The following is a 72,089-nucleotide window of genomic DNA, read 5'->3' as shown; positions in this document are numbered from 1 at the left end:
TAAGGATATTTTCCCTACAAATATGTATATATATATATTAAACATAAAGAACCGATATCCAGGTAGATGACTGAGTTTTATTTTTTTCTTCTGGATGTACAGGGTCATAAAAAAACATACAAAGACCAGTAAGGGATCTCCTTAAGGTTTTGTCATGAGGTATGGACCCTTCTGTTATTTGTCTTTCCTTAAATCCTCTTACAGGCAGAATGAAGGGGATAAGAATGGGTGTTGGAAAAGAGTCTAGGGGACTTTGTGCTCAGGACCTTGGATGTCTCATTATTACAAAGCTTTGGGCATTTTTTTTTTTAAAATAAGAAGTACCAATTCCATAACATCATGGCCTAGAAGCTTCTGGGAACATTACAATTGGATTTTTATATTTTCTTTTTCCACTAACTTATTTAAATAGGCATTCACGATCACTCTAAAAATGTTAGTGAGAGTAGAAGAGGAGAGCATAAATGAGTTTGTGGTGAGAATGTTTATATGTGGTGACTAGTTTCTAGTGTTTTCCCGTTATTAATTAAAATAAAAAGTAAATGGAAGAAACAAAAACTTTTCAAAGCAGAAGAAATGGATTTTAAAGTCTCCTAAAATTATAGTGATTTTTAAAAAATTCAACATTGCACAAATATATAGCAGAGATGACTATGTAGAAGACACTGGCCCAGATGCTGTGCAAGCTTCTAAAAAGCTCTATGATATACTATTTCCCCCTAAAGCTCTTAGGAACTGGAGAAGAGAGAAGCAGAGACGTCAAGCCCTCAAAATAGGCAATATTAAGCCGACAGTGGTGTGGAACACAAGGAAGCTCAGACTAAGTTTTGTAGGGATTCAGAGAAGAGACAGCTCCCGCTGCATTGAGTGAACGTGTTCTTGAGGGTTTTGGGCGAAAGAAAGAATATAAACAAAGGGACAGAGATTGGAAATCACTCTGGGCATAACTAGGAAATCCTGTCATCTCACTTGTCTAGAAAATACGTTAATTATAGGACAATACTATTAAGCTTGGAAACATCTTTAGGACCCAACATATGGAAAGTTGTGTATGGCATTTAGAAGACTCCCAATTTAATTGAGCAGAGAGGTGAAACCATGAAAGACTTTCCTCAGAAACAGGCTTCAGGAAGATTGATTTGGCGGAGGTGCATGAGACAAATACACAAGAAGGACACAAAATCTAGGAGACAACCACCTAACAGGTTATTGCAGCAGTCCAGACAGGAAGAGAACATGTAAACTGGGGTGATAACATGTGCAAGGAAAAGGAGGGGGCGGAGCTAAGAGAAAATTCAGAAAACAGCCAAACATAAAAAATGAATTAAATAAATGGGGTGAGACACAGCAAAGGAGTCAAATAGTTTCCGTTTGCATGACTAATGTAATATTTATAGCACTTACAAGAATAAAGAAGCCAGAAGGCTGACTAGGTTTCAAGGAGAAAAGAGTGATTTTGGTACTGAAAATTCTGTGCTGAGATGCCAGCAGTGCATATACAAGGAGAAGTCCAGCAGATTGTTGGAATTATGGGTCTGGAATCCAGGAAGCAAGGGAGTTCTGGAGGAAAGTTCTGTAGAGGGAAGGAGTGGTCACTGAGGCCATGGCAGTGGATGACACTATTGAGAGAGAGAAAAGGAGGGGAGAGAAGGGGACAAGAGAAAGAAAGGGAGCAGAGGGAAAGAATCTTGAGAATGCCTTTTTTTTTTTTTTTTTCTCAGCCAAGGAGGAGCCATTTAGGAAACTTGAGAAAAACTATTCTTTGTTGCAGGAGGAGACCTATTACTATCACAGTGTACAGGAATGATTTCAAGAAGAAGGGAATGTCAACAGGGTCATATGCCCTTGAGCGGGGAAAGGTGAAGGTAAGATTGAAAAAGGAAGAAAAAGCTGGCTTGATGATTTGAGTCGAAGGTGAAATAGGTATTTCGCCAACTATTAAGATTGTTTCAGTGATGTCATTTGGGCAGCAGTCAGATCGAAAGTGTGTATGGAAGAGAGGGGAAGAGAAAGAGAGCCAGCCGGTGGAGACACTAACTCAACAGTTCCAGTGAGCAACGAAAGGAGGGGATTGGTGTGCTAGTGCACGAACGTTAAGAGGGTATCTGTGTTGATTTTACATGCCCAGGTGGGTGCGTTCCATTCGGCAAGGAGGGCAAAGGAAAGGACGAGAGTGGGTAAGAACAGAGACAGAAGGACACATCTTTGAGACAGAGAGGAGTGGTGAGTGAGGGAGATGGATCTTCTCAATGAAGTGGGTGAGAGTCAGGTGCCATGGTGGGTCTGATGGTTTGAGAATCACAAAGAAGCATTCACGCAACCCCTTGGGTGGGGGTCAGGGGACACAGGATTGTTTCTCTCTGGGCTCCTAGACCCTTGGGCCCCTGTGAGTCCTCACTTTCAGGCCTGGGACTGCGCTCCACCAGGCTTCAAAGCCACAGGGTTGGAGCTCTCAGCTTGGTAATTCCAAGCATTAAGACCATGCCACCCGAGACTGCAGTGAGAGGCTTTTCCAAGCCCCTCCTGCAAGAAAAGGGACGCCAAGCAGCAAGGCAAAGAAGTATCACTAAAAAAAACAGGATTGGACCCCAGCCACCTTTCTACCACTGGCTGCGCTAACATGTCAGAATCAGGGAAATGCCTGACCTCGTTTCTTGGGAAGAGTGAGGTGTGTATCAAAATACATAAATCCTAAAAAGCTCATTGTGAAGGGCAGAGCCCTCATCATTTGTATTTTGATCACTTTTAAATATTTTTAAAGTGAGCGCTTCCAGGGGTAAGGTAAATAGTCCCATTTTGTGGGACGCTTGATTAAATTCCAAACATATCAATGTTCCGGGGTATGCCTGGTGATTCTGATACCTTTGGGCAGGTTTGCCAAGAAAGTGCAAATGTGAGAGGAGCCGCAGTGAAACAAGGAAACTATTCTCCCAGTGGCAGGTTTCAGGGCTGTGCAAGCGAGAGCCGTCAGACTTTTGTCTCCCCAGTGAAGAGGAGATTAGAATGGAATAAATTAGCGATGTGGGCAAGAGTCGTTACTACATAACAATAACACTTTGTGCTCCATTCAAGGAATGCCAAGCCCTTTGACAAGACTCTTGCTTTCTCTTTGGACATCAAGGAGGCACTGCCTAAGCGCCTCCCAGGTCCAGAGACAAGTGTGTCTCCCCACCCACTTACAATATCCTCACTCTCTGCTCCTTCTTAACCAACTTCTTGTCTTACTTTCCTTTATGCCCACCTCTGCCCACTCCTCATCACTAAGAAACCTGCCCAGAAGAAAGCAAAATGGTACTGAGCATCTACTTTATAGTAGCAACCCAGGCGTTCACTTATTGAGATCATTACGGGATCATCACAAAAACTGTATAGACAAGGAATAGTCAAGCGATGGTCACAAATATTTAACGATTGGTTTGGCACAGCTACCTGCTAACCAGAAATGATATGGAACTCGCACTGGAGTGTGGAACTTTCATCAACTGGAACAGAAGTATTTCAGCGTTTAGACAACCAGTACTGTTGAATCTTAGTCCTGACTTATCTCCATATTATAGATAAAAATGGGACCACAGAGCTTTTAAATACTTCACCCAAAGCCATGCATTGATTATAGGATTGGGACCCAGTGACTCAACTGCAAGCTTTTCTCCATCCACCTTGCTGGCTCCCTGCCTTCTGTCCTTTGTCATTTAGCGCTTAGAGATGAGAATATGTAGTGTTCTAGAGAGGACGTGCAAGGGCACTGGAAGACTCTCTCCCAGGAAACCTCTGAAGCTGCGTTTATTAACTCTCTGCTGGTGCCATGAAAAGTCTTCTCAGTAGTGCAAAGTGGGAGGGGAGGGAGTGAGGAAAATTGACTGAAAAGAAAGCCTAGGGCTTCCCTGGTGGCGCAGTGGTTGAGAGTCCACCTGCCGATGCAGGGGACGCAGGTTCGTGCCCCGGTCCGGGAGTATCCCACATGCCGGCTGGGCCCGTGAGCCATGGCCGCTGAGCCTGCGCGTCTGGAGCCTGTGCTCCGCAACGGGAGAGACCACAACAGTGAGAGGCCCACGTACTGATAAAAAAAGAAAGCCTATATTTTCTCTTTTCCCCACAGAGAGGAAAGAACCCTGTTTATTTTGTTCTTCAGGATACCCTCAGAGCCCAGCATGTGGTTGATGCCTAATACAATTTAGTTGAATGAATGAATGAATAATAATTTCTTCCATTTCTGTAACACTTTATATCCTTGTAAAGCATCGTTACACTGGCTCTCATTGGACCCTCAAGGAGTTCAGCAAGATTATAGGGCAAACATTGTTATTTCTGTTTACAGGTGAAGAAGCCAAGACACAGAGAGCTAAGGTGGTTTGCCTGCATCACAAAACCAACCACGGTGGAGCCAGGAGTGGGCCCTGCCAACTCCTGGTCTGGGACTCTTTCTCCCACATTGCAGTGTCTCCTAAATATGAATAAAAGTTAACATCATCGAAAACAAAACAACACAATTTGCGACCTACCACATACTTGGTGATACAGTGAGAGAGCACTGGCAAACAAGAGACCTGAGTCTCCTTTGTTCTCTTGCTTTTCCCACACTCACCCCAATTCACTAGATCACCAGATCCAAGGAAGTTCCTCGCTCTTTCCAGGCCTTAGCCACATCATCTGCATATAGCACCTAGCTTTATATTTTTTCATTTTTAAGTGAATTCCCCTGGGGAATTCTTTTTGTGGCCTATACCAACTGGCACAGGTCTCCCTTCCTTACTAAGTTCAAATATGACATTTCATAGACAGAAAAGAATGTCAGTCAATCTAACTATGGACAATGCCTACTCACCACTTCCCTCTCCAAGGCCTCCAGAAAGCAAGGGAACTAGATGACTTTGGACCATGGTCATATTTTTTACCTCTTTTTACCTATTACAAGTTCCCCAGTGTCGTTTCTGGACCAGCAGCATCAGTATCACCTGGAACCTTTTATAAATGACAAAATCTTTAGTCCTAGACTTACTAGAATCAGAGTCTCTAGGGGAGGTGTCCAGTGACCTGTGTTTTAAAAGACCTCCAGGTGATTCTGATGCATGTAAAAATGTGATGGCTGACATCCTATTATATCCTATCATTTTCCTACCTGAGCCAGGGAGTCACTTTGTGTTCCCGTTGGGTCCTCCGGGACCCTCTGCTTACTCAATTCTCTAATTCTTCTTCTCTCCACATGAAAGCCTATAGTACAGTCTTGTTAAGGGCAATGTTAATTTTTACTTCCCTGGAGTAAGGGCTGGACTAGATAATCTACTGAGATTTTTTCAAGTCAAGAAGCTCTGATTCTTCAGGGGAGTCACAACTAAGCAGATGGCCTTAAAGGAGAGGAGTATGATGTTAGTTTGGGGTTTGTCATACATGGCCTTTATTATGTTGAGTTACTTTCCTTCTATACTTACTTTATTGAGAGTTTTTATCATAAATGGGTGTTGAGTCTTGTCAAATAGTTTTTCTGCATCTACTGAGATGATCATATGGTTTTTAAACTTTATCTTGATGATGTGGTGTATCACATTGATATGCAGATGTTGAACAATCCTTGCACCATTGCAGCCTTGTTTATAATAGCCAAGGTATGGAAACAACCTAAGTGCCCATCAATGGATGAATGGATAAAGAATATGGGGTATATGTATACAATGGAATACTACTCATACATAATAAAAGATGAAATCTTGCCATTGTGACAACATGGATGAACCTTGAGGGTATTATGCTAAATAAGTCAGGTGGAGAAAAACAAATGCCAGGTGATTTCACTCATATGTAGAATATGGAAAAACAAGCAAACAACAAATAAACGAGCAAACCAAACCAAATGAAAGCAAACATGTAGATACAGAGAACAGAGTAGCGGTTATCAGAGGGGAGGGGACCAGTGGGAGGGCAAAATGAATAAAGGGGATCAACTGTATGGCGATGAATGGAAGCTAAATTTTAGTGGCGAGCATGCTGTCGTATACACATAAGTAGAAATATAATGTTGTACACGTGAAACATATAATATTTTAAACCAGTAATATCTCAATAAAAAATTAAATTTAAAAAAGAAGAAGACAGGAGAGGACTTCTGCCTAGTGAGCTTCCTTTGCTGGAAGCTCCAAGGCTGGAGTGAAGTGAGGACATAGGCCAGTTGCCAACTCTTAGTTATGGCCCCAGGAGATCTTTGATGTTCTCCCCTTGCAGTCTGGGGTCCCTGTTTTCAAGAATTTATCAGAATGACCCAGACTTAGCAAACTTGCTCTATGTACCTTGGACAAAATATCTGCTGAGTCAATTCTGTGAGGAGCCTTGGATTGTCAGCCTAAAAACTTGTTTATAGTTGACTTCCTCTGGCAGAGTGCTGTCAGATGCAAAAAAAAATAGCGTCACCCGTTTGGCATATGCTGGATTATTCTCAGAATTTGCATTAGGTGTGTAGTCAAGCAAGAGCAGGTAGCAAATACAAAAAGAAAGAATCTAGTCCCTGCCCCACACGTCCCTCACCATCCCCCTCCCTTCAGTCCCAAATTCCCATCCCTGAAAAGGCAAACTGAGGACTCAACAGGAGGATGATTTCTCTGCATCTGGATATTCTAACAGTTAAGAGAGAACCTAATCTCTGTTCAGTTGCTGGGTTCTGATATGCTTTCCCTATTTAAGCTTCTGCAATCTACTGCTCATGAATCCATTTTGCCAACCACAAACTTCAGTTAGCTCCTAAACTTTTGGGCTTTACTTTCCTCCCTCTTCGAAGTTCTTTGAGTTATGAAAGCACAATGAGTGAATGGAGAGAGGGTTGAGTAGGATAAGACAAAAATGTTACAATCTCCATTGAAGACAGCAAGCGAAGGTCCTGGAATTGGAGTCATAAGACTTGGGTCTACAGCCAGGGCTTTGCCACTGGTGAGCTGGGAGACTGAGGCAGGTTACTGCCCCAGTGTGGGTCACTGCAAAACAAGGGGCTTGAGCAAAATAAATCTCTAGGCTGTTTCCCAACTGTTTGATACTGTGAGTAGAAAGACAGGACATAGTTATATCTTATTTGGGAGTTTTATTGCCCTTGTCTGAAAACCCAGGTTTGGGGACAGCAAGTAGACTTCACCTTGTTCACCAATCTGATCTATTGGTATTGACTGCCTGGAATGTGGGAAAGGGTGTCGTAATTGACTATAGGTTCTTCCATGGGCATGACAGGGAGACATGGGAGGGTCAGGTCGTTACATTCCCAGTGCCTTGTTTGTTTCTTTCCTGGCTCTTTCACAACTAGCAATCATTTGATGTATATGTCTGTTTAATTGTATCTTGGCTGCCTAAAATACAAATACCATCAGATCATAGAGCCCAGTGCCTAGTACAGAGCCTGTTACCTGACAGGTGCTCACTAATATTTTTTGAATAAATGAATGGGTCTAAATAGCTTAAGGGCATATCTAGAGCAATAGCATAACAGCAGGAGAGGACTACATTAACACTGGACTCATGTAGAGAGAATAGCCCCATTCTATGTGTTCTCCAAGGGTCCTTGCTAACTCTGATTTTTATTTTCTCTGAGACTGAATGTCTGCCTTCAACTTGAGAGCGGAGAGGATAGTCATGATGGGAGGAGAAATTTTCCTGGGATTCAGTGAACACTTCTTTTGGATATTCCTCCTTTTTTGAATGTTTTCACTGAGAGTTTGAATAGGAGGCAATCAGCTTGAGAAAAGATTCAAAATGGAGTCTAACTACCCCTTATTGCTCTGATTTTCCAACCACAGGTGAATTTTCCTTGCGTCTTGAAGACCTCATTCTGTTCCCCTTTACTCTTCGTTTGTGTTGGAGGGTGCACAGTATTATAGTTGGGTATTAGGCTTTTCAGAAGACTGAGAGAGAAGGAGGCTTTCTTGGTAAGCTTGGCTCTGTGGCTTGGCAGTCGCACAATAAAATAACTTTATCCCCAAACCAGATGTTCAAGTTGTTTTAATAATATCTTATGATCCCTCCTCTAAATAAAACAAAAACTCACTCTATCAGAATGTCCTCTGGGACTAGAAGGTGGATCTCTGCTATCTGGTTTTACCCATCAGAGGGTAGCACCAAGACAAATTTGGAATAAATCCCTGGCAAAACTCGAAATGGGTTTGGGATGATGCGCTCTGGATTCTGCGTAAAATACCTGAGAACATCAAGAGAAGCCCCTAAATCCCTCATAAAGTTTCTAGGTAGACACCGGTCTCTATTTATTACCAGGAATAGTGTTGGGACATTGAGTAAATCCTCATGAAGGGGGACTGATTTGCATTTTTCTTACACAATCAGTTCACCTGGAATCTAAATGTGAGGTTTTCCAGTGTACGTGAAGTTGGATTCCCTGATTGTTGTAGTCTCTTTAACTCAACCACTCTAAAACTTTTGTAGGAGTAACTTATTGACTTGTCCAGACTTTCCAAATTTGCATTCAATTGGCCTGCTATCATCAGTAGTGGCTACTGACTCAGAGGCATAGAGAGTCAAAGGATGACACACTTGACCCTTTGGTAGGATTATGGGTTTTTCTCTGAGACCCAGGGACATTTACCTTTTTTTTTTTAATATTTATTTATTTGGTTGTGCTGGTTGTGGCAGGTGGGCTCCTTTAGTTGTAGCTCGAGGGCTCCTTATTTGTGGCTCACTGGCTCCTTAGTTGCAGCACATGGGCTTCTTAGTGGCGGCAGGTGGGCTCCTTAGTTGTGGCATGAGTCTTAGTTGTGGCATGCATGTGGGACCTAGTTCCCTGGGCAGGGATCAAACCTGGGCCCCCTGCATTGGGAGTGTGGAGTCTTAACCACTGCGCCAGCAGGGAAGTCCCAGGGACCTTTATCTTTAGTTTTAAATTTTCACATAGCATTCTGTGCCTTTATCACATAGCAATATCCTGATTTTGTAATTAGACACTTCTGATTAACGTCTTGACCTCCCACAGTAGCCTTTTATGAACAGGAACCATGTATGTTTTACCACTTCAGCCCCTAGAAGAATGCTTAACACAGATAGATTCTCCCTGAATAAATATCTATTGAAAAATGAGTAAATCAGTGGATGAAATAATGAATGAATAAATATAGCTAGCAATAAGCATTCTTTTGGTAAGGCTCTTGAGAAGTTGGAATTAAATTGCAATTTTTTTTCTTAAACAAATATTTGTTGAATAACAGATGCTAGGCACTGAGAGATATGTTTCTGTCTTTAAGAAACTCACAGACTCTAGGGGAAACAGACAAGAAATTAGACTATTACAATTGATGCCACATGAAAAATAAGAGCAAAGGGTTTTGTGGAAATACCGAAAGCAACATCTGGCTAAGTCTGGAAGAGATCAAGGATGACTTTCCAGAGGGGGTGATGCCAAGTCTTGAAGAGTAGGTGAGGGAAAATCAGTTCAAGAAATGTCTCTAACAACAGATCTTCAACACAAGAGGTGAGGTGTTTTGATCCCTTCTCGTGCATAAACCTCCCGGGGTCAAGAGTCAAATAAGGGACACAGTTAGCAGAGAAGTTAAGAGCACAATCTCTAGAGGCAGATGATCTGGGCAGGAATCCTGCTTCTACCCCACCCCTATGTTGTGTGACCTTGAGCAAGTTACTTAAACTCTTTGTGTCTCAGTTTCTTCCTTTTAGAATGAGAATAATAACAGTATCAGCCTCATAGGATTGCATGAGGAATCAATGAAATGAAACATGCAAAGCACTTAGAATAAACCTGGACACATGGAAAGACCAAATAAATATTGGTTGTTATGATGGTTGTCACTGCTGTTGAGTACTTCCTGGATGTGGCACATGTTGAGGGCATGGTTTAGGGACAGTGAAAGAGAGAGCAATGAATCAGGGAAGGACCACACTGATTTAAAATTAAAAAAAACAAAAACTGTATCAGCTGTGTCTAAAAATTACCACTAATTTTCATCCACCCACCAATACTCCGTGGGGTAGTGCTGACGTCACTGATTTTCTGGAGAACAAAATAGAAAATCTATGGATCTCAACATATCACTTTCAAACCTGCCTCCTCAGTGCCTGGAACAGACTGGGAAATTAAATCATCATCATCATATTTATAAATAGGTGAAGACTCATCCACCTTTCCAAATTAAACATTGTTTGTCACATCCATTCAATCAGCCTTTATTGAGAAACTTCCATATGCAGGAGAGTGAAAGGTGACTATGACATGATCCCTGTCTGCAGAACTCAGAGTCTTATGAGGCAGATGGATGTCTGCACAGAAAATTAAAGCATAATAAATGTGGTGAGTGCCAGAGGAGAAGTCTGCATGAAGGGCTACTGAAGCGTCGAGGAGAGGGTAAGATGTCCACCCGGGAGTCAAGAAAGTCTCCACTGAAGATAAGCAGGAATCTGATGAGCAAACATGGGAAAGGCAAGGTCTCTCAGATTCACTCTGCTGTACCCAGTAGGCTTAGGAAAGCACCTTGTCACAAGGATGCTCAATAAAGAGCTATATTATTGGGCTTCCCTGGTGGTGCAGTGGTTGAGAGTCCGCCTGCCGATGCAGGGGACACGGGTTCATGCTCCGGTCCAGGAAGATCCCACATGCCGCGGAGCGGCTGGGCCCGTGAGCCATGGCCACTGAACCCGTGCGTCCAGAGCCTGTGCTCCACAACGGGAGAGACCACAACGGTGAGAGGCCCACGTACCACAAAAAACAAAACAAAAACAAAACAAAACAAACAAAAATAGCTATATTATTGAATGAATGACTAACGAGGACTGCCCATCCTTCTCTACCCCCTCTTCCCAGTAACAGCTTCCCACACACTCTCTTCAACCCCAGGGGCACCCTCCATTTCATTACTCATCTCTTTCACTGCTTGGTCTTTTGCAAACCTCTCAAAAGCCTCCTCTAGTATTGCTCAACAAACGCAGGTGTCCTGGGAGAAGCACAGAGCATCTAAATCATGAAGAAAACCTGACACAAATGAGCATCTCCCACTAATTTTTCACTGGAGAATGCGAAGTGCCTAATCAGGGGAGGACAGTGTGTGCTGTGTGGTCACTGTAATAACCATGCCACATCCCACCTGACCTTTCCCCTGAACCTCCACTGCGGAGAATAGTGTCAGGTCTGCTGAGTTTCATGACTATGCACACAGACACAAAACACACACTCCCCCCGGTGCCAAGAGGGCTGAACCCAGCACGCCCTGTGTCTCCTTACCACCTCATCAGAAAGAAAGGAGACCCTGAAGGAATCTAGGAAAATGGGACCTCTAAACCATCCCACAGCTGCAAGCAATGTAATGCTTCACTCAGGGCCAGATGCTGCATCCTGGCCAATCCATCCTTCCACTCTGCATCAGGCCCACCCCCTCTCCATCCTTTCTGCACCCAGATTTCATTCTCAGTGCTAGACAGCCAACAGTCTAAAAGGTCTTCCAAGCAAAATCACATTTCCTTCTCTTTTCATCCCTGCAGCATGGTGTATCCAAACCACGTGGCAACTTCACTCCTCATAAATCAATTGTTTAATTGACAGAAGAGGGGGTTTGTTTAGAGGCTCCCAAAACTCAAAATTTCATATGACCCATCTTTCCCAAATGCCCAGAAGACCTTGATAGTCTATTGTTTTCCAGGGACTTTGCAACTTCCAAGGTCTGGAGAAGGGTCAAGTGCCTGCCCTCCAATTTTCTCCCCATTTCTCTGGTCTGAGAAGAGTATCATCTGGGATTTGTGGCCAAGGATAATCTGTGTGGCCTCTTTGCATGAGGATGAGATGGAATGTTTGGATGAATAGTTTTTTTCTTATCCATAGATTGCCCACAATGCTATGCAGAGAACTTTCCAAGTTTTGGAGTAAAACAAAACAAAACACAAAAAGACTTTCAAATATTTGAGGAAAGTGCTGGGGAAATAGCAAATGGTAAGATTACAGAGAAGAAGAAATGGAGAAGAGACAAGAGTTGAAGCAGAGGGAAAGAAAGGAGGACAGGACAATAATGAGAGGAGGCTTACATCCAGAAGCTTCTGCCTTTGAGTAGATCTTCCATATGCAATTCTAAGTTCAGAGAGGAGGTAGCCAAAATTTGTGCACTGATTGCTGTAGAATCTTTTAGAATATTGTGGAGTGATTGGTCACTGGAAAAGTAAAAGATGCCATGTTTCAGGCAGAGCTGTGCTATTTTATAATCAGAAAATGTGGGTTGTTGTTTCAGTTCTGCTGGTAAAGCCAGTGATCTCAGGCACATCCTCACCGGGCTGGCCTCAGCTGTACCTCTTGTATCCAGCTCAAGTTCAACCAAATCTCACCCCCTCCTCTGTGATCACTGTGGTCCTCATCACCATCATCTTCCTCCTGGGGGATTGCAACAGCATCAGAAAGGACTGGAAAGATCATCAGCCCAGGATCCCCAATCTTGAGCACATATTAGAATCACCTGGGCAGCTTTTAAACCTACCAAGCCCTGGACGCCACCCCAGATCTGATGCATGGTTAAATGGGCATCTCTGGAGGGTGGCCCTGGGCACTGTATTTTTAAAAAGCCCTCCAGATGATTCTAAGGAGCTTGCCAGGGTTGAGAATCACTATTCTAGCCCAGTCTCTGGGAAACCACTTATTCATGTACTCAAAAGATATTCCTGAGTGCCTACAGGGTATCAGGACCTGTACTGGGTATTTAACAGTGAACATGACAATGTCCTAAGCCCTTTCACACTCAGCTGGAGAGGAGGAAGACAATATATCAACAAATAAATAAACCACATAGTTTCAGATAGTGATATATGCTGTACAGAATATAAGACAAGGTGATATAATAGAAAATAACTGGAAGGGTACCTGAGTGGTCAAGTAAGACTGCTCTAGACTGGACTGTGGACTGAATGAGAAAAGAATCCTGTCAGATGATCTAGGGAAAGAGCATTCCCAGGCTGAGGAGAGCAAGTGCAAAGGCCCTGGGGTACATGGCCAAGAGACTAAAAGACCAGTACTGTTGGACTAAAGTACCTCAGTGAAACAGGGAAGGTGACACCTGCTCCAGAACTATCACATTGTTATGTTGCAAAGATGTGTGAGGTGTCAGAAGCGTTTGGAAAAGAAAAGTCCCACAAAAATACCAGGGGTGTGCTGTTTCATTGCTGTTACACCATTCTAATGTAACTCAGTGGTCCAGATACCAGATGACAGCCCCATGACATCCTACTGACTTAGCTGTGGAACCCAATCACTACACCACGATACAATTGCAGAATCCAGGCCTGGACTTCCCTGGTAAGTCCTGGATAGATTTTGCATGGATGTAGCTATAGTCTAGAAACCTGAGATCAAATGCCGAGGCAGATTTCCATTTATTGGACTCTACTCTCCTGACTCAAGAGACAAAGTTCAAAGTAAAAGTTCAAAGTCCTTCAAATGAACCGAAGGAAGATGAGTTACCATGCTGCCTAACTGGGTGATGACCTCCCCAGATGGCCTCCTCTCAGGGCAAACTGACAGCTTGTCTTTTGCAACATGTCACACCTTCACCCAGCAATGGGAATAGAGAAATTCCTATCATATGATCACTTTCTACTATTCCCGAGAAAGGTACTTTGGAAAAGGGAGGTTAATTTTTTGGCTAAAATTTGTTTCATTAATGTTTTTAATCATCTTTAATTACACAAGTAATACATGCTTGCATTTTCCTTATTACCAAACTATAATATTATAGAGAAATAAAAAGTGTCTTTGAACACTACTCTGGTCCCCAAAAGTAACTACTACTGATGGTTTCTATGCATTTGTGTACCTACGTATGCGCCATGTCATGGAAAATGTGCAGAATTTCTTTTCTTTTTATATAAATGTCATCACAGTGAATGTCTCCAAGGGGGCCTGTGCAAGGATGCTAACTGCAAACATTGTAAAGTAAAGCTGCCTGTATGGCTATCTGCAGAGGAATAGTTTAATACATGGTGGTACGTTCAAATTATGGGATTCTATGCAGCTTTTTAGAAGAATGATGCAGCTCTAAATGCACAATTAAAGCTTCGAGAGGTGTTGCTGAATTTCCTTAACTTTTTTGGAACTTGCTTTGGCAGTCATGTCTCGGAACTCAGGGAGGTGTGGTCAGTTGAGGCAGCTGGGGACGGAATAAGAACAGGCTGTAAAAGAGATGAGGTGGGGAGATGCAGTGAGACAGAGGGTTCAGTTTGGCAAGCCAAACATCGCATCCAAGGGTATACAGCAACCTTGTCGTTGTTCAGGCATATTAGTAGCAATCAGGGAATAGCAAGGGAAGATACGTTCCAGGAGGTGGATGAAGCCCAGAAATACAGAATTCAAAGTAGATGTTACACTGACACGCTCAGCAATGGGCAGCCCTGTTAGTGGTAGCTGGGTTCCAAGGTTAGGCTGGAATTCAAGGTCAAGACTGCCAGTCCTCAGAGGGAGAGAAGGAAGAGCAAGACAGGGCCACTATCCGTTGTTCCATGTATGTATGTATGTGTATATGTATTTATCATCAAACATCGCCTATGTGTTAAGCGCTGTTCTAGGTGCTTATTATTAAGACAGGCACAGTTCCTGCCATGTTATAAACACGTAAAAAATATATTTTCAGAGAGTGATAAATAAATAAGGACTTAGAGAGGGTCAAGGGCAGACTATATGAGATAGGGTTCAGAACAGGCCTTTCTGAGGAAGAGACATTGTGACAGAGACCGGGATGAAGTGAGGGATAGAGCCAGATAAACAAATCTAAGAAGAAATAGAGAATGCTTAAAAATAGGGATACGCCAATGCAATTGGAAGGAGATGGTTTACTTCAATCCACCTTGTTTTATTTATTCATGCATCTGTCAAGTATTTGTCAAGGGTCCACCATGCAAAACACTCTGCCAGGACTCGGGGATACAATCATAGACTAGGCAGATATGGCCCTGCCCTCATGGAGCTTATAGTCTATGGAAGAGAAAGAAGTTAACAGGCATAAGAAACACCATGTGCAAAAGCCAGAAGTATGAAAGAACTTGAGTATTTGAGGAACTGAAAGAAGACCTCCGTGGTTGGGGTCTGGTGGTGTGTGGGGCGTCTGGGAGAGTGACGCTGGAGATCAGGGAGGTTGGTGGGAGTAACGTCTTGCAAGATCTTATAAGTTAGGACAAGGAGTTTGCATACATTCCAAACATAATGAAAAGACATTGAAGGCTTCAAGCAGGAGATGGGGAGAGGGGATGACATGACACAGTTTCTATCTTAAGACTACCTCTCCTGTTAAATACAGAGAGTGGATTGCAGAGAGGCAATATGGCAGCAGGGATATGAACTGTTGGATTAGTCTCAACCACAGCGATGGTGGTGGAGACAAAAAGAAGATGGCATATTTCAGAGATATCTTAGAGATGGACTCCAAAGCCTTGATGACAGGTTGGATTAAAGGATGAAAGAGAGAGAAGACAGGTTGACTCTGAGAAGAGTGCCTGACAGAGGATGGGTGGATGCTTGTTCCATATCTGAGATGGACATGACTGGGGGACTCCACTGACTTACACACATCTCTTCTGTTTCTCTGAATTACACCTACACCCCTTTAAATAGTGCCTTTTGCAATAGCTACCCATTAGCATCCTACGATCACTTCAGATACTTCTAAAATTAATTTTATTCTTATGTACATTTACATGGTTCAAAAAATTTAAATGATATGTCTCATAGAATAAGGTATACATTGAGAAGTCTAGCTCCAACCCTGTCTCCAGCTACTGTTATCAACCCATCTCATCATTTTTAGATATCCACTTATATCAGCTTTTGTTGTGCAACAAGCTTAGTGGCTTAAAATAACAATTTAGCTTGTGATTCTGTTGTGAGCTGGGTAGTTCTTCTGGTCTGGGTGATCTTGGTGGAACTCTTCTGAGTACACTCCACGTTTCTGGAGTCAGTTGGCTGGAAGGTGGTGATCTAGACTGGCGTGGTGGTTTTGCTGTATCCATTTAGCTGAACTGCTAGCACATGTCTTAGGATTCCCTTCCATGTATAATTCTGGATTCGAGTAGAAAACACAGGATACCTGCATGATATTTGGGGGGTAGAAGTGAGGCAGCAGCCATTATGCTTGGAATATTGGTGCGGGGCCTGAGGCACCAATGTAACCTGTATGTTTTGTCATTGATCCACAGGCTCCCCTTTCACCATGGGACAGCAGCAAGACCCACAACCTCTACCACTCCCATGGATCCCCTCCTGCTTCTTTGAGTCCTGGGCCAGGCACAATGACAGCTCCATAACAAATGGATTCGATGGAATGAAAGACAGACACAGTTTCCAGTTCGGCCTCCATCTCCCTTGCTTTGTGTTCACTTGTTCTTTTTAATGATCTACCCTGCTGACCTTGGGTGACTTTCAGGAATAGCATAAAATGCAAAAGTATCAACCTTCTATAGACTTCTTTACCAGCTCTTCCTTGTGGTCTCTGGCTAATGACTTTCAGTTATGCAAGGTCTAATCCCTACAGTAAGTCCCTTATTCCATACCACTCTGCAGTTGATATGCTGCTGGCTAGGTTAGGGGTTGGGAAGTGAGGTAGGCAGCTGGTCATGTGTCTCTCATCATCCATCAGGCTAGCCTGGGCTTCTTCACATGGCTCTCACAGGATTGCATGAGCAGCCAGAGAAGGCAGCTCCCAAATCCTGCTTGCTTCATATGGGTGAAAGCAAATTATGTGGCCATGCCCGGAGACAGTGTGGAAGGCTCTACCCAAAGAGAGTGGATAAAGAGGAGTGTGAGAAGATTAGGCTGTTACTGCAAACAATATGTCATACGACTTTTGTTGATTTCTTCTATATCCCTCCAGCATTTCTTCATGGGAACACAGCAAATATGAACACATATTTCACTTTCCCCCTTTTCTCATGCAAACGACAGTATACCATATATATGCTCTACATACGCTCAGAACTTTGCCTTTTTAACTTAACAACATATCTTAGCAGTATCTCGTTTTCTATTCTTTTATAAAACTGCATAGTATTTCTTTGCCTGACTCTGTTGTAGTTTGCTTAATCAGTACATCATATGTGGACACTTTTGCTAGTTCAACAATGCTGTAAAGAATCAACTTATACCTCTGCCAGTTTATTCATGCTGTTGCCTTTTGAATTTCCTCCATGGATTGTTTTATAGAGCTGAGATTTCTCCCTTGTCCTATAGTTGTCGTGTTGGTGTCATAGTCTGGGTATCTGATTTCTCTCTTGATGCTGGACGTTGGGAAGGACATCTATGCACTACCCTTAGTGCAGTCACTCTCAAACTTTAATCTACAAAACAGTCACCTGAAAGGCTAACTAAATAGCTAGTGGGAAGCAGCTGCATAGCACAGGGAGATCAGCTCTGTGCTTTGTGACCACCTAGAGGGGTGGGTTAGGGACAGTGGGAAGGGAGGCGCAAGAGGGAGGGTCTATGGGGATATATGTATACGTACAGCTGATTCACGTTGTTATACAGCAGAAACTAACACACCATTGTAAAGCAATTATACTCCAATAAAGATGTAAAAAAATTCATATTACCAGGTGCCAGTCCCCAGATCCTCTGAGAAGCCGTTCTAGAGTGAAGCTTGGTATCTGCATTTTAAACAAGCACCTCAGATACTTATGAAGCAGCTGATCTGCCACACACAGAGAAGTGGGTTTTTAAGTATTGGTTACCCGGAATTATAGAAGGCAAACATACCAAGGGTTCAGAAAAGGAAGATACATTCTCTGGGGGAAAAATCCCACAATTTAAGGCAAATATTCCTTTGTTGATTCATTCATCCTGCCTCTCTTGATAATGCCTATCTCCCACTGTGTATTATGGGGTGGGAGTTGTTATAGTGATGGGATAAAGGTGCAGAATTAGAAGGTGATTGTGAAAGATTGTCTAATTTGGAAAGAAGCCCGAGCTAAGTACAAGAGGGCTCTGAGATGCCAAGAGGTAGCTTGAGTTCAATAGAGTCTTCTTGGGCTTCCCTGGTGGCGCAGTGGTTGAGAGTCCGCCTGCCGATGTAGGGGACGCGGGTTCGTGCCCCGGTCCGGGAAGATCCCACATGCTGCGGAGCGGCTGGGCCCGTGAGCCATGGCCGCTGAGCCTGCGCGTCCGGAGCCTGTGCTCCGCAACGGGAGAGGCCACAGCAGTGGGAGGCCCGCGTACCGCAAAAAAACAAAAAGCAAAAAAAAGTCGATAGAGTCTTATTATACCCAAGCCAAACTGGGCTGTCTCTTTCCTGTGTTTCCCCACCTCCTCCAGGAAAACAACACTACTGGCTGAGCAGAGTAGATCCCAGTAGTGCCTGACAGCAAGGTACTAAGCAGAAAGCCCAATACAAAGTGCAGAGGGAGAAACGAGATTGCAGAATAAAGGAAGGGCTCTGTTATTCAATCGAGGGCTTCAAGATAGAGTTGGACAGGCTTCTTGCAACTACCCACATTACCTGGGTCTTAGTCCATTATCCATTAAGTAATAATTATCAAAGAATAATTCCTTCCTTGTGCATTCTTATAGAGCAGTGCTCCCTGCCTCTGAAACACATCTCCCATCTTTTTAGTGTGGTCAATTGATTCTTCTGTCTCTGCCTGGCCGGCTGAAAGCTCAATGAAGGCAGGAATATGTCTGAATTTTGCTTCTACTGCTTACCAGGCTGACTCAGTGGTGTTCCAAAAATAAGGCAAAAACCAGAGGTTTTATCTAGATAGGAATGTGTCACACAGAGCCTGGGTAGGAGAGGGGTAACCAGGTTTGATCCATACAGAACCAGAAACTAGTCTGCTGAAAACTTTTCTAATCATCACACACATAAGACTGTAAGCAGAAGATTCGGTTCTCATAGATTCTTAGAACAAACTTGAGAATGCAGTCTATATAATTATAAATGCCATGTGCATTTATAATTTTTCTTTTTTTTAAATGGGAAAACAAAGGAACTAGAATTTATCATTACACCGATTTCTTGCAGGGCACAAACCTGTATTGGTACTATAAGTAAAGTTGATCAATACAAACATTTTTTTATTCTCTTTTCAGAAAATAATATTATTGAAACATTGTCATATGAAGAAACTATCAAAGAATATTCAATCAAAATTTAATTAGAAAAAATGTTATATCAATGTGCCAGGGAGCTAACAAAAATTCTATTTTGTGATAAATGTGTTGTCAGCTTTTAAAAATCTTCAGTTTGTTGTAATTTCTTTTCCTATAAGCACAGTTTTATATTTTTCTTAATGAGGATCCCCTAAACCAGGATCTGCCTGTGGTCATGACCCATGAACTTTCTGTACACACTTAGGTAATAAACAGTTGTACAATTACTTTAAATTGAGAACATAGTCTCAGTTTAGAAAGGTTAATGAGAATCTAAGATATCACTAAAAAATTCTAAATTGATTTAGGGTTGCTTCTTTTTTCCTTCTCTGGGTATATTTCAGAAATATATATTGGGTATATTTGGAAAACTGCAGTCAGAAAGGGGAAGGTTGGTTGATTTCTTCTTCTATATTTTCCTACCTCGTGCTTCTCTTCTCCACCGCCTCCCTAGCTGGCCATCAGTTTTTGACCCCTCCAAGGTCAGAAAGGACTGGGGAAGAAAAGTCTTAATGGAACCACATGGGGTGGTTTCCTATTCTTTATGCTTGGCAGATTCTACCTCTATGCAGGTATTTCAGTAGGTTCACAAGACGTTCTACACTGGGTCCCTCTCCCTGAAGATCCCTGGATCCTGGGAGATGTGAATATACATTTCTTTTGAATGGTTGCTCTTAACTCCTCACTCACCAAGGTGCTCACCTCCAGATTCTTGCTGCTGGGATACCTCTGTACCTCAAGGATCAGAAACAACCCATCTCTCTTTCTCTCGGTTGGTCCACATTTGGTCCTTAGGAAATCCTCTTGTAGCCTTTGCTCCAACATGCCCTGGGAGTACAGGCCAGTCCCATCACAGAGTTCTCTCCTGGCTCCAGTGCCAAAACTCTGGACAGCCCTCATCGTCTTACAGATTCCCCAGGAAGGGGTCAGACTCTGCTCCCAGCTATGTAGTGCTTTCCTCAAAGTTTCCTCTCTCTAGAGGTGACAGAATAGTAGATCACCTGCACTCCTCCTTTTTTATAGTCTTGACCTGTCTGAGAGGTCAAAAAATCATCAACCAGTTCCTCAGGATCATCATTTCCTTTGTGAACATGCCATTGAAGACTTGGTATCTCCTTTTGGAATTTTCCATCGACTGAATTTTGGGACCTGGTCATAACTTCAATTTTAACATCCTGTTAGTCTTAATTGCCTTTGCTTCCTTTTGTGGTGTGCAGCTCCTTTGTTCCTTGGACCACTAAATTGACTAGTGATAAAGAAAGGCATGATCTTTTTAAAAAGTTAGATGCAGTGTGTTCAAATTAGCTCACTCTTCCTCTCACATTTGCTCATTTTAATTCCTTTGGAAGGAATCAAATTGCACTGAAATACTTTGGGCCAATGCATTAGCCTATTTAAATACAAAATTATTTAATTAGTTAATTCCTTTAACATCGAGTATGTATGGAGTGTTTCTTTTGTGCAAAGCACTCTGTTAGACACAAAAAAATCAACACACAATAGAGGTTATGTGAAGGGAGGTTGTATAAATTATTCTACAACTACTTCCCATAGCATCAACCATCTCTGTCTCTCTTTTTTTTTTTTTTGCTTAAATGCTTCCCAAAACCCAGAGAAGCTAAAGCCAGACTGGTAGGAATATGTTGCTATTGACACATCAATGCCTCCCTTCAATGTAGGATTAAACCCTGAGTAGACTGGAACTGAGAATTTGTCTCCCTCATGTTCCCAAAAGAGAGTTACCCTCTTAGCAGCTCTTGTTCATCTCACAGGTGCTAGATTCCAACGTGGTACATCCAATGTGAATTTTCATCTCTCCCTGGCACCTGAATCTTTTCCTTGATTTCCCACCTGAACTCTCATTTTGAAATTGGCTGTTTTTGAAATTAGGGCTCTTAGGCTGCATGATTTGATGGAATTCTTCACAGGTCCAAATGCTAATGCAAGTTGGTGACTGATTCCCGAGTCTTAGGAACAGGACTTTTTCTATCTTGGGGTTGGGTTTGGCAAGGATCCTTTTCAAGAACCCTGAAAGAAGACAGAATCCTTTTCTTGAAGTGTTAACTTCCTCAATCAAGACAGGCTCTGTTGAGAGTTGGATGTCTCCCCACTGCTCTTTGCTTTAGTTGAGGGGGAAGGGGGGAGCGCGGGTAAATTGCTTTCCTGGTACCCGGGAGAATAAGGAGTGACCTTAGATGTCTTTTTCCAGAGACTTCTGGGAAGAAGTTGCAGCTGCCATTTTAGTTTTCTTACAGACAGTATCTTGTGTCTTTTTTTTAAAATGGCTTCAAGGAGTAAAATCAAATATATCTTCTTTGTGACTATGCCAGGTTCTGCATTTTGCTAAGCACTAAAGGTTTTCTTGGGTCTTAAAACAAGTGTCAGGGGTTTTAATTCTATAAAAAAGAAAGAACTGAATGTTCTGAAGGCAGACCACATGGTCACCACTTAAAAGTACAAGTTCATAGCAAATGGCTGAAACTTTCTAGTAATGCTGAAATGATTTTGTATAAGTGTACTGTTTCCAAATATTTTTCAGGATTCATTTGGGAATGATTAAGCTAATGTTACATCTTTTCAGTGTTACGAAAAAGATGACTTTCAATCAGAGAGAGATTTCAGCAAATCAGCAAGGAAATAAAACCGACCTGGTCCTCTTCTCCCCCTGGTATGTGGAGGGAATGGGCTTTTATTATTAGGGCACCTCAGGACACTCTGGATGTCTGCTCTGTATCCAAAAGAATGAAGAACATGCACCCTCTGGAACTCTCTGGGGAGTTTAGACCTGACTTTTAGTTAAAGCACAGTATTGCTATCATGCCCATGACAACCTTGGAACTCTCAGAAGGCATGCCACCAATTTGCTCTGCAGTCCCATCAAGGATATGCTTCATTGCATTATACAAATATACAAATGAAATGAAAAGGACTGGTCAGAACCATCTGGGAATAGCTCAAGAGAGGAATCTGCAAGTCGTCGACAGCCAACAGCTGAATGGGTGTTGTGAGGACAGTGTGCCTATTGGGGGGACCCCTGCATGCATTTGGACAAGCCCATGCTGACAGGGAGGTCTCCTGAATGTTTTGTGTACTGGCTACATTCCCATGAATGCTAGCCTGAAGTCACTGATACATGATGGAGAGAGACACAGCTCACCCAAGGTAAGATCCAAGAGAGTAAAAAGCAAAGCAGATGCAGATAAAAGATAATTTATAAATCTCTGGGTTGGTGCCCTCATTGGTTCAAGGAAGGAAGGAGGCAGGGTTGGAGAAGAAGGTCTAGGATTTCTAGAAGACATTTAAAGACTAGTCTTATTGCCTATATTAATCCACTTCCAACTTAATACAGTCATATAAATCTTAAGGACATGCTACTTTACGGATTCACCTAAAGTGTGTGAGTGTGTGTGTGTGTGTGTGTGTGTGTGTGTGTGTGTGTGTGTGCGTGCGTGTGTGAAGAGATTTATTATAAGAAATTGGCTTACAAAGTTATGGAGGCAGGCAAATCCCGAGCTCTGCAGGGTGAGCTGGCAAGCTAGAGACCCAGGACAGCTGATGATCTGGTAGAGTTCTTGTATGAAGGCCGGTAGGTTCAAGACCCAGCAAAAGCCAGTGTTTCAGTTTGAATCCAAAGTCAGGAAGAAAGCTAATGCTTTATTTGAAGGTAATCAGCTAGAAAGAATTGTCTCTTACTTAAAGGAGAGTCAGCCTCTGGTTCTATTCAAGCCTTCAACTTATTGGATGAGGCCCACCCATGTTAGAGAGGGCAAGCTGCTTTACTCAGAGTACCAATTTAAATGTTAATCTCATTGAAAACATCCTCACAGAAACACCCAGAAGAATGTTTGACTGCATATCTGGGCACCCTCTGGCCCAGTCAAGTGAACACATAAAATTAACCATCACAACTCCACCCTTTGTCAACTTGGCATCCACATGCATCTCCTTAAACCATACTTAATCTCCAAATGAAAACAATAACCAGATCATAATTCCACCTAATATGATATACCTGTCCTGCGTTCAACCTGAAATGCACTAACCCCTTCCCCAGGAAAGGAGATTAAAACCCTTGAGTGATGTTTATTCTTCCCCTTCATAGCTCATAACTAAAATACTATGACGTAAAATTAACAACACTTAAACACTATGATATAAAGTCAATGCATCTAATACCAATGATAAGGAGCTAAGAGAGGGAAGAAAACAAATACACACACACAAAATCATAACAAAATAAGGAGTAAATACTCATGACAATGACAGCCCTTACTTTTATAACAGGTCATGTGGTTGTAACTGGTATTTATAACTACCTTCATCCATTACCCATTCCATATTCCCTTTGCCGTTAGCAAGTATTTCGGCTGGGCATGGTTCTTCATCTAGTGGGGGTGATCTAAACTTATTACTGAAAAGTCTGCGGCATTACTAGTCCTACTTGGGTTGGGTTATAGTTTTCCACTGTCCTTAAACACAGGGCATGGTAATACTAAGAGACAGCCTAAAGGATCTCTTGTATTCCAAACATACTCTTCCTTACCTTCATTGTAGAGGTCCCCTTGGTAGTCACCAAATCAGCACCGTAACTCCCTCCTTTGCTTGTTGATTCTGAGGCATCAGGCAGCAGTCTTAAATTTCAGTTCAATGAATCTTTGTTGTGTCTCTAGGTGTAAGCACTCCTCTTTTTGGAGCCAAGACCTCTAGGCCAGCAGAGCATAAGGACATAGGACCAGGAAGCAAAAATTTTGCTAGTGAGTCATTAGGGGTACTAGGGGGTTGCGCCACTGCCATTTCCACGCCTGAATTGTTCCACCTGTGGATCCTGGCTCTCAGAGAAATAGCGTATACATTGGGTGCTGATTCAGAGCATGTATAGCCTTCTAGAGAACCATGCCATGGCCCTGCAAGGTATTGCCACCTACCTGACACTTTAACTGAGTCTTCAAAAGACCATTCCACCATTCTATCAAGCCATTGGCTTTCAGGATGGTGGGGAACATGTAAGACCAGTGAGCGTGGGTCCATTGCTGCACTTCTTTTGCTGTAAAGTGAGCTCCTTGATCAGAAGCACTGCTCTGTGGAATAGCATGAGGGTGAAGGAGGCATTCTGTAAGTCCACAGATGGTAGTTTTAGCAGAAGCACTGCACATAGGGAAGGCAAATTTGTATTCAGAGTAAGCGTCTATTCCTGTAAGAACGAAGTGCTGCCCCTTCCATAATAGAAAAAGGTCCAATGTAATCAACCTGCAGCTGATCAGACAGCTGGCCGCTCCCCCGGGGGAACAGTGCCACGGCGGGACTCAGTGTTCGTCTCTGGCGCTGGCAGAGGGGCACTCGGCAGCAGCTGTAACCAGTCTGGCCTTGGGGAGTCCACGTTGCTGAGCCCATGCATACCCTCCATCCCTGTCACCATGGCCGCTTTGTTCCTGAGCTTATTGGGCGATGACAGGGGTGGCTGGAGAAAGAGCTGACTGGGATCCACAGAATGGGTAATTCTATCCACCTGATCATTAAAATCCTCTTCTGCTGGGGCCACCCTTTGGTGAGCATTCACCCAGGATACAAATTTCTTCATGCTTTGTTTTTTGCCCATTCAGAGAGGCCTATCCACATACCTCTTCCCCAAATTTCCTTGTCACTAATTTCCCAATCATATTCTTTCCAGTCCTCTACCATCCAGCCAAACCACTGGCCGCTGCCCATACATCAGTATATAATCACCTGTCTGGCCATTTCTCCTTCCAAGCAGAGTGACCAGCCAGGTGCACTGCTCAGAGTTCTTTCCACCAGTAAGATTTCTCTTCACCACTGTCCTTCAGAGAGATTTCAGAAAGGGACTGTAGCACTGTAGCTGTCCACTTCTGGGTGGTGACTGCACACCGTGCAGAACCATCTGTAGGCCAGGCCCAAGTCTGTCAACTGATGATAGAGCACTCCTCTGAGGCACAGGTGCAGGCTGGGAGAGAAACGATAGGACAGCAGGAGTGGGGACCGTGGGTATTTATGTAACTTACTTGTGTCTTCAGGGCCCGTTTGGGCCTGATCATCTATGTACCACTTCCATCTGATGATGAAGTGCTTCTGTGCATGCCCAACTTTATGCCTTGGTGGGTCAGATAACACTTAGTTCATGATGGGCAGCTCAGGTTATATGGTAACTTAGTGGCCCATGGTTGACTGTTCAGTCTCTAGTAAGGTAGCAGGCCAAGAGCTGTTCCTCAGAAGGCAAGTAGTTTTCTATCCACAGAGGATAGAAGGGCTTTGCTGTGATGCACTTGTAGAGAACTTCAGAGGACTCCAAACAGCAGACATATCTACCACTGACACTTCAAGCACCATTGGATATGCTGGGTCAAATGGCCCAAGTGACCGAGGATCTTTCCAGCAGCCTGGACCTGTTGCAGAGCCTTCTCTTGTTTTGGGCCCCACTCAAAACTAGTAACTTTTCAGTTCACTCAACAATGGGCTGGAGTAACACACCCAAATGAGGAATATGTTGCCTCCAAGATCTAAAAGGACCTACTAGGTAGGCATTGTGACTCTTTTTTGGTTGTGGGAGGGGCCAGATGCAGCAACTTATCTTTCACCCTGACATGCTTCACACAACTGGATCCCTAGAAATTTCCCTGAGATAGAAAGTCCCTGAATTTTAGTCAGATTTATTTGCCATTCTCTGACATATAAATTTCTTACCAATAAGTCTGGAATGGTTGCTACTTGTTGCCCACCAAGTCCAATCAGCATAATGTCATCAATATAATGATATCTTGTGGAAGGAAAAGGCAATCAACATCCCTGCAAAGTCAATAATGCATCAGCTGGGGAGTTACTATACCCCTGAGGTAGGACGGTGAAGGTGTACTGCTGGTCTTGCCAGCTGAAAGCAAGATTCTGCTAAGCCTGTGGACAGGGGTGGACGAAAAGGCATTTGCAGATCAATAGCCACATACCAGGTACCAGGGGATGTGTTATTGCTCAAGCAATGACGACACATCTGCTTCAGCAGCTGTCACTGGAATCACCACCTGCTTAAGCTTACAATATTCTCCACATTGACCAAGATCCATCTGTCTTCTGCAGAGGCAAAATAGGCAAGTTGAATGGGGATCACCACCCCTGCATCTTTCTAACTAAATCCCATAATTTTGTTCCATCAAAAAGAATTTTTAGAAAACCTCTCACCTGTATCTTTACTCTTTCTCTATCTCTCCTAATTATTTTCCCTTCCCACAGGTACATTCTACCTTTAAGGAAAACAACAACAACAACAACAACAACAACAAAAACCAACAAAAACTTCTCAAGCCTATGTATTTCTCTAAGTCTCGTTCTACTTTCTGCTTTCACTGTTGCCTATTGAATATCTAGAACAAGGAGTCTACACCTGCTGTCTTCATTTTATAACCTCCCATTTCCTGTGTAACCCATTGGAAGCTGTCCTGGGCCCCTGTGTTACCACCAAAATAATCCTGCTCCTGTTACCTTCGATTTCCTAGTTCTTAATCCAATGGTCTTTATCTTCACTTGGCACTGATGAGGGCTTCCGCATTCTTGAAACCTCTCCTCTTTGTTCATGGCATTCCTCTTTCCTGCTTCTCTCTTGCTTAAATCTTGGTGCTTCCTGGAGTTCTGTTCACAGGCCTCTTCTCTTGCCATTCTTCATGGTAATCCTGGTAATATCACCACCATACTGATCTCTGATGTCCAGTTAGCACCTCCACCCCAGAGCTCTCGTCAGCTCTGGACTTGAGTATTCAAGTGCTTCTTGAACATCTCCAACTAGATGTTCTACGGACACGTAAGAATAACTCCCTCATCTTCTTGCCAGCAAGCCACTTCTTTTCCTGTTGATCCAGATGCTCAAATCAATAACCTAGGAGAAACTCTTCACTCTTACTTTTCTTTTGCAGTTAAGTTATATAAATTTTACCTCTTAAAATATATATTAAGAACACCCTTTCACCATTCCACTGCACTGCTCTGCCTTACACACCTTTCCTTTCCCATTCACTTAGCCTCTACAATGACCTATGTCTTCCTGCCTCAGTCTTACCCTCTCAAATCTGTCCTCCAGAGAGACCTCTCTAAAATATATCTTGCCACTTTCCTACTTATATCTCTAGTGGCTCACCTGTTCCCAGAAATCCAGACTCTAGCAGGTCATAGAGAGTTACTCATGATCTGAGTTCTGACATTTTGCCCAATTATCCCTACACACACCAGCCACCTCCAACTATTTACAATCCCTGGAATACACCACGCTATCTTACCTCTGTGTCTCCTTTATGCACACTAGTTCCTCTGTCTGGAATTCCATCATTTATCCATTTGAAAACTCTGGAGCATTCCTCAAGCCTCAGCTCAAGAGTCACATCCTTAATGAAATCTTTCGTGACTCCCTCAAGCTAAGGTCTTCCTTCTTTCATGCTTCCATTTTTCTCATAGTTATTTGTACATCTGTAACCCCATGAGGGCTGCACAAGGCTCTCATTTATTGATTCAACAAAAAGTCCTTGAGCTGGTCACTGTTCAAGGCATTGGGGACACAGCAATGAGCCAACCATACAAAGCCCTGTCCTCGGAGTACTTGCATTCTAGTGGGCTGGGATGTTTTTACATTTCAACAACTTTTTGCTGAATGAATGGTCAGCTACTTCCACAATCTCACTTCTAAAGTCTGCCATTGGGAGATGCTCTTGGATCCCAGTAATTCATCTAAGTATTTCAATCTCCCTCAATCACAAGGAAAAAACCTCACAGAATCCTCAAGGAGGTTTTTAACTTGGAAGTCTCCTGCCCTAGTCAGGAGTCCAGATATCTAATAATGTCACTGGATGTGATAAGAAGTGATGACCTTGGTGGCGAAATTAACCAAACTGTGAATGCACCAACAAGCAGTCAAAGCCACTCTGCCTGAAAGAGACCTTCATGTCTCCAGAAAAGGTGAGATGAGGTGAGAGACAGGAAAGATGACCTAGATGATAAAAATGGCCAGTAGCAAAAAAAGCTAATAAATAACTAATGGGTGGGAAGCAAGGATGAGTGATACAAGGAGGGTCTGTTGGGTTACAAGGCTCATATCTTGGTCCAAATGAACATGGTTAATCAAATGGCCAAAGGAAGATTCTAAAAAATAATCTTGATCAAGTAGCTATTGTGTGTCTACTGTGAGGTCGCCCCACTGCAGGTGTGATGCTCTGAGGACAAGGATGAGATGTCCCTGCATTGCACCTGCCCAGCAGAAAGCTGTGGGCCTCGATTAGCAAAACTAAAGATCCCAATACAAAGCGATGGAGAACCTACACTCCACCTGGTGTGCGACACCTCTGCTCTCCCATGTCTTTGGAATATGAGGCAGGTATTATACTCATTCTATACATGAGGACACAAGTTCACAGAGATTAGGTGACTGTTTTAGGGTCACACCTCTAGCAAGTGGCAGAGCTTGAATTTAAACCCAGGTCAGCCTGATTCCTAACAAAATCCACATGCACAGTCTGGATGACTTGAAGGGTGGGGCATTTCCAGACTTGAGAGCATGGGGGTCTCTCTTCTCTGAGCAGCCATTTAAGCCTCCTTGCTCAAAAGGGATCAGGTAACTGAATTTCTGCAGATTAATCCCTGGCCAGTCCCTTGTTTATTTAATTCACCTAATGTGCATTCAGTTGTGTTATAAAGCATTGGAACATGCAAAGGCTTTTGAAAACAATTAGAAGAAAAAAGTTCTCCAGCCCACATTTACACTTGGCAGCCTGAGCTCTGGCCTGAGGCAGGATGTGAGAAAAAATTATAATTAGCATCCACTCAGGCATTAGAGTCTCAGGCCACAATTTCTTACCCTGGTGTTAATCAATGCACATTTAGCCCTAGCCAATGTCCACAAGCCCAGGGCTCTCAGCTTCTTCCTCTTCTCCATCCACCCCCTGTCTCAGACCCACAATGGAGCTAAAAAGAGCTTTCAGGTAGAGCCCTGGTCCCGTTAGCTCACTCCGTGGCAAGGGCAGGAGAGTGTTTGGGATGGCAGGTTTTCCAACTCCTGGGGAATACAGATCCAGACAGATACCCAGAAAGCAGCCAAGCATTCTTTGGTGGGGAGGGTTCCAGGAGGCAGCTTCTTAGTTTGGTAATTTTTCGTGTACCAAAGGGGCTCCTCTGGCTGCGCTGGGACTCCCCAGCTACGGCTGCACCGCCATCACCTCCAGTCTAGACGGACGAAGGAGACAGTCCCTCCCTCTGTGTGCTCCGGGAACGTGGCACCAGAGACAGGGAGAGGGCTTTGACTTCTTCGTCCCCTTTTATAAATGCTTAAAAAAGTGTATCAGATTACAAAGAAAGCCAGCTGTACTAAAATAATTATCAAATATTTGAAAAATCAAATTTATCATGTAGTCATATTTGTGCTTTATACATGTGCTTAATAGTGAATTAAATAACAAGATCTCACTCCCCCCTTTTTATTTAAATCAGGATTAAATTTCAAGATGAAGAAAATTAATCTCAATAAACATAACTGCACCCAGCAATTAAAGTTTTAAGCGTTCCACCACTGTAATGATGTATAATTTTGTTCTTTCATACTCATTCTTCACTTATTCGTTTATTCTACTAAAAAATGTGTACTGGGCAAGGTATTATGACCATTCCTGACCAGAGGTCAGAAAATGATGCCCTTTGGATAAAGCTGGCCATGGCTACTCATTTACATTTGGTCAGTAACTGCTTCCACATTATATCCACAGTGTTAAATAATCGTGTCTGAGGCTACATGGCTTTCAAAGTCAAAAATATTTGCTATCTAGCCCTTTACAGAAAAAGTTTGCAGACTTCTGAACCAGACATAGGCCTTACCCTTGAGCATTCTTTCACAGTCCACAGGAGAAAAAAGATAAAAACAAATTTCAGTACAATGTTATAAATGCACCAACAAAAATATGTCTGAGATGTAGAAATTACTAAGAGAGGAATGAAGGGTGAGGAGTATGGAAGTTTTCCTAGAAGAGGAAACATTTGAGTTGGTTTTGAAAGTACAGAGGTTCGCCATGGGCACTGGCTTTCTGGGCAGAGAATATCACATGAGCAAAAGCAGGATGGCATAAGCAGCATTATGTTCTGGAAATGATAAACCCTTCACTATCACTGAAATATAGAGCTCTAGAAGGGAGTGACAGGAGATGACTGAAAAACAAGGCAGCATCAGATCCTACAAGACTTTATGTGTCATGTTAAGGAATTCAACTCTTCTTCCGTAGGTATCAGCAGTGTCGTCCAACAGAACTTTCTGGGATGATGGAAGTGTTCTAAGTGTTCTATAGCTGTATAGCCAATAGGATACCCACCTGTCACAAGTGGTGATTGAACACTTGAAATGTGGCTATTATAACCAAGGTACTGAATTTTTAGTTTTCTATCATTTTAATTAATTTAAATTTAAATAGCCACATGTGGCTAGTGGCTACCGTACTGAACACCTCTAGGTGATGGAAATTGATTTTCACACACTGAGGTGGAGTGAAAGCCGTCATGGACCATATGTAAATGATTAGGCATTGCCAGCCCTAGCCAGTGGCATCATTTTCTGACCTCTGGTCAGAAATGCTCATAATACCTTGCTCAAATGTTTTTGAGTAGAACGAATGAATAAATGAATGAGTGAGTATGGAAGGACAAAACTAGACATAGTTAGAAGGGTGAAATACAAACTTTACCACCACAAGAAATAATTCTGGATGCCATCATGTGTACTGAAATGACTTTTCATGAGCTTGAAACTTAATTCTGACTTAAATCAAAGAGGAGGAAGGGATTTCCCTGGCGGTCCAGAGAAATGAACAGGGTTAACAGCGGTTAATTCCCTCTTCCACATCTTTCTAAGGGTTGTCTACTGTAGAAGTTCTTAATATATTATAGATACAAGCACCTTATCCAATACATGTGTATTGCTTATCTCTTCTCCCACTCTTTCACTTGCCTTTTCATTCTCTTAGCTATCTTTTAATGATAGAAATTCCTAATTTTAATGTCCAGTTTATCAATTTATCAGTCTTTTCCTTTGTGATTAGCACTTTTTGTGTCCTATTTAAAAAAATGTTCATCTTCTCCAATGTTGTAAAAGTATACTTCTATGCTATCTTTTAGAAATTTTATTGCTTTACCCTTACCAATTAGATATATATTGCATCTAGAATTGATATTTGTGTACAGTGTGAAGTGGAAGAGTCAAGATTTATTTTTTCCATATGAATAGCCAATTGACCTAGTGACAGTTATTGAAAAGATTCTTTTCTGCACTGTATGCAGTATTACATTTGTCATATGTTGTGGCAGTGTACGTGTGCGTCTTCTTCTGGAGCTTCCCATTTTGTTCCACTTTGCCTAGTTATCTGTCCGTGAATGTAATATATCCCTCTACTTAGGTCTTCTCTAATTTCTCTTTAAAATATGTTATAATTTTCTCTATAGAGGTTTTGTACATCTTTTGCTGGATTTATTTCTAGAGATTTGATGTCATTTAATGCTATCCAAATGTCATCTTTTAAAATTTTTCATTTTCCAGTTGGTTTGTATCTGCAATATAGAAATATAATTAGTTCTTATATATTGATCTTGTGTTCAATAACTTGCTGAATTCAACTTACTGATTTTAATCCCAGTAATTTTTAAAAGCAGGATTTTATGAATCAACTATACTTCAATAAAAAAAGGAAAACATTTAAAAAATTAAAGCAGGATTTTATCTTCTCCATAAGTTTCACAGTCACAATATATTGAGAAAGGAAAAGACTTTCTCTGGGTAACTAAAATGTGAACAAATTCCTGATTTTAATTTTCTTCCTGTCGTCATCAGCACAATGGCATGGCATTTGAATGAACCACAACTGGATTTCAAGGACTCGCCCAGCCTTAAATGTTCTCAATGCCACTTACATAGTGTCAGTGATTGTGACACCTAGTGTAATAATAAAACAGCCCTAATCCAATCTTACTGTCACATGAAATTATTAATAAATATGTCAATGCCTGCAGGTATACTTATGCAAAGGAAAACCTACTTTGCTTAACCACAAAATTTAATGATCAATAAAGCAAAAAATAATTTTTTGTTGTTTTTATTTTGCTCTGTTTAGTTTCTTAAGGAATTTCCTCAGTGAAGGACATCATCAAATAAATGGCAACAACTACTGGTGACATTTTGCTGCCTAGCTCTATTAGACACTGTGGTTATAAGAGCAGACAGTTAAGATCAAAGAAGGCTTAGAATGAATCCATTCTAATAAACTCTTTTAAAAATTAATTTTTAATTTTTTTATATTGAGGTAACTGAGTTATAACATTGTATATTTCATGTGTATCTTATATTTCTACTTCTCTAGACCCTACAGTGAGCTCACCACCAAAACTTCATTTTTCATCCATCACCATCACCCATACACTTTTTTTTATAGATGAGGAAATAAACCCAAATAGATAGTGAATTATTCAACGTTTCAGAGCTGGTTGATAGTAGAGCCAGAACTACAGTTCAGGTGCCTCCATTTCTAGCCCATTGCCTTTTCATTAAACCACAATGTCTCCCAGGCTCAAGAAGAAGATGCAATTGAGAACCCAGGGAACGCCCATGTTTGGGAGGTGTGGACAGATTTCCATGATATGGTGGGAGCAGGGCAAGAAGACTGACATTCACTAGCTATCTCCCACATGCCAGGCATTTTCCACACATTATTTTATTTAACCCTCTCCGAAATTTATAAGGCAGGCATTACTATTCTCACTTCACAGGCGAAGCTATGAATCTCAGCTCTGTGAAGTGGTTTGCACGAGAACCCATGTCCAGGGAACCCCACTCTCATCTAGAACTGCTTAACTCCAACCCCTGAGCTTTTTTTTTTACTGTTGAGAAGTGGAAATGTGGAAGTTTTACACTATAAAAAGTTTTATTTTTTAAAGACTGTCAAGAATGACCGGAATTACAACAAGGCATGCAATTGGCCAGCATCCATTTTTCTAAAAATGATTCAGTCAGTTGGAGATTTTGAGAATTCTGGCTTTGAGTCTCACCCGCCTCCGACACTGGGTTACCCATTCACCTGAGAATCCATGGCAGCGTCCCTGGGATGAGTGATAGGATTCGATTCCAAAATGGCCAAAGGCAACGGGATAGCAGCTACTTAGATGAGTGTGTTCTGCTTTGATTATCTATAACTTTGTAGTTACCCCGTAAATCAGAGATTTAAAATTCAGCTTGCAAAATGATCCCCCAGACAAAATGATACCTTTACGAAACATACACACCCATCCACTTGCATTGCCATTTTCTCATTCTGTGTGAATTAAATCATAAGTTAATAAGTTAATAAAAGACTTGCTTCAATAATCTGGGACTATCTACAAAGTATGTGGATTAAAATCAGCTATAGGATTATGTTTGTAGAATACTGTACTCTACTGTACTTTGAGCACAGTACTACTTCATTCATTCATTCATTCATTCATACATTTATTACTTTAAGATATTTATTGAGCACTTATATAAATCAGGTCCACTACTAAGTGTTAAGGAGACCCAGATGGATAAGACACATCTTTGTTTTGTAATAACTTGTAAATTACATGAAGACATGCAAGTAAACTTATCGCTAATTGTGACTGAAGTATAGGTCCCAAGAGTGGCATGTACATAGAACAGGGAGATCAGCTCGGTGCTTTGTGACCACCTAGAGGGGTGGAACAGGGAAGGTGGAGGGAGATGCAAGAGGGAGGGGATATGGGGATATATGTATATGTATAGCTGATTCACTTTGTTATAAAGCAGAAACCAACACACCATTGTAAAGCAATTATACTCCAATAAAGATGTTAAAAAAAAAAAGTACAATGTGCAGTCTGACAACACATTCTACTTCCTCTCTTTAGTCTTGCAGGTACTTGTCGATAAAAAAAAAAAAAGAGAGAGAGGCATGTGCAAAGTGCTTCAGGAACACTGGGAAGGGATTGGTTCTACCTGCTGGTGGGGAGGGAGAGGCAGTGTCAGGAAAAGTTTCACTGAGGAAGTAACCTTTAAATTGGGCCTTGAAGGGAGAGAATGATTTCAGCCATTAACTCTTACCTGGAGACCTTCACCTGCCTTTTCAATGGCCTCCCTGACCTGCCCTTGTCACTCCATCCCATCCACATGGCAACCATGTGATATTTGTAAAACAATTCAGACTGTGTCTTCTTTGCTCAAGTTCTCCAACAACTTCTAAGTGAAATGAGAGTGAAATCTAAATTCCTAGGTAAGACTTTATGATGCAGCTTTGGCTGCTTCTCTCCTCATTGCCCTCCAGCCCCTCCTCTCCCATCTCCCGTTACTACATTTCAGCTACTCTGGTTTTCTTTTATGTATGAGTCCTTTCTAGATGTCAGATTTATATCCAAGTAAATCTTTAGGCCTTCAAAATATTTATTATTGAAAAAGAATCTAAAACCATAAAATTAAAAGTCTAAGAATGCTTTCCTGCTTCTGGTCTCAGGACCTTTGCACTTGCTGTTCCTTCTACTTGAACTACTCTGCCCCAGAGCTCTGTAAAGCTGTGCCCTGCTCTGCATTAGAACCTCCATTACTGAGAGGTTTTCCCTAATCATTTTAGCTACAACACCCTCCCACCACTTGACCCCCCATACATTCAGACAAACTTCCCTTTACTTCATTACCCTCTTTTCTCTTCTTCATTACCTTAGTACCAGAATCGTGGTATTTATGTGTTTTTCTATGCCCACTCATCTTCATAAGTAGAATGTAAGCACCTTCGAGTTAAGAACTATGATTATTTTTCTGTGTTTTTTAAATTTTTCCTCCAGGGTCTAGAATAGTGCTTAGTAAACAATAAATGATCAAGTGGAGAAGGGGGGAGCTTACAATAAGAGTTCTAAAAGATGCTACTCTTATTATCTAATGACATATAACTTTGTTTTGTGGGTAGCAAAAGTTTTAGGGAGATAAGCACTAAAAATATGCAAACAGTTATGTAGCAACCTCTTGAGACGTTCTTGTTTGAGATGACATCAGTTCACTGGAATGGTTGAGGATACAGGGAACACATTTTCCCCATGTGGGTCAGTAAAAATCACAAAGTAAATCTTGGCCTTTTGATTCTGTTTTCACTGAAATTCCTTGCTTTTAACAGCCAATTGCCCAGCTTTCCTGTAAAGCATTTTTGGACAGGGGAATGATGTATTTAGGGAACTGTCAAAATGAAAATTGATGTTGTCATAGGTTTTCAGCAGTCAATCCCTATGAAGCAATAAAAGCCATGTTCATGGCTTGGGTGTCAGAAACTCCAACCAATACTCTGCTGTGTGCCTTGTAAACCTTAAAAGGCCTTTTAATAGCTTTAAATATGAACTTTGTCTTATAATGCTTCTATATGATCCCCAAAGAAATCATAAACATGGCGAGCTGACCCTCCATCTGCTAAGATTATCACGTATCTTTCCCCTAGTACTGGACTTTTTAAGGTTCCCAAAGCCATTTATTGTTCCATTATGGCCCTATCCATGGTAGAAGGGTCTGGTGATCTCCCACAATCTGGGCAGTAGATATCTTCAGACTTGGGGTAAAAGGGAACAGCCTTAACATGGATTTTTGGTTTGAAGAGATCTTCCCAATGTGTATTTCCTGTCCACAGCTTGGAGGTGGAAGGGAATTAACAGATAAAGCAGGTCATGAGGAGATTAAGTGAACAAAGCTATGGAAAGCGATCAGCCAAATCCTGATTATAGTAAGTGCTCAACAAATTATAGCAATTAGCTATAATCGCATCTATATCCTACCGCTTAATCCATGGTGTTAAAATCTGATTATGTGTCTTTCTCCCATCAGACAAGAGACTAGAGGTCAGGGGGTTGATTTCTGCAGCACCAGAAAGTAGCAAAGCGTCTGAAATGCATTAGTTATTCAATTTACGCTTCCTGACCTAGACAGGGCACTGGCTTCTGGGTCCCACACTATCACTGAGTAGCTATGAACTCCCTGTCCCCATTGGTAAGAGGAAGAGATTGGATTTTATGGTCTCTAAGGCCCTTTCCAATTCTCGCATTCCATGGCTCTACTAAAGCAGCATTATTAAGCTAGGAAAGATTATTAGGAACTGTTGGAGCCAAATTCCATTTCTCTTTGCCTGTTCTGACAAAGTCCTCTACAATGATGAGCTAATTTCCAAGCAATCCAAGTGATTGTTTTGCTGTTATTAAGATTCCATCCTAGACTTTCAGAGTTTATTCCAACCCAGAAAACATGGTGGAAGGTGGGGATGGATATGAACCAAATGTTACCCTGATCACTTTGCCCACTCAGCTTCCTAACAGCCTATGTATGGTTCATAGAGGCCCACGGTTTCAGTTAACAAATAGTTATTTAATAGTTCGGTTAAACAACGGTTTAATTTTTTTAAATGGTTTAACTCAGTGCAGCAAATAACTGTTGCATGTCTACTGTGTGCCAGGTACTGGTTAGATTCTACAGATGCAGAGTAAATGAAAAAAAATCAAAATGTATGTTGACTAAAGAACGCTATCTGCAAGACTGATACTTATTCACAGCCAAATTAAACATTTTCTTTTCCAGATAGACAGCTAGATGCAGAAATCCAAAGCCAAACCAGTTAATTCCTAAAATGAGTGAAATATGAGAAATACAGGTCTCCTACTATCGCCTATGATCACATGTGTAAATAATTAGCACAGTGACTAGAATTCAATAAGTGTTATTTTCCTTCTCCACCTTGTTCAAGTTGACACCTAGAAGTCATTCTGCATTCCTCTGCCACTCACCCCCAGGTTGTCAATTCTGCCTTATTAATATTGCCGTATTTTAGCTACTTCCCTACCCTCCAACTTACAACAACCTTCAAGCTTCTACTGTCTCTCTCTTTGCACTAATCTTCTAAATTTTTTCCTACTGCCAGTCTTGCTTCCATTAATCTGCTTTTTATTACATTGAGGCTGTTTTTTTTTTAAGTTCAGATTTGTACTGCTTCAACCAGAGTAAGTGAGGAAGGGACAGAGTCTATAAGTATCTAGAGAAATAGCAATCAACAATTGGTAGTTGAATACGTTTAGGATGGAGGGGCGAAATTTATGGAGAAGAAGGAGTCAAGAATGACTTACACTTTACAACTTCACTAAACAGAGGGATGGTGGTGTCACCAAAAGGAAAGGAATGAAGGAGGAAGAGATTTGGTGGGGATGATGCTATAGGGAGTGCTACGGCTCACTGCACTGGATTCCCCCAGTTTCTGGAAGTGTGGCTGTGGATGGCTGCTCCTGAGTAAAGTGTTATTGTGATATCTAAGAGGCAAGTTACATAATAATGCTCCTTTAAATTGCTTAGAATTATGGTATGACTTCATGGTCCAATCAAGTCCTGCAGTCTACGGTACGTCTCTGGTCAGAGTGCGTGGCTCGTGCATGAAATGACTAACACTTTGGAGGGGAAGTATAGTGTAGAAGCAATACATTAATCTTCAGCTTCAGTGCAATTAATATCTTTTTACTCAGTGAAGACTTGTTTTGTATGACCAGGCAGACAGATATTTTTAGATGACACAGAATAGAAAGTTGTGGAAACCAGAGAACTGGTAAAGATGAGACGGAAGAGGAGAGTCTACAATGATTGACAGGCTAAAAGAAATTAACACTGGCCTTCCTAATTTGATGATCATGGGACTTGTTAATTGTGCAACACTGATTAGAATTTGACCTTAGCTGGGTAGCAGTTCTCAGAAAATCCTGCAACAAAGTTAATAGTCAATAGTCAAAAGTACAAAGAAGTCACTGTGCTGTTGGCTCAGATTACAATTAAAAGTTGACTTGCTGGTTACCTTGGGTTAGCCATGTTGACCTTGGTTACACTGGATCTACATTATAAAAAAAAAAAGAATTAACAAAAGAATATAATTTACTTTTTTGTGAATGGCCAGAAAATTAATAACTATAGAGATTACCTGTTATCAATAAATTAATACTAATTTATTAATTCTAAGAGATTAATAACAGGTAGCCTCTGTAACTGGTTTGCTACTGGCCAGGCACTGTGCTAAGAGCTTGACATGTGTCTCATTTATTTCTGCCACAGTTCTATGAGGTTAGTACTATTATTGGATCCATTTTCTTTTAGGTAAGGAATCAGAAGTTTAGAGAATTTTAGAAACTTTTCTACATTCATACTGGCTAATAATAGCAGAACTAGACTTTATACTCAGGTCTGTCTGATCCCAGAGCTGCTTCTTTAAATCACTAGGCCAGTGACTATCGGGATATCTTGGAAATTCCCTAAAACCCTCAATAGAGTTAACATGAACCCAATATTCTATTACCCAAAATTCTAGTGATTGTCACTACTGTGCATCTGTCTTTAGAGTTCAGCATTGAGTATCCATCAAGCCTCTTAAGGAATATAAAAGTACATTGTCTGCACCTTTAAAAATATCATAAATGTATCATGAAGATTAATTGCACAAACAAGTGGAAAACAATACAAAAGAGTTGTGTGATCAAGAATTTAAGTAAGTCATAGTTGGCGTGATTAGTTCACACATTAACACCCTGCTTTATTTCAAACACACAGACATGCTGGGCAAAATATAAGAAGAGAAAATCAGAGAGACATGGCTAAACTATATATTTAAAAAAGGAAAGCATTTCAGCGAACTTGAAATGGAACAATAACACCAAATAATAAACAGGCATACTGGACTCTGGGTCTAGAAACAGATAACAATGACCAGAAGTTTGGCACTTGTGGGCTAATGGGGAGATAAAGGCTCTGTGTGAGAGAAGGAACTAAAATTAGACTTCCACTCATAATAGTTGTTCCAAAAAATTGGCTGGCAACTGCTGTCTAGTGCACTAGGCTCATAGGATGTTTGGGTCCAAGGGAAGAAGGAGGGCATAGACATAACTTTACTACCAAAAATTTAAATAGCCATCCAAGCTTGGTGACAAGATAAGTGAAGACTGCAATAACACCGCAGCATAAAATCCCTGTCCCATCAGTCACAGACCTACTTCTTTAAGTTGGGGGCTGGGGAACTGATTGAGGCCATTGATAAGGAGGGGTGAATACATAGAGAGAGAGAGAAATAAAACACCCCCCACTCAAAAGGAACCTACAAATCAATATTTCAAAATCCTTAAAGAAATAGCTTGATGTACAAGACAGCTGTAGAAAATACTGTAGATTGACTTCCTTAACCTCTATTCCTAACTTTCCTTCCTCTACTGTAGAAGTTAGAAAAAGAAATACTATTCCCGCTTCCCTTGCAGGAATAGAAGGCATGTGACACAGTCCTGGAAAATGAGACAAAAGCAGAATTCCCTGGTGAGACATTTTTTTTCCCCAAGTGAAAAGAAAGCCTCACTGAGAGAAGGCCCTTTTGACTTTCACCCCTTTTCACATCTGGAATGTATTCATGATGCTTGGAAGCACACACCCATCTTGTGAAAATGAGCACAAAAGATTATGGAGCAGAAAGACCTCATAGACCCGGATCATGGGTGACATTTTTGAGTAACTGCACAGCCCTGAACTGCCTACCTTAAAACCTCTTGTTATATCAAATAAAAATTTCTGCTGACACATACAGACTCATACAGTCTCCCTCCCTATCAACATCCTGCACCAAAGTGGTACATTTTTTACAGTCAATGAACCCACATTGACACACCATTATCACCCATAATTTATATTAGAGTTTACTCTTGGTGTTGCACATTCTATGGGCTTTGAAAAATTTATAATGACATCTATCTGCCGTTATAGTATCATACAGAATGGTTTCACTGCACTGAAAATTCTCTGTCTCCCAAGTTTAGGCCTTTCCAGAATGTCATATAATTGGAATCATATTCAGCCTTTTCAGATTGGCTTCTTTCATTTAGTAATATTTCTTTAAGTTTCCTTCATGTCTTTTCTTAGCTTGAGAGAAAAGCTAGCAAAAGGCATTTCTTTTTTAGCACTGAATGATATTCTATTGTCTGGCGGTACCACAGTTTATGTATCCATTCACTTACTGAAGGACATCATGGTTACTTCCAAGTTTGGCAATTATGAATAAAGCTGCCACAAGCATTTGTGTGCAGGTTTTTGTGTGGACATAACATTTCAACTCCTTTGGGTAAGTACAAAGGCCAGATCATATGGTCAGAGTATTTTTACCTTTGCAGGAAACGGCCACACTGTTGCCCAAAGTGGCAGTACCATTTTGCATTCCCACCAATGAACGAGAATTCGCATTGCTCCCCTTCCTTGCCAACGTCTGATGTTGTCAGTGTTCTGGATTTCAGCCATTCTCATAGTTATGCAGTGGTATCTCATCATTGTTTTAATTTGCATTTCCCTGATGATACATAGTGTGAAATGTTTTGATGTATTTATTTGCCATCATTACATCTTCTTTGGTGAGATGTCTGTTCAAGTCTTTTGCCCATTTTTAAATCAAGTTGTTTGTCTTCTTATTGTTAAGGTTTAAGAGTTCTTTGTACATTTTGGGTAACAGGTTTTTATCAGATATGTCTTTTTCAAATATTTTCTCCCAGTCTGTGGCTAGAATTCTCATTCTCTTGAAAAATAGAATTTTTTTAAATGGAAAATGTCATTGAAATTAAACACACACAGTAGACGCAGCTGAAAACAGTGCTAGCAAATTGGAAGACAGATCTGAGCAAATCACCTAAAGTTGGAAAACATGTAAGTGCTGTTAAACTACATGAAATAAAGAGTGAGAAACTCTGATAAATGTCTAACAAGAGCTCAATAAGGAGAGAACTGAGGAAATGGGCAAGAGGTGATCATCAAAGTAATAATGGCTAAAATTTTTCTAGAATTGAAGAAAGACATAAAATACTCATCTTAACACACTGTGGGAACCTACAGTGTCAAAGACAAAGAAAATATATTAAAAGACACAAAAGCCAAAAGATAGATTTTCTACAGATGAATGTGCTCTATAATTAGACCTAGAGAAAACTTTCCATCGGCACTAAATTTGTCAGAAAACAGTGAAATGTCTTTGAAGTGATGAGGAAAATGATCTGTGAGAGTACAACTCTATATTTAGCTCAATTATCTTTCAAGAGTATGGGGAAAATAAAGATATTTTTTACATGCAGAGACAGAAAGTTTACTAGTCACATATCTTAATAGATTTAAGATTTAAGATTTATTGGCTCTAAAGGCTGTAATGCAGCAACGAGATATTAAATCTAGGAAGAAAAAGTGGGAAACAAGATACAACGGTAAGCAAAAAAATAAGTATTAACCACAAAACAATGATATGTTGCTTATTTTGGGGTGGGGGGAGAGGCAGGTGGGTAAGGAATGTTAAAAAATCTAGTGGAAATATTTTTTTCCAAAGAAATAGCTAATTTTTCTAACATTGTTTATTAAAGAAATATGTTCTTGATAGAAATGAAATATAATCATATATCAAATTCATATGTACATGGTTTATGTTGGACTTCTTATTATCTTCCCAATGTTATTTATCTTTTGGCAAACCAGTACCATACTATTTTGATTATAGTAGCTGTATAATACATTTTAAAATCTGTTTGAGGAATTTCACCCTTTTCTATTTTTTTTCCAAAACTGTCTCTTCCACTTTTATTATTTATGCTCTACACCAGGGGTCAGGACACTTTCTCTATAAGAAGGCAGATAGTAAATATTTTAGGCTTTGAGGTCATATAGTTTCTGTCACAACTACTCAACTTTACTGTTGTAGCATAAAAGAAGTTGTAAACAATATGTAAATGAGTGGATGTGGCTGTATTCCAATAGTGCTTTATTCACAAAACAGGCAGCAGGTTGGATTTGGCTGGTGGGCAGTAGTTTGCCTTGTTCTCAACTATTTCTTACTTTCAGTTTGTTTTCAATACTAACCTGGCTTTTCCAATATCCCTTCTGAGTTCTGCTTTCAGGGTTGGTTAATCGTCTAAGTATCTGCTTTCCATGTGATCTTGGCTATCTCACCACTGTAATACCATCATACTACTTTTGAAGTCTATGTATGGGGCTTACCTAGTTGAAGGCAGGGACAATCTCTCCCTTATCTTTATGACTCCAAGATCTAATAGAGTGTTTCATACAGAGTATTGGGTTGGCCAAAAGGTTTGGTTGTTTTTTTCCGTAAGATGGCTCTAGTAGCACTTAGTTGTCTTTAACTTCATTCGAAACAATTTTGTTAGATTGTATGTGACAGCTGTCATATCAGCGTGCATACAAAAAACTTATCAAAATTGGTGAATTTTTGTGTAGCTATTTTAATATTGAAGATGGAAGTAAAAAAGCAACATTTTCAGCATGTTATGCTTTATTATTTCAAGGAAGGTAAAAATGCAACTGAAGTGCAGAAAAAAGATTTGTGCAGTGTATGGAGAAGGTGCTGTGATGGATCAAACATGTCAAAAGTGGTGTAAAGTTTCATGCTGGAGATTTCTCTCTAGACGATGCTCCACTGTCGGGCAGACCAGTTGAAGGTGATGGTGATCAAATAGAGATATTAATTGAGAACAATAAACGTTACACCATGTGGGAGATAGCCGACATACTCAAAATATCCAAATCAAGCGTTGAAAATCATTTGCACCAGCTTGGTTATGTTAATTGCTTTGATGTTTGGGTTCCACATAAGTTAAGCAAAAAAAAAAAACCCTTCTTGACCATATTTCAACATGCGATTCTCTACTTAAACGTAATGAAAACGTTCCATTTGTGGAACGATTGTGACGGGCGATGAAAAGTGGATACTGTACAACAATGTGGAACAGAAGAGATCGTGGGGCAAGCTACATGAATCACCACCAACCATGCCAAAGGCTGGTCTTCATCCAAAGAAGGTGATATTGTGTATATGGTGGGATTGGAAGGGAGTCCTCTATTGTGAACTTCTTCTGGAAAAAGAAATGATTGATTCCAACAAGTACTGCTCCAGTTAGACCAACTGAAAGCAGCACTCGACAAAAAGCGTCCAGAATTAGTCAACAGAAAAAGCATAATCTTCCATCAGGGTAACACAAGACCACATGTTTCTTTGATGACCAGGCAAAAACTGTTACAGCTTGGCTGGGAAGTTCTGATTCATCCACCATATTCAACAGACATTGCACCTTTGAATGTCCATTTATTTAGGTCTTTACAAAATTCTCTTAATGGAAAAAATTTCAATTTCCTGGAAGACTGTAAAAGGCACCTGGAACAGTTCTTTGCTCAAAAAGATAAAAAGTTTGGGGAAAATGGAATTATGAAGTTGCCTGAAAAAAGGCAGAAGGTAGTGGAACAAAAGGGTGAATAGGTTGTTCAATAAAGTTCTTGGTGAAAATGAAAGACATGCCTTTTATTTTTACTTAAAAACAGAAGACACTTTTTGGCCAACACAATAGATGCTCAATGAACACTGTCAGAAGATGGAGAGAGAGGAATCTGGAATCCACTCTAATTCTCTTGTTTGATGCTATGGAAACATTCTTGCTCAGATTTATAAAAATAAGTTAATGACAAAATGGAGAGACAAGTAAAGAGACAATTGTAGTACAGAGAAATAAGGGTTAGAATTAACATAGGAGTTCTGTGGAAACTTATGACGGGCAGGTGGAGGTCAAAGAGAATATCATGCGTAAACAAACAAACACAGGATGAACAGAAAGTTGCCAGCAAAAAGGAAAAGAAGAGGGGAGAATGCTCCACAAAGAAGGGAAGGCACGCGTAGAGGCTTAGAAGTGAGAGAGTGTGGCCGATCTGCAATAGTTGAGTGGGACTGGAGCTTGGGGTGAGAGACGGGATGGACAGGGAAGCAGAGGGTGGATAAAACATAGACTCAAGGGAAGCAGAGGACAGAGAGCAACCTGTAACTGAAGTCGAGGCTTAGGAGCAAACTCATTTATCTATCAGGCTGAGCAAGCAAGCCCTGGATGAAGTAAAGGGGATGGGTGTAACCAAGCAAAGAAAGATGCTAGAGTCTTGGGCAAATTGTGATTAGCCTGAAGCAGGGGATTGGGATGAAGCATTGGTGTAAGGGACCAGACAAAGCATGGCCACTCAGCCAGTTGAGAACATCTGCTCACAACTGAAATGGGAAGAAAGGGAGGAGGAACACACACACCCAGGAGCTCACCTGCCAAACAGTCGTCAGCGTGGGATTCTCTTGTTCCCGCTCGTGCTCTGCTGATCAAACGCACAGCAGCCACACCATGTGTTCTCTGGGGCAGAGAAAGTTTCCGGCCATTGCAGGGCAGGGGAGGGGGAGTGATGGGAACATCTGCTCTGTGAAGACACTTGAAAAGTCATCTTCTAATCGCTTGCGGAAAATATCTGGGCTGCACACCCCCAGACCACCAGTGGTGCAGTAAGCGGAGAAAGATTGGGAAATCCATGAGGAAGGAGGCAAAGTGGATGCAGAGTGAGCTGTGAGCTAGGGGAAGGCCGGGGCTCGGGGACAGTGGAGTGGCCCCTCTGGAGACATCGGTCACTTGGGGACTCTCTTAGGCAAGGACCAAACGCAGATGAAATTTTCACCCACTGAGGTCACTGAAAAGGGTCCCTTGGTCCACGCCACGTGGAAAACCATGTCCAACCCTTCAGACATCAGAGCTCTAAAAACATCAAGTGGTGAACAGCTACCATGAGAAAGAAAGAACAAAGCTTCTAAAGGTCTCGCTCACTTTTAGGAAGCTGTGTGTGGACAGGGAAGAAAAGAGCCAGAACAATTTTTGAGATGAATAGACAATTCGGCATGTTTCTCACGCTTGAGCCCCCATCTTCAGTCAACTCATTAATTTGGAAAATTCAACTTGAATTACTCAAGGTGCATTAGAACATCATAGCTTTTCTTCAATTCATCCGTCAACAAGTATATTACTGAGTTTCTGTCTTTTTCTTTAGGACTGTGTAAGTCTCTGATGCCAGTTAAGAGAAATAACTTTTCTCTAGTAATTAGGAATTACATAGAGTTTCTCAATTTTCAAAATCTGGGAGTTTAGGAAAATGACACACAGGGAAGTAAAACTCCTTTCAAGGATCATGTGACTGGTAAAAGAGTAGATCCTGGACTGAATTAGGCTTTCTGACCTCAATTCTGGTATAGATTTCTCCTGCTATCCGAAAGTAGAGCATTCCTATGAAACCTTTTTAAGCCAAAATGGTATAAAGGGAAGAAGCAATTACCTTAGGACACATCTTGCTAACAGATACACAAAATAAATCAAGATAAAGCACAGATGCTCACAGACACAGTTCAAAGCTGTGATGGCTCGATGCTGAGATGCTGAGTGTGTTTCCCGGGGAAGGAGCTTGGCGGGGCCGCTCTCACTGCTGGGGGTGTGAGTTGCCTCTAAAAGGCTCCTGCAAAACAAAACATCGAATGCTATTCCTACTTTTCTCCTTGTTTTCGTCAAAGGAAAAGTCCTCTTCGGATTTCTTTCCATTAGTGAAAACAGGTACTAATGTAGGTAAAAGTGAAGTGGTATAAAGCAAACTTTTGAAAAGCAGGGGATACCTGTATTCTTTCTAGAAGCCCATGTTTTCTTTCCTATGTGGAAAGGCAAGAAAAGTCCTTTCTAGCTGGCAAGGTCTCTCTAATTAGAGAGACACGGCAAAGCTCAGCCTGGAGCAAAGTGTTTGCCTTGCTGACCATATAACACCAGCAAAAGAGAGAGGCCAGTGGGCAGAATAGAGGGAGAAAGTTTCTTCTTGGGAAAAGAAACCTGGATAAGGCAGACAGGGGTGGCCTTTCCCTACATCTGAATAAGCTCTAGTTCAGACACATCTTTGTGCTCCAATGTCTCTTTTCTGGAACTTCAAGGTAGAACAACAGGGCACCTCTACATACCTAGGGCCCTTTGCTTGTAGGAAGGAAGGGCTGCAAAGGGGCCAGTGAAAGGCGTGAACCCGGTTACGTGGTATTGTGCCATCACTGGGTCAAGGCACTATGTTAGGTTCCTTACATCTTCATAACGACCTCTAAAGTGGGAGTTACCTCCGTCACTTTATAAAAGAGGAAACTGAGGCTCAGAGAGATCCCACATCTAGTGAGCAGAAAGGGAAAGCTAGAAGAGATCGTCAGCCTCCTCACGTCACAAACCCTTTAGGGTCCGTGACTGGGGCCAGCCATGCTGGAGTTCACTGCCCGTGGCTTGTTACAGAAATGCAGGCTTGAGTCACATCACATCACGTTACCCACATGTTACTCCTGTTTCTCTACCCAACACTGTATATTTGACAAATCAGTTTAAAATACACCAACCAAGGGCAGCAGATGCAAACTAATCCTGCAAGGGCAGCCTTGTGTGTGTCTGAACCTGATTAGGGCTTGCCCTGTTCATTGCAGCTGGTGGTCCAGTTAGCTGGGAATGCAGGGATCTGGAGTCAGAACCATCATCTGGGAGGAGTAAGGGTGGGAGAACAGGCCCACATGTAGGATCTGAGAGGGAGTTCAGTTCCACGTGCAGAACCGCACCTGGAAGGAATGGCAACAGGCAACAGGTGGTGGGTCAGTAAAGCAGTGGGCATTCATTGGAGAAGTCCAGGGCCAAGCACAGCATGTTCTGACCCATGGAAGGAACATATTGAAAAGGGATGCGGGGAAGAGACAAGCATGCATACTTGAACTTGCTTGCCTAAGCACGCACGGCTTCAAAGGAGACACATTTGGAACAGGAAAGGAAAAGCATTTGCAGAATACAAGAGCAGCCTATGCCAGGAAACCCAGGCAGACAGGCAGAGGCAGCTAGCACGTGGAGAGCAGAGGCCTGCCCACCAGAGACAATGATTCTAGTTCTTGGGTGGTGACTGGCAACAATGCAAGGCCTGCAGTGTGGATGGGTTAACAAGGGAGAGACTCACACACAGGAACAAGATAGCAATCCAATTCCCAAAAGGATAGGAGAAGCTGGAGAAGCCTACCTCTCTACCTGAATTCAACCTATCCCTCAAAACCTGTTGGATAACAAGTGTTCAGATAGTGGGAGCCTACAGTCCCTTATTTTAAAAGATAATAATAATTTGTATCCCTCTTTAAACCCCCAAAACATCACTGAGTAGCCACATTGCCATCTGTTAAGGATTTCTGCACAAATAAACCAACAGTACTTTAATAATTTTTCTAATTTTCTCATGCATAGAAAAAAATTGGATGCACCGTAGATGAGGACAAAATTGGGATTCACATCTATTTTTTTTTACTCAGTCACCTCTCTCCATATACTTTATATCTTCTTATCTTTCTTCCAATGAATGAACTTTCCAAAGCATCTCAGGCCCATCAAATTTATAAGCTTTTCTGTTTTCTTAGAAGACATCATCACTTAATGTGGTGAACATGACAGTGATAATCATAACATGTTGAAATAATGAGATGCAAGATACCAGCTGAGATTCAGCTGTAACATACTTGTGAGTGTTCTCTCGCCTATAATCACATGTGACTTAAGCGATCTTGCTGGCATACATATACTGATGCTTTTTTCAGGGGAGGTAAATATTTGAGTAATGAGAGTTTAGACAATGAGGGATTCCTATACAAAGGAGAAGCAGGTCTTGGGAGGTAACAATAGTAATGGACAAACCCATGATTTACAATGTTCGAGTCCTTTTTACGTGCCACGCGTATGAAAAATGGTTAATCTTGCTATATCAGGCTTTAGGTAGAGTCTAATGAATTTGTAAAGCACAGGGTTGCTCTGTTACAAGGTTAGAAAGGGGCAGTGCAGACAACTGGAACTCCTGTGTCCAGGTATCAATCCCCAAACATCCAAACTTGAGTGGGGTGGGTAATCATGGGTTTTTATCACGAAGTACACACTTTATTGCCTCCATTTTACAGGTAAGAAAAAAAGAGGTGAGATGGCTAATGAACAGCAGAGGCTGGTGTGAAAAGAAGGTGTGTAAGGCCCAAAGACTGTGCACTGAACGCCAGACATCCCCCCTGAGAACTACGTACGTAACTCTAACTCCAATCAGTTCATAAACACTAGATACCTGAGCCAGTGTTACTTAAACTTCAGTGATGTAAAGCATCCTTGAAGGCAGGGGTGGGCTAATTTCTCTGTAAAGGGCCAAATAGTAAGGATTTTAGGTTTTGTGGGCTAGACATTCTCTGTTGCACCTACTCTAACTTTGTATTTGAAAAGTAACCACGGACAATATGTAAACAAATGGGTGTGGCTGAGCTCAATAAAACTGAATTTACAGAAGAAGGTGGGGAGCTGATTTAGCCTGTGGGCCATAGTTTGCTGACTTCTGTAAGGGAAAAAAATTGTCTCTGATACCCACGGATTTTTTTAGGATCCTCAGAATCTACGGCATTGAGTTCTAAAAATTTTGACTTGAGACAATTCTTATCTCATGGATATACTTTTTTTTTTTTTTTTTTTTTTTGTGGTACGCGGGCCTCTCACTGTTGTGGCCTCTCCCGTTGCGGAGCACAGGCTCCGGACGGGCAGGCTCAGCGGCCATGGTTCACGGGCCCAGCCACTCCGCGGCATGTGGGATCTTCCCGGACCAGGGCACGAACCCGTGTCCCCTGCATCGGCAGGCGGACTCTCAACCACTGTGCCACCAGGGAAGCCCAAGGACGGAGCTTTTAAAAGGAAGAAGAACTTGCTCTCCTGACAGGGCGGAGGAGTTAAAATTAAAAATCAGACAGAAGCAGTACCCCAGCCTCATTCTTTACAGTCGCCCCCTAATGCCCCTTGCTGTGCCTCTTGCTGTCCTTGCTAACTCATGCCCTTCCCACTCAACAAGGGCGATACTGATAATCCTGTACTACCCCTACTGTAAATACCTTTCAGGCTGTGGGTATCACCCTATCTGGTTCCAGGCCTCTGATACCCTCCTTTCCCTATTCCTGCTTCCACTCTTCCACCTTCATATCTAACTCTGCCCTAGCTTGGAAAAATAAGTACTCAATAGATGGTTACTGTCATTATGGGAATGCCTCAAAAGCAGTTAAGACTCCAAACCCCTTGGGTGGTAAAGCAAGGCTTCCTCAATCATACTTTCCATCCCCTTGGACTTTAAATTCCATTGCTCTTTTCCCATCCCTTTTCCCTTCCCCACTCATTTGTCTTAAGACCTTATTAATGTCATATCACTCTTTGATCAGGGTAGGACTTTTCACTATTTTGTGCCCTGGGGTAGGCTGCTTCAGTATAGAATGCCATTCCCAACCCTCCCGCCATTTTTCACTTGGCCAACCCCTACTCATTCTTCAAGACACAGCTCATGTATTCACTCCTCTCTGGACTCTTTCCTGGCTTCCCGAGCCAAAAGTGTTTACTGTTTCTGGTGTTCCCAATGCACTCTGTTCATACTCTTATCCTAGCACTTTCTACATTATATTGTAAGTCATCAGTTTACTGTGAATTTCAAGAGGACAGTGATGTGTCTTGTTCATCTCTGTGTTTCCCAGTTCCTAGTGCCTAATAATACAGAGCAGTCAGTAAGGATTTCTTGATTGAATGAAGGGATATGTTGATCGCTGTGACAACGTCGATGTGGAAACTCTGTTAAAGACCCAAGGCCAAACACTCCAGTATTTATCTTGGAACTGATTCCTCAGACCATTATTCAGAAGAATCTTTTTCTGTGGTACTCCAAGACCTTCCTTCATTCATCCATACTTCTTTCATCCCTTTGGAACTCTGACAAGACTGAGGGTGCTCAGGGCATACTATCTCCTCTTCCAAGAGAAACGTTTTCTTGGCCTCTCATGGATTCCTCAGGGATGCCTCCTCAAGAGCTCTAAAATGCTCTGATAACAGATACCAGATTCGTAACCAGCCAGGTACTCTGCTCAGTATATTTATTTGTGGCAACCATCATTCAAGCTGTCCTGTTTTCACAGTTTCTTCCCTAGTCCTCACTAGTACTTGTGTGGATGTATGCGTGTGTGTGTGTGTGTTCATTATCATTTGATAGCACTGCTAGATTTCTACCTTTGAAAATCAAAACACAAAGATGAACTCTATATACTCTAAGTAGTTCAATCACTGCTGAAGAATTATTTACTCCTCCCCACATCCCCACAAAAACATACAAAATAAATAAATGAAACATCGCTGCCTGCTTTTAGTTACAAAATGTTTCTAACTTTTGGGACTTCCCTGGTGATGCAGTGGGTAAGAATTCACCTACCAGTGCAGGGGAGACAGGTTCGAGCCCTGGTCCGGGAAGATCCCACATGCCGCGGAACAACTAAGCCCTAGCGGCACAACTGAGCTTGTGCTCTAGAGCCCGTGAGCCACAACTACTGAAGCCCCCGCACCTAGAGCCCGTGCTCCGCAACAAGAGAAGCCACCGCAATTAGAAGCCTGCGCACCACAACGAAGAGTAGACCCTGCTCGCCGCAACTAGAGAAAGCCCCCGTGCAGCAACGAAGACCCAATGCAAGCAAAAATAAAATTAATTAATTAAATGTTTCTAACTTCTAACTGGTCTAGCCAACCTCTTATCTAACTAAGTATTTATGAGGCACCTAGTGTTTTGGTACCCCAGGCACTCAGAACTATTTATTTCATCTCTTTCTTGCCAAAGAAACTGTATATCTACTACTAGTTTGGCAACACACATCCACAACAATGGGCTTTTTACATACAGGCATAGAGTCAAGTACTATTTCTGACCTGCACTTTCAAATCTACTCCCACGGAAGGGGCCAAAACACATGAGAGGACAAAGAGATGACAATGAAATCAGACAATGAAACTTCTCACCTCCTATCAAACCCCATAATGAGATGTGATTTCAAATTTTGGCATTCCCTATCAAGGAGAAACTCATTAGAATATTAGATTCATCCATTTTTAAAGGCATATTTATTGGACACCTCCTTTGTGCCAGGCATGCTAGAGGCACTGGAATAAAAAATTAAACGAGAACATCAAAATCCTTGAGAAGTCCTCAAGGAAAAACAGTCGGAACAACAGCCCAGGCAAGAGGCACTTACAACCTCCTGGGGCAAGTGCTATAGTCCAAGGAGGCTCAGCCTACCACAGAAAGGCGCCCCGTGCCTGCATCCCCAAGTAGGTCAGGAAAAACTGGGAGGGGAGGATGAGGAAAGAAATCTGATTTTGTACTACAGCAAAATGACCAGAAATGTGGTTGGGATCAATACAAGGGGAGAGGATATATTTGCTCACAATGACAGGAATAAAGTCACTGCTGGTAGCTTTTCCATCTCCTCAAGACTTTGCTCAAATGTTACTTTTTAAATGAGTCTTCCCATAACCACCATACTTAATTCTAAAATTCTGCCTCACCCACACTCCTGAACTCCCATTACCCCGCTCCACGTTTTTTTTTTTAAGTTTTATAAAATACTTTTCACTTTCTGCCACACAATATAACTTGCTTTTGTGTTATGTTTAATGCCTCTCCCATGCCTTCCTCTCAACCCACAGCCAGAAGTTCCACAAAGACAGGGGTGTATTTTCATTCAACAATATATTCCAAGTACCTAGAACAGTGCATGGCACAAGAAGGCATTCAATAATGAACTTTAGAGAGGCAACTCACTGAAAGAGCATAAGGGTCTGATGCTTCACTTTGAGTGAAACTTTTAAAAATACTAGTGTTGTTCCCTAGACTAGCAACCACCCATTGTCATACAACTGAGGAATTCCAGAAAATAAAAAATTGTCCCATGAAGAGCAACTGTGCATGCCCCCCTTGTCAAAAATAACAATAAGGGCCTTTCTAGATGGGATGTGTGACGTCTCTGTTTTTGTCTTATACCCTACAGACAATTTGACCCCTCATCAAGTTTACATATTAAAAAATATTTCAAACGTGTCCACCTTCTCCATCTCAGATGCCACAACCCAGGTTTAGGTCATCACCATTTCTTAGTAACACCAATAAGCAGGTCGTAAGCACTTATTCTGGCTCCAGCCTTGCCTACATCCAATCCATTCTCTGGTCTGAAGCAAGAGGGGTCATTCTATGGCACAAATCTGTTTCTGCTTAAAAACTTCAAACATTCCCATTCTCCTTAGGATAAAGACCAAATTCTGAAACATGGGCTATGAAGAGCTGGTTCATAGCCACTGGCTCGTGAGAGCTGATTGTGTATACCTCTTCCCAATTCTGTAATTAGTAGAGTCACGTGGGTAGCTTGAAATTCGCCGTGCTGCGAGTATGTTTGCCACGAGGAAATTGGCAAATGGTAGAAATCAGAGCTTTTTAATCCAAAAAACAGTTTGTTAAACAGTATACCACTGGACAAACACCAATATCCTTTTCTTAAAATATGGCTAGATTTGATGTGTTAATATTTTTGTTGAGGATTTTTGCACCTATGTTCATGAGGGATGTTGATCTATAATCCTCTTGCTGTCTTTGTCTAATCTTGGTATTAGAGTAATATTGGCCACGTGAAATGAGTTGACAAGTGTTGCATTATCTTCAGTTTTCTGGAAAAGTTTGTATAAAATTGGGATTATCTCCTCCTGAGATGTCTGGTAAAATTTGCTAGTGAAACCATCTGGCCTGGAATTTTCTTTGCTGGAAGGCTTTTAATTACAAATTCAATTTTTAAAAATAGACTTATTCGTATTTTATATTTCTTCTTGTATGAGTTTTGGCAGTTTGTACTTTTTCAAGAAATTGGTCCATTTTATCTAAGTTGTCAAAGTTATTTTTTTTTTTGGTAGGATTCTATTTATTTATTTACTTATTTTATTTAGCTGCATTGGGTCTTACTTGCAGCGCACGCACTCTTCATTGAGGCACATGGGCTTCTCTCTAATTGTGGTGCGTGGACTCCAGAATGCATGGGCTCAGTAGCTGCAGTGCATGGGCTTAGTTGCCCTGCGGCACGGGGGATCTTAGTTCCCTGACCAAGGATCGAACCTGCATCCCCCGCATTGGAAGGCGGATTCTTTACCACTGGACCACCAGGGAAGTCCCTAAGTTGTCAAATTTAATGGCATAGCATTCTTATTATCTTTTTAATGCCTGTAGGGTCTGTAGTGATATCCTCCTTTATTCTTGATGTTGGTAATTTGTGCCTCTTCTCTCTTTTTTATTTTTTAATTTTCTTTGTCATTCTAGTTAGAGGTTTACCAAATATATCAACTTTTTTAAGAAAAAAACTTTTGTTTCATTTATTTTTCTATTTTTCCAATTTTATTAATTTCTGCTCTTTATAATTTCCTTAATTTTTCTTTGAGTTTAATTTGTTCTTCAATTTTAGTTTCTTAAGGTACAAGCTTAGATTATTGACTGAAAAGTGGTCTTTTCTAACATACACATTTAATACTATAAATTCCCCTAAAAGCACTATCTTCAGCAGCATTCCATAAATTTTGTTGTGTTTTCATTTTCACTCAGCTCAAAAATATTTTCTAATTTCCTTTGAGGCTTCTACTTCAACCCACAAGTTATTTAGAAGTGTGTCTTGAATTTCAAAATATTTATGAATTTTCCAGGTATCTTTATGTAGTTGGTTTCTGGTTTATTTATGGTCACAGTACACACTCTGGATGATTACAATTCTTTTAAATGTGTTAATTTGTTGTTTGCCTTCTTATGGCCCAGAATATTTTCTCTTTTGGTGAGTGTTCCATGTGCACTTGAAAACAATGTGTTTTCCACTCTTGTTGGGTAGACTGTTCTATTAATGTCAATCAAGTCAAGTTGTTTGATAGTGTTGTTCAAACTGATTTGCGTTCCAATTGTTTTATCTATTATTGATAAAAGAATGAATTTTTCTATTTCTTCTTTTAGTTCTATCAGTTTTTGCTTCATGTATCTTAAAGCTCTGTTACTTGGTGTATGGACACTAAGTATTGTTATGTCTTTTTGGTGAATTGACACTTTTCCATTATGTAAGGTTTCTCTTTGCTTCTAGTAATTTTCTTTATTCTAAAGTCTACTTTGTCTACTTAATATAGTCACTCTAGCTTTCTTTTTTTTATCAGTGTTTGCATAGTATATATTCTCTATCCTTTTACTTTTAATCTATCTACTCATTATATTTAAAGTAAATTTTGTGTAGGTAGCATATAGTGTGACTTTATTTTTAAATCCATCTCTATCCTTTAATTGATTTAGATTTAATACAATTATTGATATGGTTGGATTTATATCTCCCATTTTATTATTTGTTTTCTGTTAGCCCCCTCTAGTTTTTTTTTTTTTGTTCTTCTGTTCCTTCTTTCCTGCCTTTTTAAAATTTAAATATTTTTTATTATTTTATTTTAATTTCTCTATTGACTTCCTGGATATATCTCTTTGTCTTATTATTTTTTTAGTGGTTGCTCTAGAGATCACAATATTCATGCATAACCTTTCACAGTATGCTTAGAGTTAATATTTTACCACTTCAAATAAAACATACAAGGCTTACAACCAAATAGATCCTGTTAGTCTCTTCTTTCCCATATAGTTGTCATATGTATTATATCTACGTGTATTGAAAAATCCCATCAGACAATGCTATAAATTTTCCTTTCAACAGTCATACAAATTTTTAAAGAATTTTAAGGTGAGGGGGAAAAATCTATTATATTTACTCAGCTATTTGCCATTTCTGTTGCTCTTTCTTCATTCTTGAAATTTCAAGTTTCTGGTATAATTTTTTTCTTCAGCCTGAAGAGCTTACTTTACCATTTATTTTAGAGTAGGTCTGATGGTGACAAATTCTCTCAGTTTTCCTTCATCTGAGAAGGCTTTTATTTTATTTTCATTCCTGAAGGATATTTTTGCTGGATATTGAATCCTGGGTTGATAGTTCTTTTCTTTCAGCACTTTAAAGATACTGTTCCATTCTCTTCAAGGCACTCTGTTTCTGATGAAAATTTCATGGTTATTTGACCTGTTGTTCTCCTAACCTTTGTATATTAAAGCCATTGAATTTTGGGGTGGTTTGTTACACAGCAATAGAAAGATACTCAAACTCTATAATCCACACTGAACTTCATTTAGTTCTTTGAAAGCCCTTCACTTTCCTCTGGGATTTTGCACATGTGGTTCCTCCTTCATGAGAACTACACCATCACACATGTTCACATTCCATTGCACACTCCCAAATGAGCCATATTACCTCCTCATCTTTCAGCTTTGGGGGTTTCTTCCTCCAAAAGTAGCTTCCTTGACTCTTCCTTGCTCTATAAGTCTAGATTAAAAGGCTCTATTACACATTTCAATAACAAACTGTGCTTTCCATATCACAGATTTTAAAATAAAATATGTATTGAGCACTCACTACATACTAGGCCTTGTTCTAAATGTTTTGTAAGAGTCTATGAAACAATCCTGTTATTGCCTCTCTTTTCCCAATGAGGAAACTAAAGAACAGAATGGCTGATTTACCTGCCCATAATCACAGAGTACAGTTAATTAGTGGTTGAGCCAGGATTTGACCCAGACAGTCTGGCTTCAGAGCCATGTCCTTAACCACTATTTTAAGCTGCTTTCAACTTACCCCACTGTATTATAATAACCTTTATACTGTTATGTATAGACAACAAGACTTTAAGATTTGTAAAGAAAAGAACTATGTCTATCTTGCTCATTTTTAGTATCTTTAATGTTTAGCCTAATCCATGAAATGTAGATGGCAATCAATAAATATTTATCAATTGCATAGCATCAAAACACTGTTGTTTTATTTCTCATGTTATGTGTGTGTGTGTTGCCTCTATATTTTGAGATTCTAGAGGTCAAGGATCTTCAATTTTCATGTATTTATCTCTAGATTCACAAACCTGAAATATGATAGATTTTCAATAAATATTTTGAGCGCATGACTGTTGAGTGAAGAGAAACTATATAGGGCAGAGTTAAAATGTCTTATGGAACAGAAAAGGTGCAGAGGCTCTACTGAGAGAAGCCAGGAACTCAACATCAGTAGAACATAAATAATGGTAAGTGCAGAAAAATAAGGACCAAGTCTTCTGGAATCACTTTTCTATCAAAGGTTATAAAACTCACCAGTTATCCAAGTAATGGGATATAAATTAGAATATACCATTTTTGGCCTACTAAATTATCAAGCTGGAATTAATAACGTACAATGGTAGCAAGGGTATAGTGAAATAATGTTAGCATTATCATGCTTGTGGAGATTTAAATCAGTATATTTGTTTCAAGAGTCATCAAAAATATTTATATAATGGAGACCTTAATTTCTCTTATAGGAATCTATTCCTAAAGAAATAAGGGGAAATATGGACAAAAATTTAGGTGCCTATGTTAGTAAAACATGGTTAAAAAAATCAGAATCAACCAAAATTACATAGCCATTAAATTTTTGTTTAGAAAGATATGGAGACATGCTTACCATATATATGCATACAAAAAAAAAAAAGGCCTGAGAGAAAATATTTCAAAATGTCAACAGTGATTAACTCTGGGTGATGGAATTATAAGTGATTTGAATTTTTATTTTTATACTTCCCCGTATTTTTCAACCATTGGCATGTATTTTTCTTTAATCAGATAAAAACAATAAATGTTACCAAAAAACTGCAAACTAGCTTTGCAGCTGACCACAAGGCCCATCATAAATAAACAAGCTGGAGCAAGCCATTTCAAGAAAACAGACGTAATAACTGACAGGGTGGTGGGAAAGCATACAAGCCAAAGGCCCTTCTCCTTCAGCAAAGTAAAGATTATGTTGCTAAAGACACCCTGGGAAAGCAGTACAAGCATCAAGGAACACAAGGATCCAAGACTTGTTGGATGGAGAACATATAGGTTTACATCTGCCTATTAAATATTTCTTGGAGGAAACTTTAAAGCAAATAAATCCCAGCACTCCAGTGGTCTAAGTGAACTGCCAATCCACAGCCAGAGCCAATTCAAGCTTTGAACCCTTGATTTGAAGGCTCTTAGTGAGAAGGGAATTGGAGACCTAAAACTTTAATTCATAGCCCACCCCTCTTCATGTGCACTCTGGTTGGCTAGCACTCTGCTGAGGGCCTGCTTGGATGATAGTTTCAGGCTGTTGACCTCCTTCCCCTATGCCCTGATTGTGTCTTGTCACCAGACGTTTAGGAAATGATGCATGCACTCTCTCTAGTTCTCCATCCTTGCCTTTGAATTGTCCTGCAAGAAAATAACACATTTCCATACATCAAAGCCTGGTACATAAAGAAAAGTCAGGGTTTCATATCTTCTTGTGTCTGTACAGAAAACTGACTATGACATGGATATGCTTCTTCACAGCTACGTTGTAAGAGCAATGTCTAATACGTTCGGCAATTAGACACTAGACATTTAGACGTCTTTACTCTCTCATGGGGCTGAGCCTGGTTTGGGGCAATACTTTATCCAAGTGATGGAAGATGATCCATAAATACAGAATGATTAATTGATTGATTGATTGACTGACTGATGACTTTCTATTTTCCACAGATAGGATGACAAATGCATTCATTGCACTGGAGTTGTCATTCCTCCTCCAATACCATCAGTGGACCTCAAAATTTATTCACAGAACTTTTTCTGAAATACAAAACTTCCCAAACAGTGCTCCAAGTAGACACTACCAATGAATTTGCACACAGACTGAAGTCTATTTGCCATCCATTCTACAGGATAAAGTCTAAACTCCTTAGGCCCCAACAATCTGTCCAAAGTATGTTTCCCATTACAGGACCACATGCCTCCTGCTTATCTGTCCAACCCCAAGCAATCACCACAGTCCCCAATTCAAATCACTGTCTTCTTTTCTATACTCAGCAATGTGCTTATAGTTCAGTTGTAGTATTTATTTAATTCAACCTTGGAGTCTTAGTCTTACTCATGATAGCCTTCATCTTTGAAAATCAGAATTCTTTTCTTTAACATCAAAAACTTTCATGGATTCCCTTATTATAGGAAGACAGGGACTATATCCATTTTAACCACATTTGTAACTCCAGTAACCAGTGCCTGTCCACATAGTAGATGCTTGGTAAGTATCTATTAAATGAGCAAATGAAATACATTAATTCAAAAATTTATAATAACCGAAAGCTACTATGAATTGGTATTTTCTCACAAATTTGCATTTCAGAAATTACATAAACATCTACACATCTTTTAAATAAAAATAGGCAGATTTGAAATAATAATAAACTTTCTCTTTAGGGGAAGGTTCTGGTTATTAAAGTATTTAAGAGAGTTAAATATATCTATGTTATTCAGCAATTACTAACACCTAAAGACTTTGAAGACAATAAAACAGACTTAATACTAAACTTCGACTGAACATAATTTCAATTTTCTTTGATGATTCAGAAGGTACTTCATGACCAAGCAATACCCTAGGGCCATTATTATGTATCAATTACACTTCCCAGCAATAACGGTTAATAGAAATTTCTGGTAGTTAAATGCCAGATTAACAAGCTGTTCCTGCCTTTAGAGTCCATGTATACACAGACTCTGCCAGCCCCAGGCTGAATGAAGTATTTCTTGATTCTACTGCTTTTAGAGTTTTCCCAGTACAGTAATTCAAAGTCTAATTGCATTTGGGGGAATTTCAATTGGTCTTCAACATGGCCAGTTTCTACGCCCACTTCCAAAAAATAAGATGTCATTTATTAAGTGTATTACAATTGGCACTGTATAGCAATCCCAGGCACTACTTTGTGTGACCATGTGTGACCTTAAAAAAGTCACTAACTTCTCCCTTGTGTGGTTCTCTTATTTTTTAAAATTTTAAATTCTTTATTATTGCTATTATAATTCTCACTATCATAATTATCCCCTTATCTTTTAATAGGGATAATTATAGTATCTACCACAGATTATTATTGCAGGGGTTACACACATTGAAAACTCTCGTCAGATGGTAGTTGCTCAGATAGGCTATAACTATTATTATTGTGATGTTGCTTATTCTGTCTACCATTGAATAAAACTCTTGACAAAAAATAAATCATCCCCTACTCATCCAGAAACCTTTATTTATTCATTCAATTTATTCAGCATTTATTTTGAGAGCCCACTGTGCTCCAGTCTATGAGTCAGGCATCAGAAAAATAAAGACAAAAGAGTCTTAGTATCTCCTCTAAAGGAGCTACCGTCTAATGGGATAGACAGACATATAACCAGGACAGTTCTAAAACAATGTGGTGTGTGCACACTCTCTAACTGGATTGACCAGGCTCAGGGAGGACTTTCTTTAGAAATGATACCAGTGTAAGGTCTTAACAATAAGACAGGGGGCAAACGGGAGGGGGTGGAGGAGGGAGATGATGAGCATTTACTGCGAAGAGGGCATTTCAGATAGAAAGAACCCTTAAAAAAAACCAGAGAGGCAAGAAAGAGCATGGCTTTATTTGGGGAGGGTGGGGACTTCAGATGGTTTGGAATTGCTGGAATATAAAGAACAAGGCAAGGAGTAGTATGAGATACAATGGAGGTGTAGGCAAGGACTAGACCACAGTAGATCATGAGCCCCTGAAGGCCCAACACACACGGGAATCAGAAGCGGCGCCTCCCACTACATCATTGTCAGAGTTCTCCTGTCCTTTAGCAGGGTTCTCAGGACAGTATAAGGTTGAACTATGGCAGTTTGCCTAGGGCAGGGGGCATAGAAAACTGTTTACTCCTGAACTTATGAGGCCAGTGGTAAGTCTTTGGAAGTGGTTTGAGTTTGGGTTAAAATTCTCAAGAATGGAAGATTCCAGAAATGTCCATTTGACCTGGACTGTCTCTCTCCTTCCCCAGTGAAGCACAAAAGCTGGTCAGACAAATAAGCATGTGTAGTGAGTCTCTAGATCTTTGAAGAAGTCCAGAAGAAAACCCTTGCTTCATGGAAGCTGTGTGTGAAGGCCTGGCCTTAGTCTACCCATCTCAGTTAAAAGCCACCAAGCCTCCTCTGGGTTTAGGCCATAGTTAGTGGAAAACCAGGGGTCTGCACTTATAGACCAGCAAGGGTGTTATGCTTATAGGTGCCTCATAGACCCATGACCCATGACTTGTAGACTTGTATTCCAAGAAGTTCAGCATCCCCACAGCTCAGCCAACTTTGGACATAAATGTCCCAAAATCAGCAAATAAATGCTGTACTGTGGCCAAGGCAACAGCAGCTACTTCTGAGAATATAATGGGGTAAAGAAGGGACACAGAATGATTTGCTAAATTCTCTTTCTACAGGAAACTGGAATAAAAATGAGTTAAAACTCCAACACTGGAATTTTATGGTTAATAACACTTAACAAAAGATATATATATATATATATATATATATATATATATATATATATATATATACACACACCCCTTGTACTTATGCAAAATAATGTGGAGAATTTGTGGAGTTCTTGATCTAGATGATTACAGCCAATTTTTTTTTTAACATATCCACCTAAAATGTTTGGGGGGCTTCCCTGGTGGCGCAGTGGTTGAGAGTCCGCCTGCCAATGCAGGGGACATGGGTTTGTGCCCCGGTCCGGGAAGATCCCACATGCCGCGGAGTGGCTGGGCCCATGAGCCATGGCCGCTGAGCCTGCATGTCCGGAGCCTGTGCTCCACAATGGGAGAGGCCACAACAGTGAGAGGCCCGTGTACCGCAAAAAATGATAATAATAAATAAATAAAATGTTTGGATAATTGAGGAGAAACATCATTTATTATCTGAAATGCTCCACTTAAGTGGACTGTATAGACACAATTCTGAATTAATTTATCCAAGAAATGCTGCTTTGAGAAAAAAGATTGACATTGGAAGGGAGGGATGGGCCTCCTCAATAAAGTCCAAGATTGTTTTTAAAGAAGATTCAGAAAAATCAAAAGGAAAAAGTAAAATAAAAATTAAAAAATAAAAATAAAAAAAAAAATCAAAAGGAAAGGAAGGGGTGATATGAAATGCTTTTAACTTTACTGTCATTCTTGAGTACTTACAGATCCCCCCCATCTCCATGAAGTAGAAACACGCTCCTTCAAATTCAAATCAGACTACCTGAATGATCACATTTAAATCCTATTTAATCTGGAAAAATGTGAGCAATGCATCTGCCAGAACATCAATAATGAATTTGGTCACTTGGGCCTGGAGAAGGAAAGTCATCCAAAATTGAACAAGGATGGAGTCTTTGAAGGTGGCCATGATGGAGCTAGTCACAGTGTGTTAACAATCTTAGAAGCATTTCTCTAGAAGAAGCCAAGGCACAAATGGATTTGAATTTTCAGAGAACAGATAATCCAAATGAGTGACATCAGCCCAAAGATTAAGGATTAAAGCCAGTATGTTAACCATTCTTCTCCTCCTTCTCAGTGTCCTGGGTCATTCAACTATCCCAACATTTAAGTAAAATTTCAAAGCATCGAGAACATACATCATCTATGGACAGCTGCCCAGGCACTGGGGAGGTATCATGCTAGTCCAAATTATCTGGTTTTCTTGTATCTCTTCCATACTTAAACTGCCCAAGTAGTACACTCACCCATGCACAGACATACACACCAGACAATACTATTATAATTCTTTTGAAGCATGTTAATGGATTATACCAAAGTATAACACTATTTTTTGTCACCCAAAGTCTATAGGGACAGTCAGATTAGCCCTTCAGGTGCCTGGCAGCTCCACAGTTCTCCTCGTACCAAATCTCAATACTAATAATATTAATATACTAAATAATATTAACTGACCTTCTAATTGTCTCCTGTGGTTAAGATTCTCCAACCACACTGGAAGTTCCTGGAAAACAGAGACTGGAGTTCTACCTTTGTTTGTTTCCTCTATAGCAAAGTATTGGTAATGGAATGGGCTTGATGAAAATTACATGTGAATTGAATGGTGCACATACAAACATGTTTGTTTATGACATGAACCGACATGCTGTTTATGATATGGTCCAACCAGACAAATTAATTTGAAAAGACAAAGGGTTTAACAATGGCTTTTGTAATTAAGGAGTTGGCATTTTGAGGGTAATTATATATCCTCAATGAAGAAGAGACTTGGCCGGGGTCACTGTAGCTCTGAGCCCTAATATAGCTCATGCCATACTCCTAGATCATTACAGAAAGACCTACAGCTCAGAGCTCAACTTCTAAGAAGTGAGTACAGGGGCCCTCTCTGTTCTAAGGAGTTGATTAATATTTTCTATCTGCCAGTTTGGGCACATTTTACTATGAGAACACAAGTTCTGAACCCCAACAGAGTCCCAGAAGATCACCAAGCTAATCGACAAAGCAGATCTGGCTTTTATATATATAAGGGGATACATCCCAGGGAGCTTTGCAAAACTTTAGTATATGGAGTAAGCAGCTCTGTTGATTCCAAAGAGACCAAGGGAAACAAATGAGGCTTTATTGGGGGTTATATAAAATGAGACCATGTCAGAAACATAAATCACTGGGGGGAACATTTCAAATCCAAGGTAAACCATAGCTAAATGTTCTCTGTCTGGACGATTTGCCCTCCAGGAGATCTGAATTTACCCCGGGTCAAAGAAAGACCAAGGTCAGAGACAGGACCTGGAATAGAACCCTTCATTCCCAATTTGCAGGCTATAGCTCGAAGCCCAGGCTAAGGATTACATCCAAGGCTAAAACAAGCATTGTATCAGAAATCTGCACGTCTTTAGTAAAATGAAACAAGTTCATTGAAATCATAGAAATCCCATCTTCAAACAACTGATTTATGGGATGTGATGATTTGGAGGGGTGAAAATGAGACAATATCATGTATGTGACATGTATGACACCTTCTGAAGTGTCTCTTGGGGGAATTCCTAGGATTAGGCAAGCCACTGTGGGGATGGTAGAAACCACAGCTTAAGATACTCCTTGGGAGACATAAGCCAGGCAGATCCTCATGCTGATATAAAGCATGAATACTGAGATGTTCATGTTTAATGCTGTGACAAGACATCTTATAGATATTGCCCAAAGCTGGAAATGACAAATGCTACCGAAAAATAAGAATTTTTTAAAGGACTTTGGAAATTGCCCAAATCAAATGAACCTTGCTGGTCTTGACAGAGCCTATCTGTATCTGATGACTCTGTGGGTTATTCAGAAGAATCTGTCTTTTTAACAGCCACCTTGCTGAAGAGGAGAAGAAAGGGGGACAGACCCCCTGCCTTTACAAAGAAAGGGATCTTAGCAATAATGGAAGTAGGAAAGACAAAACAGTCAGATGAAATCGAAAGGAGATGATGGGAGACCCTTTCCAGATTGAAGACAACTTTCCTCTTTAATCTACAGATTACCTATAAAAGCTAGATCAATAGTATCTAGCATAAATATGTATCTAGATAAATAGTATCTGATATCTAGATAAATTGTATCCAGGATTTCACTTTTTTAAAATGTTATATAAATATTATCATGCTACATGTATCATTCTAAAATTCCTTTTTTTTTTCACACCCGCATCCCCACCCCCTGCCGCTTTTCCCCCTTGGTATTCATACATTTGTTCTCTACATCTGTGTTGCAACTTCTGCCCTGCAAACTGGTTCATCTGTACCATTTTTCTAGGTTCCATATATATGCATTAATGTACGATATTTGTTTTTCTCTTTCTGACTTACTTCACTCTGTATGACAGTCTCTAGATCCATCCACGTCTCAACAAATAACCCAATTTCATTCCTTTTTACAGCTGAGTAATATTCCATTGTATATATGTACCACATATTCTTTATCCATTTGTCTGTCGATGGGCATTTAGGTTGCTTCCATGACCTGGCTATTGTAAACAGTGCTGCAATGAACATCGGGGTGCATGTATCTTTTTGAATTATGGTTTTCTATGGGTATATGCCCAGTAGTGGGATTGCTGGGTCATATGGTAATTCTATTTTTAGTTTTTTAAGGAACCTCCATACTGTTCTCCATAGTGGCTGTATCAATTTACATTCCCACCAACAGTGAAAGAGGGTTCCATTTTCTCCACACCCTCTCCAGCATTTGTTGTTTGTAGATTTTCTGATGATGCCCATTCTGACTGGTGTGAGGTGATACCTCACTGTAGTTTTGATTTGCATTTCTCTAATAATTAGTGATGTTGAGCAGCTTTTCATGTGTTTCTTGGCCATCTGTATGTCTTCTTTGGAGAAATGTCTATTTAGGTCTTCTGCCCAGTTTTGGATCGGGTTGTTTGTTTTTTTAATATTGAGCTGCAAGAACTGTTTATATATTTTGGAGATTAATCCTTTGTCCGTTGATTCATTTGCAAATATTTTCTCCCATTCTGAGGGCTATCTTTTCGTCTTGTTTATGGTTTCCTTTGCTGTGCAAAAGCTTTGAAGTTTCATTAGGTCCCATTTGTTTATTTTTGGTTTTATTTCCATTACTCTAGGAGGTGGATCAAAAAAGATCTTGCTGTGATTTATGTCAAAGAGTGTTCTTCCTATGTTTTCCTCTAAGAGTTTTATAGTGTCCAGTCTTACATTTAGGTCTCTAATCCATTTTGAGTTTATTTTTGTGTATGGTGTTAGGGAGTGTTCTAATTTCATTCTTTTACATGTAGCTGTCCAGTTTTCCCAGCACCACTTATTGAAGGCACTGTCTTTCCTCCACTGTATATCCTTGCCTCCTTTGTCATAGATTAGTTGACCATAGGTGCGTGAGTTTATCTCTGGGCTTTCTATCTTGTTCCATTGATCTATATTTCTGTTTTTGTGCCAATACCAGACTGTCTTGATTACTGTAGCTTTGTAGTATAGTCTGAAGTCAGGGAGTCTGATTCCTCCAGCTCTGCTTTTTTTCCCTCAAGACTGCTTTGGCTACTGGGGGTCTTTTTTGTCTCCATACAAATTTTAAGATTTTTGTTCTAGTTCCGTAAAAAATGCCATTGGTAATTTGATAGGGATTGCATTGAATCTGTAGATTGCTTTGGGTAGTATAGTCATTTTTACAATATTGATTCTTCCAATCCAAGGACATGATATATCTCTCCATCTGCTGGTATCATTTTTAATTTCTTTCATCAGTGTCTAATAGTTTTCTGCATATAGGTCTTTTGTCTCCCTAGGTAGGTTTATTCCTAGGTATTTTATTCTTTTTGTTGCAATGGTAAATGGGAGTGTTTCCTTAATTTCTCTTTCAGATTTTTCATCATTAGTATATAGGAATGCAAGAGATTTCTGTGCATTAATTTTGTATCCTGCAACTTTTCCAAATTCATTTTTTCACTCAATATCACATTTCTGCACACTAATCTATTATTTTAACCGTTGTATAACATTTCATCTTATGAAGAGAACATAGTTTATTTATTCATTATCCTACAGATGTACATTAATCTGCTTCCAAATTTGGCTAATATCAAACAATGCTGCAATAAACATTCTTGTTCATGTGTCCTTATGCACCTGTAGAGAGATACCCTAGGGTATATCCCTAGAAGCAGAGTTGCTGGGTCATGGAGTTCGCACATTTTCAAGCTTACAGGGTATTTGCCAAATTACTCTCAAATGACCTTCTTATCCTTACTCTATTTAGTCCACACACTCTCCCAGAGCACAAGAAAAGCACACAACAAGAAAAGTAACAGGATTTTGCAAAAAGAAAGTCAGCACACTAGTGTTCTAAGCTCTGTGGCCTTAAGATAGTCACTGAGAATTTCTGAGTCTTAGTTTCCTCAACTGGAAAAAAGGAACGATAATTTTTTTTTACCTTATTCCTTGGGCTTTGGTGAACAAATAAAATTGTGATAGTAAATGAGCTTTGTAAACTAGGAAGTGCTGGATTGTGTTAATTATTTTTGTTAATAATCATATACACATAAATCAGTCACCTTCACTCATTACATATCTGAGTCTCTACTATGTAAACAGCCAACAGATGAAGACTTAGCTCCTACTCAAAGAAAAGGAAGGTTAGTATACATTTAATTTTTTTTCAAATTCTTAAGTGCCATGGTGCTAAGTACTTTATAGGCAATTCCTGGTTATTTATGATTCTAAAATGAATCTGTCAATTGGTTATTTGAAATTTAAAACAAAATTTTCAAAAGGACACTAAGATCAAGCGATCTGAGTTCAAACTTGCCTATAAATTAAGTGTAAGGGAACAAACATATATGGAGTATCAGCTGTATATAACAGAAGTTGTGCTAAATAGTTTTGTATACATTATGTAATACACTCTCCTTAACAACCTTGCGATATAAAGTTTTAATAATCTCATCTCACAAATAGGCAGCTTGAGGTACTGAGAAGTTAACTAATCTGCCTGAAGTCACACAATTAGAAAACAGTGGAGTCAGGATTTGAACCCAGGACTGGTGCTACATGCTCTTTTTACTACTTTACATGTATACACAGTCTAGTCATGACTTATAACACTGAGTCTATAGAAAAGTGAATGCCAATAAATGGCCAGAAAATATGGTAGCTCAGAGAATGTGTGTGCCCCTGGCCAGAGCCACTTCAATCTCCCACTAACTCGTAAGCAATAAATGTGACAACTCTAGTATTAGTTGTCTTTCCAGCAATGCCCCAAGAAAGCATTAACAAGAGAAGGAACTATAAAGAGAAAACATTTCCCTGGGATTGGAGACAGAACTGTTTCCCAATCCTGTCACAGCAGAGTAACCATTCTTGTAATGACTAACATCTGTGTCGTTCTCTATAGCTTATAAGCAGACGTATCTGTAAAATGTAGAAAGATGAAAGGGAATCTTGATGTATGATGGTTTGGACCTTAGAGGCTGTTTTCCTATCCTTTTTTTCCTTTCCAAGTAAGATACTGAAAAATCAGAGTATGTCTGCACGATATAAATTACTACAAACCAGAAGTTATGAGAGAATTATTGAAATCATACATGAAATTAAATAAATCCCTTCAAGGACAAAGTCCCTTCCTACCAAACTCCACTAGGTTTTGCTGATTTCAGAATTATTTTAAATGGAATTTTATTTGAAGCAGTGATAACCAATTAGAACAAGTAAAAGGAAGAAAGTTCTCATTCACCATAGGAAAAAAAAATGTATAAGCTACCTATGAATAAACACAGAAACAAAAAGAAAAGTATACACCAAATCACACCTATGAACATACTTTGTTTTTTGTTTGTTTGTTTAATAGATCTTTATTGGAGTATAATTGTTTCACAATACCGTGCTAGTTCCTGTTGTACAGCAAAGTGAATCAACCATACACATACATATGTCCGCATATCCCCTCCCTCTTGAGCCTCCCTCCCATCCTCACTATCCCACCCCTCTAGGTCATCGCAAAGCACCGAGATGATCTCCCTGTGCTATGCTGCTGCTTCCCACTAGCTAACTATTTTACATGCGGTAGTGTATATATGTCAATGCTACTCTCACTTCGCCCCAGCTTCCCCCTCCTACCCTGTGTCCTCAAGACCATTCTCCATGTCTACATCTTTATTCCTGCCCTGCAACTAGGTTCATCAGTACCATTTTTTTTTAAGACTCCATATACACGCATTAACATACGATATTTTTCTCTTTCTGACTTACTTCACTCTGTATGACAGACTCTAGGTCCATCGACCTCACTACAGACAATTCAATTTCGTTTCTTTTTATGGCTGAGCAATATTCCATTGTATATATGTGCCACATCTTCTTTATCCATTCACCTGTTGATGGACACTTAGGTTGGTTCCATGTCCTGGCTATTGTAAATAATGCTGCAATGAACATTGTGGTACATGTCTCTTTTTGAATTATGGTTTTCTCAGGGTATATGCAGTAGTGGGATTGCTGGGTCATATGGTAGTTCTATTTTTAGTTTTTTAAGGAACCTCCATACTGTTTTCCATAGTGGTTGTATCAATTTACATTCCCACCAACAGTGCAAGAGGGTTCCCTTTTCACAACACCCTTTCCAGCATTTATTGTTTCTAGATTTTTTGATAATGGCTATTCTGACTGGTGAGAGGTGATACCTCATTGTAGTTTTGATTTGCATTTCTCTAATAATCAGAGATGTTGAGCATCTTTTCATGTGCCTCTTGGCCATTTGTATGTCTTCCTTGGTGAAATGTCTATTTAGGGCTTCCACCATTTTTTAGCTGGAATGTTTGTTTGTTTTTTTGATATTAAGCTCCATGAGCTGTTTGTATATTCTGGAGATTAATCCTTTGTCTGTTGTTTCATTTGCAAATATTTTGTCCCATCCTGAGGGTCGTCTTTTTGTCTTGTTTATTGTTTCCTTTGCTGTGCAAAAACTTTTAAGTTTAACTAAGTCCCATTTGTTATTCTTCTTTTTATTTCCGTTACTCTAGGAGATGGGTCAAAAAAGATCTTGCTGTAGTTTATGTCAAAGAGTGTTTTTCCTATGTATTCCTCTCAGAGTTTTATAGTGTCTGGTCTTATATTTAAGTCTTTAGTGCATTTGGAGTTTATTTTTGTATATGGTGTTAGGGAGTGTTCTAATTTCATTCTTTTACATGTAGCTGTCCAGTTTTCCCAGCACCATTTATTGAAGAGGCTGTCTTTTCTCCATTGTATGTTCTTGACTCCTTTGTCATAAATTAGGTGCCCATATGTGTGTGGGTTTATCTCTGGGCATTCTATCCTATACCATTGATCTATATTTCTGGTTTTGTGCCAGTACCATACAGTCTTGATTACTGTAGCTTTGTGGTATACTTTGAAGTCGGGGAGCCTGATTCCTCCAACTCCATTTTTCTTTCTCAAGACTGCTTTGTGTTTCCAAATGAATTGTAAAATTTTTTGTTCTAATTCTGTGAAGAATGCCATTGTTATTTTGATAGCGATTGCATTGAATCTGTGGTTTGCTTTGGGTAATATAGTCATTTTCACAATACTGATTCTTCCAATCCAAGAACATGATATATTTCTCCATCTGTTTATGTTGTCTGTGACTTCTTTCATCAATGTTTTATAGGTTTCTGAGTACAAGTCTTTTGCCTCCTGAGGCAGGTTTATTCCTAGGTATTTTATTCGTTTGTTGCAATGGTAAATGGGAGTGTTTCCTTAATTTCTCTTTCTGCTTGGTCATTGCTGGTGTATAGGAATGTAAGAGATTTCTGTGCATTACTTTTGTATCCTGTAACCTTACCAAATTCATTGATTAGTTCTAATAGCTTTCTGGTGGCATCTTTAGGATTTTCTATGTATAGTGTCATGATCGGCAAAGAGTGACAGTTTTACTTCTTCTTTTCCAATTTGTATTTTTATTTCTTTTTATTCTCTGATTGCTGTGGCTAGGACTTCCAAAACTATGCTGAATAAGAGTGGCAAGAGTGCACATCCTTGTCTTTTTCCTGATCTTAGTGGAAATGCTTTCAGTTTTTTGTTTTTTGTTTTTTTTTTTGCGGTACACGGGCCTCTCACCATCGCCGCCTCTCCCGTTGCGGAGCACAGGCTCCGGACGCACAGGCCCAGCAGCCATGGCTCACGGGCCCAGCCGCTCTGTGGCATGTGGGATCCCCCCGGACCGGGGCACAAACCCATGTCCTCTGCATTGGCAGGCGGACTCCCAACCACTGCGCCACCAGGGAAGCCCATGCTTTCAGTTTTTCACCATTGAGTATCATGCTTGCTGTGGGTTTGTCATATATGGCCTTTATTATGTTGAGATAATTTCCCTCTATGCCCATTTTCTGGAGAGTTTTATCATAAATGGGTGATGAATTTTGTCAAATGCTTTTTGTGCACCTATTGAGATGATCATATTGTTTTTTCCCTTAATTTGTTAATGTGGTGTATCACATTGATTGATTTGCATATATTAAAGAATCCTTGCATCCCTGAGATAAAGCCCACTTGATTATGGTATATGATTTTTTTAATGTGCTCTTGGATTCTGTTTGCTAGTAGTTCAGGATTTTGCATCTATGTTCATGATATTTGCCTGTAGTTTTCTTTTTTTGTTACATCTTTTTCTGGTTTTGGTATCAGGGTGATGGTGACTTCGTAGAATGAATTTGGGTGTGTTTCTCCCTCTGCAAGTTTTTGGAAGAGTTTGAGAAGGATCGGTGTTAGCTAAATGGTTGATACAATTCGCCTGTGAAACCATCTGCTCCTGGATTTTTGTTTGTTGAAAGATTTTGTAATTACGGTTTCAATTTCATTACTTGTGATAGTTCTGTGTATATTTTCTAATTCTTCCTGGTTCAGTCTTGGAAAATTGTACCTTTCCAAGAATTTGTCCATTTCTTCGTGGTTGTCCATCCTGTTGGCATATAGTTGTTTGTAGTATTCTCTTATAATCCTATGTATTTCTGCAGTGTCAGTTGTGATTTCTCCTTTTTTATTTCTAATTTTATTGATGTGCATCCTCTCCCTTTTCTTCTTGATGAGTTTGGCTAAGGGTTTATCAATTTTGTTTATCTTCTCAAAGAACCAGCTTTTAGTTTTATTGATCTTTGCTACTGTTTTCTTTGTTTCCATTTCACCTATTTCTGCTCTGATCTTTATGATTTCTTCCTTCTACTGACTTTGGGTTCTCTTTGTTCTTCTTTCTCTAGTTGTTTTAAGTGTAGGGTTAGATTGTTTATTTGAGATTTTTCTTGTTTCTTGAGGTGAGACTGAATTGCTCTAAACTTCCCTCTTAGAACTGCTTTTGCTGCGTCCCATAGGTTTTGGGTCATCGTGTTTTCATTGTCATTTGTTTCTATGTATTTTTTCAATTTCTTCTTTGATTTCTTAAGTGATCTCTTGGTTATTTAGTAGTGCACTGTTTAGCCTCCATGTGGTTATGTTTTTTACAGTTTGTTTCCTGTAATTGATTTCCAAACTCATAGCATTGTGGTCAAAAAAGATGCTTGATATGATTTCAGTTTTCTTAAATTTACTGAGGCTTGATTTGTGACCCAAGATGTGATCTATCCTGGAGAATGTTCCATGTACACTTGAGAAGAAAGTGTATTCTGCCACTTTTGGGTGGAAAGTTCTATAAATATCAATTAAATCTATCTGGTCTACTGTGTCATTTAAAGCTTGTGTTTCCTTATTTATTTTCTGTTTGGATGATCTGTCCATTGGTGTAAATGGGGTGTTAAAGTCCCCTACTATTATTGTGTTAGTGTTGATTTCTCCTTTCATGGTTGTTAGTATTTGCCCTATGTATTGAGGTGTTCCTATGTTGGTTGCATGAACATTTATAATTATTATATCTTTTTGTGTGTGTGTGTGGTACACGGGCCTCTCACTGTTGTGGCCTCTCCTGTTGTGGAACACAGGCTCTGGATGCGCAGGCTCGGTGGCCATGGCTCACGGGCCCAGCCACTCTGCGGCATGTGGGATCTTCCCAGACCAGGACACGAACCCATGTCCCCTGCATCTACAGGCGGACTCTCAACCACTGCGCCACCAGGGAAGCCCCATAATTATTATATTTTGTTCTTGGATTGACCCTTTGATCATTATATTGTCCCTCCTTATCTCTTATAACAGTCTTTACTTTAAAGTCTATTTTATCTGATACGAGTATTGCTACTCCAGCTTTCTTTTGATTTCCATTACATGGAATATCTTTTTCTATCCCTTCACTTTTAGTCTGTATGCGTCCCTAGGTCTGAAGTTGGTCTCTTGTAGACAGCATATATATGGGTCTTGTTTTTGTATCCATTCAGCCAGTCTGTGTCTTTAGGTTGGGGCATTTAATCCATTTACATTCAAGGTTATTATCGACATGTATGTTCCTATTACCAATTTTCTTAATTGTTCTAGGTTTGTTTTTGTGGGTCTTTTTCTCCTCTTGTGTTTCCCGCCTGGAGAAGTTTCTTTAGCATTTGTTGTAAAGTTGGTTTGGTGGGGCTGAATTCTGGATAGTTGGATAGGAGACGAGTATAAACCTATCCCGTTTGCACCAAAGGTGAGGGACATGCAAGAGAGATGAAGCTTAAAGGTTTGGGGCACTAAATCAAATATCAATGGGGATCCTAGCTTTTTCCCTATCATCTTCACAACAGGACTTGGTGGCTGACTGGATATTAAGGAAAAGAGAGAGCCAATACTTCAGGATAATTCCCAAGTTTCTAGTGTGAATGACTGGGAAGTTGGAGAGGTGATATTTTTTGAAGGAGGGGCAGATTTGGCTGGAAAGAGGATGATTTATGTTACATACACAATA

The sequence above is a fragment of the Leucopleurus acutus genome, assembly GCF_964270905.1.
Source record: "Leucopleurus acutus genome assembly, chromosome: 11".
Lineage (NCBI taxonomy): Eukaryota > Metazoa > Chordata > Mammalia > Artiodactyla > Delphinidae > Leucopleurus > Leucopleurus acutus.
Note: the sequence above shows the minus strand (reverse complement) of the source record.